This window comes from Lactuca saligna, chromosome 1, assembly GCF_052625555.1.
Source record: "Lactuca saligna cultivar CGN05327 chromosome 1, ASM5262555v1, whole genome shotgun sequence".
NCBI lineage: Eukaryota > Viridiplantae > Streptophyta > Magnoliopsida > Asterales > Asteraceae > Lactuca > Lactuca saligna.
Window position 1 is genome coordinate 2,752,615 of NC_136417.1, and position 71,988 is coordinate 2,824,602.

General features: G+C 35.6%; 2 protein-coding genes and 2 long non-coding RNA genes across 16 annotated transcripts; all 4 read left to right on the plus strand.

The window, feature by feature from the left end:
- Nucleotides 1-9,234: 9,234 nt before the first annotated feature.
- Nucleotides 9,235-13,194, plus strand: LOC145027498 (uncharacterized). The gene is made up of 5 exons (XM_078976916.1): nucleotides 9,235-9,546; nucleotides 9,958-10,029; nucleotides 10,125-10,207; nucleotides 10,359-10,561; nucleotides 12,874-13,194. Exons 1-5 carry the CDS (start codon nucleotides 9,335-9,337, stop codon nucleotides 12,991-12,993), a joined length of 690 nt encoding a protein of 229 aa, XP_078833042.1. The 5' UTR covers nucleotides 9,235-9,334; the 3' UTR covers nucleotides 12,994-13,194.
- Nucleotides 13,195-21,568: 8,374 nt separating this feature from the next.
- Nucleotides 21,569-25,055, plus strand: LOC145027656 (uncharacterized). Of its 11 annotated transcripts, none has more exons than XR_013675555.1 (9): nucleotides 21,571-21,913; nucleotides 22,067-22,144; nucleotides 22,235-22,413; nucleotides 22,629-23,187; nucleotides 23,555-23,619; nucleotides 23,692-23,806; nucleotides 24,367-24,437; nucleotides 24,531-24,887; nucleotides 24,957-25,055. It is a non-coding gene; the product is annotated as an uncharacterized LOC145027656 (long non-coding RNA). The 11 variants fall into 11 exon arrangements; XR_013675629.1 differs by having other exon boundaries at nucleotides 21,573-21,913; nucleotides 22,629-22,934; nucleotides 23,029-23,187; nucleotides 24,531-25,055; XR_013675780.1 differs by having other exon boundaries at nucleotides 21,573-21,913; nucleotides 22,629-22,675; nucleotides 22,768-23,187; nucleotides 24,531-25,055.
- A 3,478-nt stretch (nucleotides 25,056-28,533) lies between these two features.
- LOC145028288 (uncharacterized) lies at nucleotides 28,534-31,015 on the plus strand. Of its 3 annotated transcripts, none has more exons than XR_013675990.1 (7): nucleotides 28,534-28,968; nucleotides 29,058-29,164; nucleotides 29,511-29,820; nucleotides 29,930-30,038; nucleotides 30,123-30,210; nucleotides 30,428-30,552; nucleotides 30,765-31,015. It is a non-coding gene; the product is annotated as an uncharacterized LOC145028288 (long non-coding RNA). The 3 variants fall into 3 exon arrangements; XR_013675974.1 differs by having other exon boundaries at nucleotides 28,535-28,968; nucleotides 29,933-30,038; XR_013675983.1 differs by having other exon boundaries at nucleotides 28,535-28,928; nucleotides 29,933-30,038.
- Nucleotides 31,016-44,907: 13,892 nt separating this feature from the next.
- On the plus strand, nucleotides 44,908-45,643 carry LOC145047536 (uncharacterized). Its single transcript, XM_078995830.1, has 3 exons — nucleotides 44,908-45,025; nucleotides 45,167-45,501; nucleotides 45,551-45,643. Exons 1-3 carry the CDS (start codon nucleotides 44,908-44,910, stop codon nucleotides 45,641-45,643), a joined length of 546 nt encoding a protein of 181 aa, XP_078851956.1.
- Nucleotides 45,644-71,988: the final 26,345 nt, after the last annotated feature.

Consider the following 71,988-nt stretch of genomic DNA (forward strand, 5'->3'; position numbering starts at 1 on the left):
AGAGGTCTTAGGGGTTATAATGGTGTTTAAATAGGGTCCAAACCCTAAAATTTAGGGTTTGTCTCGGGCTAGAGTACACACAACGTACTCTTGGTACGTCCAACGTACGAGGATCATTAACAATGTGTCCAAGGCTCACAAGGTACGCCTAGCATACCTTATTTACGTTTAGCGTAAATACACAATGCATAAAATAAACATTAAGGTTTTTAAGGATTTTACTTGGGAATCGAGCGTTATAATTCTCCCCCACTTGAATCAGAATTCGTACTTAAAGTTCGCCTCCGCAAACAACTCCGAGTTGTTCTCTCTCATCTACTCCTTAGGCTTCCATATCCATTATGAACCTTTATGGTGCTGCCACTTCACCTTCATTAGACCTGCAACCTCGTTTCACAGATTCTTCATCTTCTTATCTAAGATTGCAATCATTTTCTCTATGTAATTTAGGTGTTCATGAAACTGATATCCTCCAAAATAACCATTGCAAAATCATCAACCAAACACCTACGCAGCTGAGAGACGTGGAAAGTGATGTGAATCTGACTGAGCTCCTCGGGTAGCTCTAAACGATAAGCAACCCGACCCACTAAGGAAACAACCCTGAAAGAACTGATATATCAGGGTTTTCCATCTTGCCCCACTTCCTGAACCGGATAACATGTTTCCAAGGTGACACCTTCAGGAGTACCATATCCCCAACTTGAAATTCCAAATTTGAACGACGTTTATCTGCATAACTATTCTTATGACTTTGTGTGGTCTGCAATCTCCTGTGCACCTATTGAATTAACTTTTTAATACGAAGCACCACCTCCGTGCTACCCATGATTTGGTGACCGAACTCGCCCCAACGACTCGGGTTCCGACACTTCCTCTCATAAATCATCTCAAAAGGAGGTCGATCAATATTGGTGCAGTACCTATTGTTGTAACAAAACTCAACTAATGGGAGATATATATCCTAACTACCACCACAATCCAGTACACATTCCTGAAGCATGTCTTCTAACGTCTATATAGTCCACTCGCTCTAACCATTGGTATGCGGATCAAAATTTGTACTGAAGTGCAGCCAAGTACCCAAATCCTCATGGAACCTCTTCCAAAAACTGGAAGTGAACCAAACACCCTGATCCGAAACCATTGATATCGTGAGATAACCACTTCTCTAATACCTTTACAATATTCTTACTTCAAGGTATGTTCTTAAACCCATTCTTATGTTAATATGATTATTTATATGCTAGAATTAGCGTTTATAGTCTTGGAATCAAAGCATGTACAATAGAGAAACCTAGATCCAAGCATTAGGGTTTGTATGAGCACATAGGATGTCTTATGACCAAAACCCATCAACTATGACGAAGTGCACGATGTGTTAGTTGGCGATGACCTCGCTATTGGTAATACACTAATTGTTATATATGGTAATTCAAGATCTTGCATTATCCATCCATATTTTCGAAATCTATATAGATATTTAAGGGATTAGGATAACTTAAATGTATAAATGGTAATTATCCTCATTATTTAGATAATCCCTTATGATTTAATAATTAAATTAATAGTCTAATTTAAGATAATTATTAACTCAAGAGTTTTAATATTTAAAATTTAAAATTTAAATGTCATAAATTCGAAATTTTAAGATAAATTAAAACTAAATTGTTTTGAAATGTTTTAAAACTTGCCCTCAAGTTTTGGAATTTAAAATTTGATTAGGAATGTTAAATTCTAAAACCCTAGTTTTGAAAAGTTCAAATACACCCTTATGGTTTTATTAATTAATTAAGGAGTATAATTAAAAGAGATTTAATAAATCCATAAAAGTTTAGGTTAACCATTTAATTGAATTAAAAGTGTAATTGTTAAAGTTAATCACATAGTATTTTAAAAGTATAAAATACACCTTATATTATATATATAACATTAAAAGTCTAACATTATATATATGTATGAGTAAAAGTCAGTCTTACCGTTAGTAGGCCTCATTCACGAAGCTGGTGTATAAGGGGTGTTAAAGGAAATTGCCTATAAAATGGCGATTGAATGGGTATCCACTCTTACCCACCGCACTCTTGACTAGTGGAGGGTCGTTAGCCGAACGGGTAGGATAGGACGAAACCTTCCATTATAAGTATAATGAAATACAAAGTAACTAAATGTTTTTCTAATTCCCAATCTTAGTTACTTAGGCAAAAGTGAATTGATGCAATTCCATGAAATTACACTTTGTGCCCTTGCGAAGACGTTAGTGGAGCGTGTGTGGTTTACCGGCACACTAAATGGTTCTAAGCAAAGGTTGCAAAGGGTGACTCAATGTTTGTCATAGTTCGGTGGAGCGTGTGTGGTTTATCGACACATCGAATGGGTGATTGTAACATGTGAGGGCACCATGTATGTTTGCATGGTTATTCACACCCGCTTTGTGATCCTCGGCATCCCAGTCACAAACAAGAGGGGCATATCGAGATTTAAACATGCCATTGAAAGTTCAATGAATCTCAAAGGATCTAGGAGTTGTCATAGATTTAAAACTTAAATTTGTTTTTCATTTTTCATGGTGGAAATTAGTGAATCGTCATTCACTTACCTTCAAATATTCTGCAATTAGGGTTACAACATCCCTCTCCCGAATTAGAATATTGTGTTGGGTCCTAGCCTTAGTATTTCATTTGGGTGATTTACTAAGGAATCAATCTATCAACTACCTTGAATTCGTTTTTTCTCCCGTTTTGTAGATGTCAAAGTTCGACAACTATGGTCTTCCCAAATCCCGTGGAACAAGCATTCCACATGAAGATGAAATTCCACGATTCGATCGAGGAACAAGAAATCATGCTTCACTTCCTCCTCTAATTATTCTCCCTAACCCACAAGATTGTAAAATTGAAAAGTTCAATATCACTCAAGCCCTTTTGGCAAGTAAACATAAAGAAGGAAAGTCGGTGTGTGCACACGTCTTAGGGATGAAGTCACACATTGATAGGTTAAGAATGATGGGATCCGTTGTCAGTGAAGAGATGGATGTTGATTGGGTTCTTCGGTCACTTCCTAACTCGTATAGTGAGTTCGTAGGAGAGTACTATATGATGAACCACGACGTGACCCTTATTAATCTCACCAATATGCTTATTGCTGCTGAATCAGCAATGGTTTGGCGCAACAGAAAAGCAAAGTTAATTGGTGAATCTGCCTTCAAGACCTCTATGGATATAGACAATGGCAATGAAAGACATGCAATGATCGAAAAGTTTGGTCACAAGAGAAAGGCGATGTCTGAAGTAGTTCCATGTGTTGTTCCAAAAGAGTCAATTTGCTTTTATTGCCAAGAGAAGGGGCATTGGAGACGAAGTTACCCTATTTACCTAAGAGATCTAAGAGATGGGAGAGTCAAAAGTATGACCACGCTTCAGGTAAAATCCACTATCTAACTCCGTTAAGTTCCTATTCATTGATTCTTAATACATGATGTGATAAGATTGCATTTGAATGTTTTGAAGGATCGGTGAAAAGAAAGGAAGCTTGATAAGAGAGCAAGATGAATCTAATCACAAGAGATGGATCTTGATCGCATGGACTTGAAGATTGGATTTTGAGCTTAGATAGTTATGATAGAATTGTTAGAAATTTTCCTTTTACATAGTTTTTCAATAGATTTTCCATTGTAAGGACAAATGTTTTTCCGCTGCTTTTATAAATAAAATAAATTTTGTTTGACTTATTTATTTATTTGTTTACTTCCTTGCAATGAAATCGTTATGAAAATTGATGTTTGCATATTTCTACAACGAATGGATATGATTCTTAGTTATGTTATTTATGGGAATGTCGAGAATTTACCAAATAGGGAGAGTTTCTCATCGCCCAAAGTTTCAATTGGACTGAAATTTGGAATCACGCAACTTGGTTGCATGATGAATGAGAAATTTCATATTTGGAAATTAGACAAATTCGTTGACAAAGTGTCAAGTGAAGGACTAGGAGATCGAGTACACAAAGTTGTGTGTTGATCAAGTTCACCATAAGAGTAACAAAGATATTCGTCATGATTTACTAAAGGCTTAGTAAATATGATTACACTTACAAGATTAAGTGTGACTCTGAATAGATTAAAGGGTTTAGATCAATAGTAGAACGAATAAGAAGAATCAAGTAGGCAGAAAGATAAGAGTTTCTCCATTCTAAGAACAAGGGAGAGTAGCTTTTATGCTTTATGATAAGTCTTAATGATTAAGAACCATATCTCAATTGATCCTCTAAGTGAGTCTTAGTACAATTGTATGTTTAAGAAGAGGAATCAAGGATTGAAGAAATGGTTAGATCAAGAAGTCTATCATACTTCGTTCCAATAACAAGTCTTAAATTTAAGATTGTGACAATGAGTGAAAAGTATTAAAGGTTTATAACATTCATCAAATGTGGAAAGTTGTGATGTCTTGAATAAGACAAAGATCGAATAGGACCAATTTATGAAGTGTTTTGATAAAAACTACACTAACTCTTGAATATTTGTTTGTCAAGAAATGTTTATTGACAAAAGAATCGCATATGTCAAGGAGTCAGTGGGAGTCTTTATAGTCTTGAAAAGTTTCAAGAACAAATCAAATAAACCTTATCGATCATCACTAGCACACTAGTTGAGGTTTACAACCTATCGTGTTGACAATATTTTGATTCTGTGCTGTTCCAATTGAGTTAATTATGCATTTGAGTCCTATGAGTTCTCATCTTGAACGCATAAAAGGCAAGGCACCTTAATCAATGAAAGGTACATTGATAGGAAAAGGTGAGCTGCTTAACTACTTGGAAGACGTGGTGGGCAGCTGTGCTACCATAAGGCAAGAAATCAAGATTAAAAAAGGCTCGGTCCATATGAGTTTGAATTTGTCGTAAACTTTGATTTTAACAAATTCACATGGATAGGAACAAATACACCATTTAAATCTAAGTGTCATAAGATTTCCTCCTTCATGAAAATGATTGTGAAGAAATGCTTTCACTAAGAAAGATTTTAAGAAGATAGAAGTTGTAAAATTGCATTCTCGAATTCGATCATGGTTACGGTATCCCTTTCCATAATTTGATTGTGAGGTTTGGCAATTAGTCTTAATTTTTAAGACACACATATGAACTATCTAAGGCAAAGGTGTATAAGTTCAAGAAGCCTTGATAAAAGATTATCAAAGCACTAAGTATTAGAAACATGGACTTAAGAAATTCAATAGGTATTGTCTTTCTGAAAGTTAAGATGTTTATGAATACATGTCGAAGCTAGTGGGAGCATAAGTGTTATGTTTTATAGTAATCATCATGATAGTGGGAGCATAAAAGTTATGATTGTATGATTATTATGGAAAGTATTGCAAGTTGGCAATATTAATTATAGAAAAACAAGCGTTATACCTTGCAAAGTCGTAAGGGTTGTAAAATTGTTTTGCTATAATTAAGGGAGAGAATATTATGCTTCATTTAAAATCTAAAGGATTAGGTTGAGAAATGTTGATAAATTTAGTCAAAGGTACATAGTGTGTTCTTAAAATTTCGATTATGATTACGGCATTCCTCTTCACAATTCGAATTTTGAGAACATAGCAAATAAAACATTATGCGTCGTGTCCCATACGCTTCGGGTATAGGATCGATTGCAAATGCTTTAATGTTTGACCATTCTAAAATTTTCCAAATGTCTAGCACATTTAGAGGGAAAACGGGACTAGAATTGGTTTTGACTAAAATAATTAAACAACTATCAAAGAACAATCCAAAGTTCGACGAGGATTGGTTGCTTGTGAGTAGTTGGAAGCATGGTATTAATGGACCATATTGACATCATTACAAATAGAAAAGATTCTATTAAGAATGAGTTGTCATGAGGAAAATATGGAAGCGTGCTCATATTAGGAAGTAAATATTGAAAATCTATGACTGGATTAGAAACTTTTATGCAAAAGGATGTTCAAAGGAATGTACTTTGAGTGAGAGACATCATATCTAAGGAATTGTCTTGTAACAATCTCCGATAGAAGATTTTGTAACATCATTAGCAATAGTCTTTGTGACTTTGGTGCAGTGACATTACGAAAGAATCATTGCATAGAATGTTAGAATCTAGCATATTCTATAAGTAACAAGAATTTGATATTCTTTCACTTATGAAAATGGATTTGGAGTTGTGAAATGAGAATGATTGGAAATGTGTGCAATTTGTCTATTTCACAAAAGTAAGAACTATAGGTAAACATTGTGTGCATGCTAGGTGCATGGGACAAGTGTAATAATTCAAGTAAGAAGTTGATTACCCGAAACGACAAATAATGAGTAATCAATATGGTGATAAATACAAGGAGTTTTATTTATACTCAAAGGTTTGAGGCCATATAGGATTAGTATTATTCTTGTGTTTCACTTTGCATGTTTTGACTTCCAGAATAATTGAGTTTATTAAGAATAATTGAATTATTCGAACGGGCCACAGTCGTTCATATGTTGGAAGTACATATGAATGAAGACTGTCGTGAATTGGTGTATGGATTGTCTAGAAGAGTATTAGACATAAGCAAATGTTTGCTGCAACGTTCATGATTGCTTATGAATATGATTTGAGCATTGGATTAAACCCACGCTCACTTGGATCACTCCATGAATTGTATTACGAGTGATTGGTGAGACGATAACATCTTATATTCTTGAAACCGAGATGTGTGAGTTGTATCTTGCGAATCGGTTGCACATTGATAATATATAAACGCACTAGTAACTTGGTGTTATAAAACATATTGTTGTGTGTGATTTGATTAGTTAGTGCAAGCAAGCATTGTATCAAAGTTTATCCGTTCCTTTTATCCAAGGTAGGATAAAAGCGATATCTTTGGGCCCCTCGATGGTTTAGTGATGACAAACGTAAATGCTCGGCCGGGTTAGGGCTAATTTGATTTGTTCAATTAGTATGTCGTCATAAATCGGAAATCGAGAAGTAGTACAAAGAGAATGATTTGAAATCATATCTCATACGATATCTAGAATGGAGGAATATATGATCCCTTATCTAAGGACACGCGTATCTGATAGGATCAGAGTTGACAGCGGCTTTGGAAAGCTACGATTGCAGATCAGGATCTGAAGTCATACGCAGAATAGTTATTAGACTTATCCAAGTGGGAGACTGTTGGATTAGTGTCTAAGTCCATAACTATTTTGGTATGTACTTGACCCGATGGTGCACGGTCCTTTTGGGTTGCCTTCACCAAAGCAACTTGATTGGAGAAATAAATAAAGAGAGAGAGGTTATTATGATTTATTAATATGTTATAAGAATAATATATTAAAGGAGAAATCGTATTTGCTTAATTAATATTGGTCAATAATTAATTAGGAATTAATTTTGTGATCAAGTGTAATTAATTAAATTAGAGGGGCTGAATTGTAATTATGTGATAGTTACAAAATATGGTAATGGTTATCCTAAATATGGGTTGAACGAATTCAAGGAGATAAGGATCCTTGATATCGTCCAAAGGATAAAGGATAAGGGTTTTCAAGGCTTATCTTATGGTTGCTTTGTGGATAAGCAACTAGATAAGAATAATGATTGAAACCTTATCTCTACACCTATATAAAGACCCTAAGGCCTTAGAATTCATGTACTTGTTCCCAAGGAGTCCTAAGGACGAATTCTAACCTCTCTCCTCTCTCTTTATACCTTCTCCATTTGCTCTTGGTGTTTGTAAGCCATTAGAGGAGTGACACTTGTGACTCTTAGCATTCCAAAGTCAATACAAGGAGATTTGGGATTGTTATTGCTATATAACAATCAAGGTATGTTCTTAAACCCATTCTTATGTTAATATGATTATTTATATGCTAGAATTAGCGTTTATAGTCTTGGATTCAAAGCATGTACAATAGAGAAACCTAGATCCAAGCATTAGGGTTTGTATGAGCACATAGGATGTCTTATGACCAAAACCCATCAACTATGACGAAGTGCACGATGTGTTAGTTGGCGATGACCTCGCTATTGGTAATACACTAATACTTGTTCCATCTTATTTTTAACATCTTATTAGTAATTGTTAAATTTTATTAAGTAATAATGTTTTTCTTTTGTATTATATATAAACTTTGTGGATGCTATATACAACTTGAAGCTAATGGGGAAGAGATCGGAGAATTAGTCAAAATGTCAAATAGATGTTGGAATCCACATATTAGACTTTTTTTTTTTTTTTAGGAAAACTTGAAAGTATATTTTCAATGTTGAATGTTTGAATGTTGAATAGTTAATGATGGTGCAATGGTTGTTTGAAAGAGAGAAATTGACTTATTTTTTGGTAATATCAAACTTGTAATTTTTCATATATTGTCCAGCAAATGCTTTTTTATGTAGATTACATTCATAAATTAGTGCATGTTCCTAAAATAATAATACATTCAACATTTGACAAGTTTTTAACTTAAAAGTCATTTGGTACTCAACTTTAATTAGCTATCATAAACATAATAGTAACATATAAATGTAGACATACAGTTTTATTCACACGTGTGTATATATATATATATATATATATATATATATATATATATATATATATATATATATATAAATAAGACAAAAAAAAAATAAACAAAATCCAACACTTTTACAAAATTACAAACAATATCTATAGATCATTTATCAAACAATTAGTACACACAAATATGTACTAAACTAAAACCGACAAGGACCAGACATAAACCGAAACCGTAACCCAAAAATATGTTGCTATTTCTCGAAGACCGGTTCCAAAATAAAAGACCCGGCAAAAACCAGGACCGTTCGGTTCTTAATTTCGGCCGAAGCCGGTTCCCGGGTCAGGCCGATTCCGATCGGTTCGGTTCGTTACTTCGTTTGCGCATGCCTATATTTTATAGTTCAATATCAACGATGTTATTTAAAAGAACCATGCAACAAAATATAACCTCAAAAACCAATTACAAAAACACTGTATATAATAGTTATATATCCTTGTGAATTCAACAAACGATATTGGTCTAATCTTATCAAACCATAATGAGAACCGTAATTGTGATTCTGTAGTTAATTTATCACCATAGATACAAAAGAAAAGAAAAGAAAAGAAGAATAAGGAAAATAAACATATAAAATTACCAAACTAACCCTATCTTCTATGCATCGTGCAGCACAAGTGGATAGTTTTTTATATGCACGTTTTAATATATGTATACGTCCCCATTGACTTTTCAACTTTTCATCATCTTCCATTAATTCATACCTATAAGGCTATAAGTAGCTTCGGATCTTGATCGTGTTTAAAAACCAAAACAAATTATGAATATGGCAACTTCCATTGTCACTTGTAGTGTAATTGCCACTCCCCATAAAAACACTTTTGATCCTTTCTCCTCATCCTCCTCCACCACCGCCATATCCACCGTATCACTGCCAAAACTGACCGACGTTGATGGGTGTTTCTCTTCCGCTAACCGCAGGTATCTCACCTCCGGCAGCCAGATTTCTCGTCGTCGTACCAAGTCAAAGATGTAAGTCACTCCATCCTCCGGGCCTCCCCTTCTCTATCTATATATCTTACTAATCTTATACTTCAAAGTTCAAACTAATTCTTAGAGCTTTGAATTGAAATCTTTTTCAATAAAACTTTTTGGGTATTAAAAAAAATGTAAATGCAACGATCTTTCCCGGAATTTTTTTATTTTACTAATTTTTTTTTTTGAAATAATAATGTTTTTTTAAGAGTCAAAGATAAACCAAATGAAGCACATACATCAATGTTAATCATCAATGAATTCGGTAGAGTAGAGTCGGGTCAAAAAATGATCGCGTAAAATATATAATTCGAAAGTGATGGGTTTAGTTTTTTATATGAACTTTAAATACAATAATGTTATCACATGTGTTTCTGGTATGATGAATACAAAAAGATAAAATTTCAGGGAGTTTATCGTCTATGCCAGTGACCAAATCGGAGATCTCCTCCCCTTGGGAATTCATTTGCCCGATTCTTGGTTAGTTGTTTAAAATACTAATTATTTAATCATATTTTTTGTTTTTATATAATTTTAAATTAAATAACAGGTAGAAAGTATTTATATTTTTGCAGGCCAGCATGGACTCCTGGATTTCTATTGGCTGTAATCGTACCCTTCTTCACCAATAAATGGGGGCCATTTGCGAAATTCAAAGGTAAAATCATTTTGGAAGAAGAAGTATATAGATTAATATTTTGAGATTAAGAAGTATATATATATATATATATATATATATATATATATATATATATATATATATATATATATATATATATATATATATATATATATATATATATATACAGAGGAGCTGGACAAGGTGGAGGAGGCGGTGGACAGCGTGGCGGACAGAGTGGAAGAGATGGCGGAGAAGGTGGAGCATTTCGTGGATGAAATAGGAAACGAATTGCCGGAAGGCAGTGTTTTAAAATCAACTTTGGAAAAAGTTGAAAATATTGCTGATAAAATAGGCAAAGATGCTCACATGGTTTCTGATATAGTTGATAAGGTAACCGTTACTTTTACCTCTTTCGGTATTTGTTATATTTATGGTATAATTATATGAGATTAAAATTTTTATTTTAAACAAAAAATTTATTATCTAAAAGTTACTTTAAGTTTTTTTTTTTAAGTTTTTAGCTTTTTATGTTTGTTATTCTAAACTTTTTTATAAATTTATAACTACTTTTCACTGATTAAACGGCTAGTATTATATTAAAATATTTATGTATATACTTATAGTTCTCTAAGATTTGATTTGCTAAAAAGAACTATAATTAATTCGATTATGAGACGATTTCTTTCTTGAAAAAATAAATAAAAATTTAAGTTAAATAGCTAATAAAATAATAATATGATTTCATGAATACTACCTACCAAAGATATATCCAACAAATAAATTATTAATGGACTCCACATGCAAATTGCTACCTACCAATGAGATTTTAAATTTTTGGTTATTTAAGTATTATGTGATATTTAAATAATTAGACGGATATCTTGTCAGATTTAGTGATTAAAGTCATTAAACAATACAATTAAATAATTAAATGCATATATTTTTATCTTTATCATAAAAAACGATACTTGTACTAAAATTTAAGAGATTAAAAAAATCAAAAGAACATGGTTGGTGATCTATGATTTATAATTATGTGAAAATAAAATTATTGTCTTCCGTAATTCTAATATTTATGTTTTCTTACAATGACTATGGATAAAAAAAATCAAATAATTAGTGCAACATTCATTTATTGGACTAACCATTAAACATTTAAAATAATATAATGTGTTTAAGTAAATAACTTTTTACTAAAACCTTGTTATCACAACATGAGATGCTTGTTTTGGTTTAATCTTATGATTTGACGGTATCAAATCAGTCTTAACATGTTTGGTATTTGATATGTAGTTCTAAAAAAAATAGTAGGAAAGTTTAAGATGATGATGTTTAAAGTTGAAACCACATAACATGATATTTTATCATTACCTTTTGTCCCTAGGGAGACCATAAAAAAGCCAACATATGGTGTACATCAGTTATAATCTAGATAAATTGTATCAAACTTGAAGTTATATTTGTCGCAAAAGTAAACCTTTTAAAATGTTTGAAATTAATGGATTAAATAAGAAAACACAACTGTGCATTAATAATTTAAAACAAAACAAAAAAACAGACAATTGAATTAGTTACATTAGTTGAGGAAGATTCTTTTGTATAGTAGCTCCCATGGGTCTGTGCACATGCCCAAGCGACAAAATAACTTTGGCACCTTTTTAAGGAAAATCTTAGAAAACTTATGTCATGTTCCAATATATATATATATATATATATATATATATATATATATATATATATATATATATATATATATATATATATATATATATATATATATATATATATATATATATATATATATATATAGGGTTAGGTTCATATGAGACGGCCTAATTTTGTGAGACCGTGAGACGCATTTATTAATTTTTTTAGTTAATTCAAGTTCCGAGAATAATATTTAAAAAAAGAATTTTTAGATTTTTCTATTTATTCTGCATTGTAAAATTATTTTTTAGAATATATCAGTGTAATATTCTATTAGAATATTTCACTTATTTTTCAAAAAAAAAATGGATTTTTTTTACTAGTTAATTCAAGTTCCGAAAATAATATTTAAAAAAAAGAATTTTTGGATTTTTCCATTTATTTTGTATTTTAAAATTATTTTTAGATTTGGTCTCACGGTCTCACAAAATTAGAATGGTCTTAAATGAACCTGAACATATATATATATATATATATATATATATATATATATATATATATATATATATATATATATATATATATATATATATATATATATATATATATATATATATATATATAAAGTTTTTAGATTAGTCAATGAGTGCATTGTACTTGTTTCAAAGACATGTCAATAAAAGCGTTTTTAAATATTATGGTTTTAATAAAGTATATTGCTATAAAATTGGCATGAAACATTAATTTAAACAAGATCAGAACATAAAATGGTTTATAATAAACAAAAAATATTACAGTTTTTTTTTTAATATTAAGAGATAATATGTTAAGTTTTTGATTTAAATACAATAAAATACTGATGGTTGTATTATGGGGATACAGTAATGTTTGTAGAATTCTATTCTTTTAACAATCGTAGCAATGTCTATCATGCACTTTTTATAAGCGTACATTTACAATCATCCATATTGAGGTTTTTAATTTAATTAAAATTTGTATAATATCTTATATCATAAAAATAAATTATTAACTTAAAAATAAAATTATTTTTGCAGATGGATGAAATGGAAGCAAAAGTGGAGGATATGTTCAACAAAAAGACAAATCAAGGAAATTCTACCACGAAAACAAATGACGTGAGCGCAGATGTGAAGACACAATCGACAAATTTATGAGATACATAAAAATCCAGTGACCATATTTGTACAACTTTGATTCTTGTGGCTATTAATATAAAAATTAATTTTAGGGTAATCTAAGATTGTAGGTTTCATTTGTTGGTTTCACTTTCATTTCGTTTAATTTTTGTATGTTTTCCTCATGGCACATTTAAATTTATGTGATTGATATCATAAGACCCTATCAACTTTTTATGAGTCCCACAACTTATAAATTTGCATTTTAGTCATTGAACTTACTGAAATCATTTAAGGTAAAAAAAATAAATATATTTATATTTGTGCTATGTACCATAACAGATATGGACTTGAATATGATCAGTTGATCACAATGGATTACATTTAATTCTTTTTTTTATAAGTATTTTATTTTATTTTTAAAATGTAGGAGCATTTCTAAGTTTTCAAATTACAATAATAACTATATAACTATAACTATAACTATATATATATATATATATATATATATATATATATATATATATATATATATATATATATATATATATATATATATATTGTTTTTGGGAGACAAAGGAGTAAGTAATACAAAGTACAGGCGCTAAATTTTTAGTCAATAATCCCCGACTATCCTACACAAATCTGGTGATCTCACCTCTAATCCTATCCAACTTCCAGTTCTCCTATCGTACAACCTCGGCCTGGGCCTCCCTAATCAATCCTACCAGTGGAGAATCCACATATATCCTTACACATGTTGCTGGTATAGAAGATACAACTGACTTGCGGCTCAGGGCGTTCGCAACCACATTCGCTTTACCTGGGTGGTAAAGGATCTAACAGTCGTAGTCCTTGACTACATCTAGCCACCTGCGCTGTCTCATGTTCAGGTTCGACTGATCCATGATGTGTCTCAAACTCTTGTGGTCCGTGTATATGGTACAACAGACCCCATAGATATAGTGTCTCCAAATCTTATGAGCGAATACCACTGCTCTCAACTCCAAATCGTGTGTAGGGTATCTCGTCTCGTGCAGAAAGGATGGGTGCAACTTTAGTTGTCGTGATGCATAGGATATCACCCATCCTCTCTGCATAAGGACTGTTCCCAGTCTGGTGATCGATGCATCATAGAATACCACAAAATCCTCCATTCCGTTAGGGAGTTTTAGCATCGGTGCCTTGCACAGTTGTTGACGCAGAGTCTCGAATGCAGTATGCTCCTCAGGTCCCCATCGGAACTCCACCCCTTCCTCGTCAGACGAGTGAGGGGTACTGCAATCTTGGAGAAATCCCGTATGAACCTCCAATAATACCTTTCCAATTCCAAAAAGCTCATGATATATGAGGGAGATTTTAGAACCTCCCACTACATAACTATCTCAATCTTGGTCGATAATCGACCAAAATCCCATCCTGGTTAACGATATGTTCAAGGAACTGAACTTCTCGCAACCAAAACTCACATTTCAAGAACTTGGCATAATGTCGCTATCGTCTCAAAACTCCCAATAGCTCACGGAGATTCTCCTTATGTTGCTCCCTAGTCTTGGAATACACCAATATGTCATCTATAAACACAATGACCGAGCGATCGAGCATCGGTTTGCATACCCGATTCATCAGGTCCATAAATATTATCGGTACGTTGGTGAGCCCATACGACATCACCACGGACTCGTAATGTCCATAACGAATCCGGAACACGGTCTTCTCCACGTCCTGCTCCCTAACCCTAACATGATAGTAACTGGACCTTGGGTCTATCATGGAGAACCAAGATGCTCCCTGTAACTGATTGAAAAGGCTATCTATCCATGGGAGGGGGTAACGGTTCTTTACCGTCAACTTGTTCAGCTCCCGATAGTCAGTGCACATCCGGTGTGAACCATCCTTCTTCCTAAGAGAGAGAATCGATGCTCCCAACGTGGAACTGCACGGATGGATGAACTACTTCCCAACAATTCCTATAGCTGAGATGACATCTCCTACATCTCGGGTGGTGCCAATCGGTACAACACCTTGGTGATAAGGGCCGCTCCTGACACTAAGTCGATCCTGAACTCGACCTGTGTCTCAGGAGGCACTCAAAGACCTGATACATGACCCGTGTATCAGTCACGTATGCCAAGTAATCCGCACACTCGTGCTGAATATACGGTCGAGCCCTAGCAGCTGAGCAAATTCCTGAACCCAACCTGGTGCTCTCACCGTAGATAACAAGTTCTCCCTCACTTGGGGTTCGAACTACTACCTGCAGACCCTCGTAGTCAATCATGGCACCGAAGTGACTCAGCCAATCCATACCCACAATCACACATATATCTCCTATGAGGATTAGAATCAAGTCTATCAAGAAGGATACCCCGAAGATCTCCAGAACACAACCCCGATAGAGTGAAGAAGCAGAAATCCCGTGTTCGTTGGTAATAGAGACTCGCAATGGACACTCAAGCTCTCCTGTAGGAAAACTAATCTCCCTACTAAATGATCGAGAGATAAATGACCGACTCGCCCCAGTGTCAAATAATACCAGTGCAAGAAAGGAGTTCACTAAAAACGTACCTAACATAGGTACAAACAAATTAAGCATAAACATATATAATCAATAAGATAAAAGGATGGAAACACACTAGCCACCACATCCGGTGCTGCCCTGGCCTCCTCAGCTATAAGCTGAAAGGCACGTCCCTGATCCCTCGGGGACTCTGCTCTACCCTGTCTCCCGTCAGTAATCCTCAATGTAGCCGGCACTGGAGCCTACGTCGGTCGGGCAGCGAGCAATGTATAGTTGGTCTTCACGTGACCAACCTAATTGTAGTGATAACAGATCCTCATATCCTTAACTTGTCTAACTGAAGACAATCTCTCGCAAAATTCCCCTCATTTCCGCATTTGCGGCACACACTACCCGATCTATAAACTCCCAAATTACTATTCCCGCACTTTCCACAATTGTGGCCGCTTTGGCCCCCAGACCTAGAATTAGCAGTCTTGGACCACTTTGGCACAGACTGCGACTGTGTTGGGGCCTGCCTCTGCTCCTGCAATTGTAACTCAATCTCCAACTCACGCCGCCTAGCGGCCTCTTGTAACTCCAGCAATGTATCACAACGTCGGGTAGCAACAAACTAAAGAATGTCAATCTTGAGCATGCTCAAATAACGTGTCATTTGAGCCTTTTTGGAATAAAACTTCGGGCAAAACATCTCCCTCACAGTGAACATACGGGTGATCTCCATCACCGACTCCGTAACCTGCCGCAGATCCAAAAACTCATGTGCCAGCCGCTCGCGCTCAACCCGCAGAATATAGCTAGCGTGGAACATCTCCCTGAACCGATCCCAAGAAACCGTAGCTCTCTGATTATCAATATATGACCTTGTCATCAATCTCCACAAGTCCTTTGCTCCGGACCTCAACAGGTTCGGAGCACACCTGACTTTCTGGTTAGTAGGACATGAGCATGTGAAGAAGCATCCTTCCACATCAGATAGCCACCTCATGGCTATGATCGGGTCCTGAATCCCATCAAATTTGGTGGCTTCGTGTTGTTGAAGTCCCGGTACTAAAAAGCCCGACTAGTTCCACCACCAGCGGCAGAGGATGCATCGGTAACTGTCTCAGAAATGGCTACATAACGCTCATCAAAGTACTCAACCATGACGGTCTTGATAGACCCAAACATATCTGATACTTGTGCCCGAAACAGTATAGCAACCTCATCCTGTATGATCTCCCGAATCCTAGCGTCCAACTCATCCGGATCTAGCCAACGGTCTCGGGCACTACTGGTCTACCGTGACTGTCAGCTCTTGATTCCGACCCAGATCCGGTAACAAATCGCCTTATAACCACCATGCTGAAAATATACTAGACAAATATCAAACATCCTATATAATAACGAGGAACAAACTCCCAACAAATCCCTAGGGGCTGTGACTTCCTTGCTACGCGTATGGGTCCTGTGCTTTCAGTAGTACGAGCCTATACTACCTTCCACACCTACCCATATTTGTCTCAAGTGTCATCACAACGCCCTAACAATATACTCAAACATAGGCGAACACTCAATCCTCGCCCCTAGAGGAAGGCTAAATATCTCATAACTGGATGTCTGACCCTGCACAACTCATCCTACCACAACTGCCACCCGACCCTCCATTGGTGTTGGGTAACTATTGCATGAATACAATCACATATCGTACAACTTAAACAAGATTAGACTAAGAGATTCAATCCTACAACGGTTGGACTCATCCTAACATCATTTAACCCGTGTAGCATGTAACTTAGCGCATTCACTCAATAGCTAATTCACATGCAAAATAGTCACACAACATTCAAACAAGAAAACACTATAGGAACTAAGGAATCACATAATCAAACAATTCTATCATGCAATTCCTGAAGATCCCTTGCCTATCACTAGCAAGTTGTTCTAACAATATCATATAACTGTATGGTATTTTAGGTTCTACTTACCAGCTCCGGCTGATTGTACACTTCGCATACTCCTTTAGTATTTTGAAAACCGTTTGAAAGTTATTTTGAAAATCTTTTCCTTAGTTTGAGACTGGATTCACATGATTTTCCTCTAATTCACTCAAACCAAGGCTCTGATACCAACCTGTAACATCCATAAAAATTCATGAAAATTTAAAACTTTTTCAACATTCAAAAACCAAAATTTATTACAAAATGTTTTCCAAATAGTTTCATATAAGAGTTTCCCAAAGTCAAAATCATAAAAATGCGAGGAGGTGCACGATCATGCCTTCATCTTCCCACGATCATCTGAAGTACTTGAAACAAAATCCAAAACCGTAATCCCGAAGCTTAGTGAGTTTCCCCAAAATACCAACGCCATATAAATCATAACCATATCATAGCAAGTAAACAACATGCATATAGAGTCTACAGTAAGACTGGTTTGCCCCTACCGGGGTTGCAGTCTATCTAGCCCACTCTCAAAACCTTCAACATGTCTGGTCCATCCACCCGGGCCTTCAGTCTGTCTGGACCGTTCTCCGGGTTTTCGGCCTAACTGATATACCCTAATGGGTCTACAGTCTATCTGGTCCGCCCTATGTTTGTTGGCCTTCAGCACAAAGCAAGTCCGCCTCAACCCAACCCCACATACACAATCAACACATAATATCATAAGCTAGCTAGCATGTACAAACAGTCAAACCGATCTAACAGATCACTAATATAGCATCATCCTATATACCAGTATATCGACCTAACAAATCATTAACATATCATCATCCTATATACTAGGATACCGATCTAACCGGTCCCTAACATATCATATCATCATGCAATAACCAGGATAACAATCAAGGGACGACATTGGTGCCTTCGATCCTAGTAGTATAGTGAGGACAACTCACATCACAATGTCGAACTGTACTGAACTGAAAAGATCAAATTCCAAAAGCACGACTCCAAAATCAAACATCTACAACCACCATTGATCCAGTTCCATAAATTCCAAAATTACCAAAATACCCTCAGAAGTCAAGCTTGGTTAACCCTTGATCAAAGTCAAAGTCAATGGTCAAGGTCAACAGTCCATGGTGACCCAACTCGTTGAGTGCAGCTTATAGACTCGTCGAGTTCCTTTAGAACTCAGAAATCCGCGAAAACCCCAGTCAACTTGTCGAGTTACCAAGTAACTCATCGAGTCCATGCAACATCCAGAATATTGGGAAAACCCTCATCAACTCGCCGAGTCATCTCACCCATTCGCCGAGTCATCTTACCCACTCGTCAAGTTTACTCAGAATCCAGAAAGCGGGTAAACCCTAACCAACTTATCAAGTTGACTATGCAACTCGTCGAGTTCCTTCATCCAATTCACATTCAGCTCACTCCAGTCGAGTTCATAGCTCCAAACTCCAGATCTAGCTTTCTAGAGTGAAGTTACAACGTAAAGTTGCCAACTTTATGTGCATGCAAGGTCTCAAAAGGCTTAAAACACCAAAACTAAGTATATGAAGAAGTTTAGGGCATGAAGAAGGGCCAAAGCTTCATAAACCTTGAGTCTTTATGTCAAAGAGGGCCAAGAGGAGTCTAGATCCAAACCATATCCTTGTGACAAGCTCAAACCCGAGAATGATCCCCATTTTACACCAAAATGCCGATAAAGTTATATAAGAAGAGATATAAGGAATGAAAAGTCAAGGTATTAGCTTTATACCTCATATTGGTTGCCAACACTAAGTCGATAATGGATCTACAACCTTCTTCTTGATCCAAGCTCCTCAACCTTCAAGCTTCTTCAAGAAATGCACCAAAAACACACTTTTAGCCTCACACACACTCAAAATATGGATTTGTTTGCTTAGGATTTGCTCTTTGGACGTGAAAGTGGCAACGATGGCTGGGGGAAAAGACTTAAGGTCCTTTAAATAGGATATAGACCCTAAAATTTAGGGTTTCCATGCATAACCTCTACTCATCGAGTTGGGTCCACCGACTCATCGAGTATATTCTAAAATCCACGCGGCTTGATCAATTTCTTCACGACGAGTTGGGGCAACCAACTCATCGAGTAGGTTCTAAAATGTGAAATTAAAAGCTTTAAAATTTATACATGGGAGTCAGGATGTTACACAAATTATGAAATAAAAGAGGATACATACAGTAGCTACAGTTACTGAATCTGAATATGGCAAGTTCCATTTTCACTTTTAGTGTAATCACCACTCTCCATAAAAACACTTTTCACCCTTTCTCCTCATTCTCCTGCACCACCACCGTATCACTGCCAAAACTCACCGCCGTTGATGGGTGTTTCTCTTCCACTAATCACAGTTATCTTACATCCGGTAGCTAGATTACTCATTGTTGTACCAAGTCAAAGATGTAAGTCCCTCCGTCCTCCGGGCCACCCCTTCTCTATCTTTATACCTTTAATCTCATACTTCAAACAAATTATTAGAGCTTTGAATCGAAATATTTTTCAATAAAACGTTTTTGGGTATTTAAAAAAATGTAAATGTAAGAATTTTTTAATTTAAATATATTTTTTTGAAATAATAATTTTTTTAAGAGTCAAAGATAAACCAAATGAACTACATAAATCGATGTTAATCATCAATGAATTCTATACACATCACAAATGGTCCAACAAATTCGGTAGAGTAGAGTCAAGTCAAAAAATGATCGCGTAGGATAAATAATTCGAAAGTGATGGGTTTAGTTTTTTTTATATGAACTTTAAATACAATAATGTTATTATATGTTTTTTTTTCGTATGATTATATAATAAGATAAAAAGATTGTTGCTCTTAGAGATGTTAAAAACCCCCGTGGGACCCCCGTTCCCGTGGGACCTTGATACCGTCGGGACTAATTTATAAAAAAAAAAAAACGGGAGTGAGAGCGGGAGAGGGGGATGGGATTAAACCGCGTTTATTTTCGAGATCAGGGTCAGGAGTGGGCATTTCTGTCCCGTACTCCTGCAGGGGCCCGTTTGTATGTTATAAAAAATATACTTAATATAAGATACATATAGAAAATAGATTATCTAGTTTTAGGTTTCCTACATTCCTTTTCCTTCCTCAATCCTACTTCATGCATACGACTTCATCCTTCACGTTGACTTCTCTCATCCCCTCTCTAACAAATTCCCGATTTCTCGATTGTACTCTCTAGCAATCACATCTTCTTCTCCGTATTAACTCCTCACAGTTCACAAACTACACTCATTGAGTCACTGAATCACATCCCCTTTATTGCAATCGAACGAGTCGGCAACAAGAGTACAAGACCACGAACGAAACGACGACAGAGTACTGCTCGACTTCACTTGCCGCCGTCTACTTGCCGACGACATACCTTCCTCCTCCAGAGCCAATGATCAGTTCTTATTGTCTCTGACATTAAGCACTCTTTTTTTTGTGACGGTTTTGGTAATTTCTTCTTTGGTCCAACTCAAACGAGACAATGATTTCTAGTCCAGTTCAGTTTTTTAGTTTGTATGATTTTCGGATTAATTTCTATTGATAGTGTGCTTATTTCAATTATGATTTCTGAATTGAAATTGAATTTTAGAAGTAGTGAATTAATTTATAAATTGATTTCTACCGAATTGATATTGGATTTAAGTTGCTCTAAATTGATGATTGTTGTGATAATTTTCAGTTTAGCTAACTTGATATTTGCTATGACGTTGGTGTGATTTAACTTTTGATGTTTGCTGTGGATTAGTTTATGAAAAGTAGTTTTTTTAAAACCCAAAATATAATATTTTTTAATAAAAATCAATTTTAAGCTCATAAACGGGGAACGGTGGTGGGATCGGGGTTAGGTAACCGAGGGATTCGGGGACGAGGCGATGAGAGCTATTTCCGCCCCGTTTGTTCCATTTACATCCCTAGTTAGTTCCTCTATGAATAGTTCTTTCATTCAATTTTGATTGAATTATTATTATTATTATTATTATTATTATTATTATTATTATGTACTATTAATTAAAAACTTGATTAACATAACTTTTTTTCTCTTTCGTATTGCCGCTTTAACTTCTCATTCTTACTTTAACACCATCATACTTTTACTATTTTGCCCTTTTATAACTTTCTCTTCACCGCTTTTAACTCCACCGACCACCGTCTTTCACTTCGCCCCTTTCTTCTTATCTCAATTTGCTCTTAATTTTGTCAGGAAAGCTTCCATGTCTCTTGCAATTTCCTGCGCTTCTCTTTCTTGCATCACTTTCAGTTTCATCTTCTGTCTTTCTCTACCTCTCTCTTTGTTCATCTTCTGTCTTTGATTTTGCCCTTGTCCGAAGACATTAACAATCCTAATAAACCTTATACACCCTTTGTACCATTGCTGCTTCTGTCGATCGTTTCGCCGCCGTTAGCCATCTTCTCCCCTGTGAAGCCACTGGCCGGAGACAAGTCGCACCCCACAACAACACCGGTTCGACCCCACAGCTAAGGTTCGTATTTGTTTCATTTTCATGATGTCAATTTTTTTCCTAGCTTTAATTCTTTTCACGGGTTTCTGTTAGATTATTTTATGGGTTCTATCGATTGATAAACGTTTGTAATGAAATTAGTTTACATTTTTACTAAATCGTAAATCCTATTAGTTTCTGCGATAAATCAAATCGATGTCGGGAAGACAAGATAGCGACTCCGATGTTCCGGAGGAATTCACCGCCGAACAGGTAGTTCTTCGTTTCATCGTTAAATGACAAAAAAAAAAAAACACTTTTAGTTTGTCACTTCTGAATCAAAATTCCTAATTTGATTGACAGGCGATACAAAAGGACGAAGAGATAAGATCGATTTAGATAGAAAACAAAGCCAGATATGTCCATTGATTGTTGTTTGGGATAACACGGTCAACACCTGGAAAGTCGTTGATGTTCCCTCATGCCTTCTTACACTTACACTTCCAATTCATACTGACAGAGTTCATGCATGTTGATTTAAGGTTTGTCTCTTTTTTTCCTCTCCTACTTCTTCTCTGGAGTTCCATCTTCAACTACTCCATATTTTAGTCGGTTATTTTATTTTGACATAATGAACTCATATGTAATTTTGGACAAACCTTCTTTGTGAAAAAAGAAACTAATTTGGGGCTTATTATATATATATATATATATATATATATATATATATATATATATATATTTTCATAATTGGCAGATTTGAAGATGCACAACAACTGCTTGATGAAATGCCTCAAAGAACTGGTAAGATTAGTTCTACTCCATCATTGACTACACAGGCTTCTTACACACTTTCATATTACTTTTTGATAATGATGATAAAAATAAACAAGCAGCCAGAGATTAAATAAATGTAGTTGTATTACAAATAGCATGGCTTACCAAGTTTCGAGTGTGAAAGGTAGATCACCAACAAAAACCTGGCAGTGTCTTAACAATTAAATTACTAGAAAGTATTCAGGTAAGAACATCTTCTATTTGTGTGGCTGCCCTTTCGTTTCAGGTATCTCTCTTGATTCTCCCTCTTGCATTTCTTCGATTTTTCTTTTTGGAAAGGAAGATGGTTAATGGTTAATGGGTTGTTTTGCTTCCTGCAGTTCATCGTTTTGAAGGACCAAAACTGATGCCTTGTGTTTCCGTTAGCTTTTTGGGCAAAATGGTTTATTGAAGGGGTTGCGATAGAAAACTCCCAGATATCTCTTTCTTTTCCAACCTACATACAAGTGCTTTCATGCTCCAGCACATATGAAAGAAAGGTCATTTTTCAAGTTATAATTACGAATTTACCCTTTTCATCCACATACCAAATTTTGAAAACATTGGTTTCAGCTCTAAGATTTGTTAAATATCTTACCTCAAATGCAAACTCTTTTACCACAAAAGAAAATTGAAAAAAGAAATCCATGAAACAAAGTTAGCATCAATTTTGATGATGATTCACATACATTTATGCTCTGAAGTAATGGAAACTTCGAAAAGCATATCAAATTTCATTTTGTTACACTTTCTTGCTAAGTATTAAAACTGATATTTTGTAGTTACCTTATTGATTACATGTTTATATAGGTGGTTATTTGTTTCTCTTTGACAGCAAGGTCCTGAGTTTTTTTTTTTTTTGTAAAGATGGTCATAGTTGGAGGAGAAAGAAAGACGGAAAAGCCCTTGGAGAGGCACATGAGGACGTAAAAGTTTGACCTCTTTTCATGTTCCTTTTTTATTACTTTCGATATTCTTGCTTATGTTAAAATCCTTTTATGTAGGTTGAAAATGTTGAAGGTTTGAATTGTTACTATGCACATGGTGAACATAATCAGAATCATTTTTTTGAGTTCAGTAACATAAGAAGGAAGTTATTTGTCATAATTATGAGCAATGGTACAAACAGAGCTTTCACGCTTTAAAAAAAATGACTCTAGATTTATTTAATTTGTGATTAGGATTCGAATCACATGCAAAAATTAGAGTTATTTTTATTGGTCTTCTTTGAATGTACATATCCATCTAAAGCTCTAAAACCCAAGACCCTCCACCAATGTTTATCCTCCTATAACAAGCTTACAGCTATGGACAAAAAAAAATAAAGCATTGTAGTTATCTGAATGTATGTCTCTCATGCTATGTTTCTTATGAGTAAGGAGCAATACAGGTTTCTTATGAGACTTATATAAACAGTGAGTTATTGTTTAGCATCCCTTTTAGACAGAAGGTCAAAATGGACATTCTCAAATTGACATTATTCATTCACTTGAAAATTAAGATAGATGTGGTCCAAACCAAAGCAGAAAATAAAAAAATAACAATAAATTAAAAAAAAAACAGCAGACACTATTCACAAAGGGGCCTCAGGTTTAATAGTTATATAAATTACGAATTTACCTTTTCTCATACACACACAAATAAATTTTTGAATTTTTTTCAATTTGTTATAATTTCAGATGATCCTAAACTAATAAGTGTGTATGCTATTGGGTGCCAAATTGAGTTAATCGAATCAGTTCAAACTCAGGTAAGCTACCATTTACTTTATGCTTTACTTTTATAAAATTAATTAATTTTTAAAGGTTAATACTGATCTCTTCCATTATTGTATAAATCTCAGGTTTTCAGTGAAATTGCTCCTGTAGAATACCGATTCACAAATCTATGACAATATGATTGTTTGGGATTTTTTTTGTAGGTTTGTTCCGGTTTGTGTTGGGTTTCTCGGAATTGAAGATTCTAAGGTCACCAATTTAAGTCGGTTTGTTTTTTTTGCTTAAACGGTTACTGATTACTCCACCATTTGCTAATTGTTTCAACTCCCCGGTTTTTCATGGACATGATTTCTTTTTTAAAACTTAAAAATTTGTTTATTTGAAAGAGTTTTGCTATTTAGAGGTTTTGTTGCTAATGTGCTAATGCAAGTTTATGCAAAGGTTGTAGGCTTATGATGAATCTGAGGTTATGGTTCTTAAAGGTGAACATAAACTCCGAATTCTCAAGTCTTTTTGCTGAATGAACAAGTATTCTAAATTTCTATTACTAGGTGTGTGGAATCTGTTATTTCAATGACTACAACAATTCCGAAAAGGTGTATAATTATCAAACATGATGCTTATCTTATAGGAACCAATTCTCATAGAAATCAATAGTAATTGATTACTCTGTTGTAGCTCTTCAATTTCAAAGTTCCATTAAATGTTATTGTTTTAACAATTCACTCAATTACGTTTTCCTAAACGAATCCGGTAACATATTCAATATAAGGGAAAGAAAGGGAAGAAGGTTTGGTACAAATTGAAATACGCAAAAAAAAAAAAAAAAAAAAAAAAACACAGGCACAACTAATTCCACTCTAGTTATTATTATTTGACAAAACTTCAAAAATGGTCCATGTGGTTTTCAAAAATATCAAGTTTAGTCTTTAAGTTCAAAAAACCTCACAGATGGTCCCTATGGTTTCAAAACTTTTAATGTTTAGTCCTTCCGTCTAACACCATCAGTTTCTACCGTTAAGTGAGGGGTATTTTCATGATTTCAATACTCATGGACCATTTATGAGGTTTTCTATTTTTTTTTGGGTAAATTACACCGATCGTCCCTCGTGCAGGTGCCAAAAAGCACATTCAGTCCCAATTTTTAAAAATTAACTCGGACCGTCCCTCGTTTGATTTAACCTTGCACGTTTCATCCCTCAAAGACGAATTTATTGCGTACTGAGTCCTTGCTAAATTTTAAATGACCATAATACCCTTTTGTTTTTATTTTTACATTAATTTAACGTTTATATTATACTTTTCAATTAAAAAAAATAAATGCCCCTCCCTTTCACTTTCCCCAACCTTTCTGCCATTAACTATTACCGAGTGAAGAAAAACACATACACACATACATAGTCGATGAAAGGGAAAAAAGATCGATGAAAGGGAAAAAAGATGATAATTGTCGGACCATTACCGCCAAGCAATTATCAGTAACTGTAACATATTCACCAACCACCACCATCATCGATTATAGTGACAGATTGTGATGCGACTAAGGAAAAATTGATTTGGGAAAATCTTGAAGGAAAATGGTGGTGATGCTTGTAAGAAGAAACAGAGTTGTCGGAATCTACTATCACTACCACCAGAATCTACAACCACCACCACCGCAACCCTCCACCATCGACGGACCACAACCTTCCTCTTTTGTCTACAATCTGAATACTCCCTCTTTAATCTCCAGTGTGCATTCCAACGTTTCAGATCGACGCCGCCTAGGGTTTCAAACCTTCACCTTCATCTTTTCAGTTCTAAGATCGCCAAATCCGCCACACGCACTATCGGACTAGAAGCAACTAATGTACCAAACAGGATCCTACCCACCACTTGCCCCCTTTCGCTTGCAAAAAACACCCACAACCCACCAGCATAGGTAGGCGCCGATGGTGGAAGCATTGTTCCTGAAAACATCAATATCGTAAACCTCCCATGGAGCGTAACCGTGTTGTTCGAAGGATCTGCAGACTAATGCAAGAATGTGAGAATGAAGGGTGTTGGGGCTATACCGGGTTACGATAATTCATGGCTCGATGGTAGTGATTTTATTGATGGTCGATGTCCGATCAATGGAGAGGAAGAGTGGGAGAGAAAGAGGGAGACAAAGCTGGGGAAAGGGAAGGGGAGGGTAAGTTGGGGTGTAGATATATTTTTTTTTCATTTTCTTTTTCAATATTAAAATGATAAGTAAATAAAAATAAAATTGTAAAAGAAGTTATTAAGGGTAAAATAGTCATTTTATGTCATTAGGGACTAAACGTGCAAGAAAAACAGAATCAAGGGACAGTCCGAGTTAATTTTTGAAAATAGGGACTAAACGAGCTTTTGGACACATGTACGAGGGACGAATGGTGTACTTTACCCTTTTTTTTTGAAAAAAAAAGAAATTTTTTTTTTAAAAGGGTCACACCCTCTCTCTCTCTCTCTCTCTCTCTCTCTCTCTCTTTGGATCCACCAGCACGCCTCCATCTTTTCTAGATCGTCTTCTTCCATTCTTTTTTCAATTCACTCCCTCAAGAAGTAGAAAGAAAAAGGGAGATAGACGCATAGTATGAAATCGAAATCCAACGATTTCATCTCTATCATTGCTTATGAAATCGAAATCCAACACAAGCATTTAAGGAAACGAAACCCACCTTCAAGGAAGTGTTTTTTGAAATCGAAAGTTGCAGTTCTTTTGAAATCGAAACCTGCAGGTTATGTAAATCAGAATTAAGGGGTAGGGGTGCTTCGTTTCTTTCGTGAGGTTACTGAAAGCTTGATGATTGATTCAGGATGAGTTGTTGATCGATTCAAGCATAAAGAGTATAGATATGAGGGATTGTTGTTCCTCACTTGTTATTTCTGTTTAAGTTCATGGATAAATCGAGGATCGAGACCCATTAAAAGGCACTTGGATCATATCATGTCAATCATCATAGGTACTTCAAAATCCCCAAATTCTTCCATCCTTATATGTAACCTATACACAAATTCATAGATAACTTAATTAGTTTTTATCAGTTCGAATATAAATGCATCTCAGTTGTAGTAATTAGAGTTTTGATTTTGATTTTGGGGGCATTAAATGAATCATTCGAGAGAGTGGCGATTTATGGATTCTTGCCAAACATGATACTCTATCTAATGGAAGTTTATCACATGAAAGTTGTAATCGGAACAAGCATACTCTCCGTCTAGTTAGAACTTTCAAATGGTCTCTTTATTTTTGGAGCTTTCATCACTGATTCTTAATTGGGCCCGTTTCAGGTCTCTCTCCACCCTTGTTGTAATTCTTCCACCTCCTATATTGATTTTGATTTTGGGGAAACAAAGTAATGATCCAATTAAGTTGTGAATGGGTAACTGGATAAATTGTTATCTGCTTCGATGGTATTCTTTTCCGATTAGACGATGGAATGATTGGAGGAAAAGGGAACGATGATAGGCTGCGGAAACGAGAGAGAGAGAGAGAGAAAGACCCTTAAATTTTTTTTTTCTTTTTTTTCAAAAAAATAAAATAAAAAACCTCATAAATGGTCCCTGAGTATTGAAATGACGAAAATGCCCCTCACTTAACGGTAGAAAACTGATGGTGTTAGACGGAAGGACTAAACATTAAAAGTTTTGAAACCACAGGGACCATTTGTGAGGGTTTTTGAACTTAAGGACTAAACTTGATATTTTCAAAAACCATAGGGACAATTTTTGAAGTTTTGTCTTATTATTGAGTAAATTATTGAAATCGTCTTATGGTTTGGTCAAAATTGCACGTTTGGTCCCTAACTTTTTTTTTTGGCACTCGGATCGTCCCTGTGGTTTGATTTTGTTGCGTTTTTCGTCTCTATGGTTTGGTAAAAAATGCATGTTTGGTCCCTAACTTTATGTATGTAAGGGACAAAAAATGCAACAAAATCAAATCATAGGGACGAAAAACGCAACAAAATCAAACTATAGGGACGATCCGAGTGAAAAAAAAAAAAAAAAATTAGAGACCAAAGGTGCAATTTTGACCAAACCAAATACTGACTCTTTCTTTTTTTTTTTTTTTTTTTTTTTTTTTTTTTTTTTTTTTTAATACCTCTGTTAAATCACCGACATCTCTTCTATCTCTTTCTTTCTAAATGGTTCCCACCGTTATGGCTTCTCTACTTCTGATCGGTGCCTTCCAACGGCGTCTCCACCTTCATTCTTCTTGATGCCTCCGCTGCACCGGAATCAACCATTGGTAATCTGTGCGTGTTCAACAATCGATTTCAACCACAGATACAGCCGAAGCCCACATCCGAGTTCACGAATCGATTGCATCATAAATCTTTGGTTTCAAACATGGGTACACCACCGTTAAAAGTCCTAAAATCGATTATTTGTATTTCTGATTTCTCCTAATACTTTTGTCGACTCCGATCAAAAGCAACCACCTTTCTCCCCTATTGGAGTCGATGCTTCCCTGTGTCTCCATCTCCGCTCTCTACTGCATATCAATTCAGGCTTTTGAGGTGTTACAATAGAGCTCTATCGTTTGTTGTTTTTCTACCTGTAAATTCCCCTTGACACGTTCTTGGTTATTTTCTCAAAATATGTTGCTTAAATTCTTAACCTTTAACCGATTAGTTTGTTTTTTTCAGGTGTTTTGATTTCAGAATCACTCAATTCTACAGAAGAGATTAGGGAGTTACTCAAAGACTATGGTCTCCATTCCGATGAGTTCCTCTTTGAGCCTACTCCTTCACAGGTAAAGCAATCTGTTCTTTTATCTTGAAATTAACCTTTGGTAATTATATATTTTGAATGTAATTGTACATTGGAACAGTTTATTTTGTGAAACTTTTCTTAACGTACGTGTTCTCCGGGTAAAAAATTATCCTAATTTATTAACCCTAGCTTTTCAATGTAGTTGGTAGTTTACTGGTGTTTGTTTGTGATTTCTCTATAAAAATATGATGTCTACATCACCCAATCCACTTGGCAGTAAGGAAGCACATAGAGAGTAAACAACATCGAACCATGCGTACTTGATAGAATTCTTAATGTTCAATCTTGATTTATTGGCCTCTAACTAAAATGGTATGTATGTGTAGAGGAGGCGGTGGACGGCGTGGCGGAAAGAGTGGAAGAGATGGCGGAGCATTTCGTGGATGAAATAGGAAATGAATTGCCGGAAAAAGTTGAAAATATTGCTGATAAAATAGGCAAAGATGCTCACATGGTTTCTGACATAGTTGATAATAATCATAAACGTGTTATTTAATGAAAGGCTGACGAAGATCTTGTTGTTACATTGCTCTCAACTCTGATCAACAATGATGAAGTTGCATCAACAGCTCACTCATTTTTGGAGGCGAATAGTGGAGTTGATGTGTGCCAAAAGATTCTTCAAATATGGGATAGGTAACCCTCTCTTTTCATTTTTTTTTTTTTTTTCTTTCAAAATAGGTTAAATGAATAAATTAAAAAAACAAACCATGTATACTGATATTGTTTAAACTTTAAATGAAAGTAGGTTGAAGCCATCGACACAAGTAGTTTTGGCTGTGGCTTCGGAGATGAAAAAGCTGCAGAAACATAAAGACCATTTAAGGATTAATCTCACAAAAGCTGAAGAGGAGGTATTCTCATTTTACCTTTTTGTCACGAGTTATACAACCATGTTATGAAAATGTTGAAATATTAAACAATTATGATGCGAGTAGGTTATAGTCTTGTGTGATGAAAACATCTTAGACAAAGAAAACGCCATATTCTTGATTCTGGTGGGAAGCATAGCAACGATCCAACAAGGTAACACACTGCAACCCACCCAGTTTAGTTTGTTACACAAGACAGGACATAACAGAACAGGTTGTCTAGTGTTTGGCATGCATTGGACCGAGACCGGAACTGATTTCAACAACACTCATTCTGAATCTCAAGTTTGTGCAAAAGACGTAAATGCCCAGTCTCATAATCATGATCGCCGAAATGATTAATTATGCTTTTGATGTAATTTTTGTTTTAGGTGCAAAATCTTAAACGAAAATCAAGTCCGTGTCCTAAAGAGGGAAGTCCCATTGAGAAGAAAATAGACTTCAGTGATGCTGCTGGGTCACCAAGGAAACCACTGTCTCCATTGTTGCATAACAAGTAACATTTACAAACTATTATCAACTCTTGCATGGATTATTTTTAGAGACGTTTTTTTGTTGAAATCCTACATCATTAATATGATCTAGGATTGTAGAAACGACGTTTTTACAAAGATTTGTTTGAAAATTTTTGTTGAAATCTAATTTTGTAAGAGTCTTTCTAGAATCTTTGAAAACTTTGTAGAATTTTGATCTTGAGATCTTGTGTAGGTATCAAGATCCTTTTCAGAAAAAAGATTGTTTCAGAGGTTATAACTAACTAGGGGTTGAACTTCCAACTGATGCAGCGGAAAACCTTTTGGAAAGGTTGTAATTAGTTTTGAAATCGGACGATATTTAGGGTATCAGGTTCGGTGGAAAATGATATAAAGGAAAACTGATTTTGAGACTGACAATGTATTTGATATATGTTGGATCGAGACAAATTTATATCACAAATAAAAGTAAGACATTCTCAACAATATATTTGAATAATACAAATAAACATATTTTATAACAATATTAAAAAACGTAGTTTATAACGATTAAAATATGTCAAGTTTAAATGTTTGAAATTAGACTAAGCAGTTAAATTAGTTAGAATAGTAAAATATTGTAAAATTGAAATGGTCTCAATGATTTATTCAGATTTATATTGAATTAATTACGAAAAACTTATTTAGAAAAAAAAAACAACGTAAGTTATAAAAATATAGGGAAATGGATTTTGAAAATATGTCATTATTGTATAAATGGTCTCAATAATATATTCAGAAAGACTGATTTATAGGCCCCTGTGATAATAAAAGTCACATTTTAAAACAAAATGATAAATATATATTTAAAAAAGGACAGAACTATCATTTACCACCAATATAAGGCAAAACTTTTAAATTTTAACGGCATAAGGACCACCACCATAAAATAAAATGTTTTCGGAACGAAATTCATAACGTAACATACAAGAAGACCAAATATGTAATTTTGCCAAAATTAAAGAAAATTTGGCACAATCGATCTTGACTATGGCACACTAACAAAAATCCTTATTATAATGAACTATATTATGACATAATAGTTGAGAAGTAAAAGATTTCAAATTTAGAATATCGGCATTGGGTTGGTGTCTGATGTGTGTTGATGTTGCGTCGTGAGTACGATCGAGCTTTGAAAATGGATTGTTTTTATCGGGCTGAGTGAAATCCAACTATTCAAGTCCAATAAACCAATTTAAACGGTCTTTTATCGGTTCTATCATATCGGTTCAACATGGTTTTTGTAGAAACCGTCCGGTTCAATCCAGTCTAGATGTTGACATAAAATCGGTCATTGTTAAACTCATTTCTGGTTCCAGTTCGAACGGCCAATTCAAACGGATCTTTAAAACATTAGTTATACAAAATTAAGTTTTTAGAAATGGATGATTTGAGATATTTTTGCTATTCGAATTATAATAATCTTTATAATAAAATGTTTTCCAAAAGATTATATTATGAACTGACATATTACATATAATATATGAATCATATTCTTTAAGATCAATATATCATATAAATATTTTATGTTAGAACTTTATAAAAATGTATAAATTGTTTTGACAATACATATCAAGATTACATATTTTTATAGACAATATTACAAAAATGATCCCTATGGTTTGCCAAAAGTAACAAAATTAGTCCTTATTAATTTTTTTGATGCAAATGGCCCCTATGGTTTGCAAAACTTGCACAGATGGCCCTTTTTACTAACGTTGTTAGTATTCAGCCGTTTGGGACTGAATTAGCAAGGGTATTTTCGTCTTTTCAAGTATAAAAGGACTGGATTCACAACTTTAGGTAAACTATAGTGATCATTTTTTGTAATTCTTTCTAAAAATGATAAGAATGATAATAAATGAGGGGAGAAGGATTCGAACTTGGGACCTCCTTCCTCCTTCTTATTCAACCAAAGTTCTAACCAACTAGGTTACAGCTAAACTTTTTATTTAATTCCGAAAATTAATTAATATTATATATAAACGTAAATAACTAATAATAAAAAAAATTTAAAAAAAAATTAATAAAACAAAATATATTTTTAGCGTATTGTAAAAAAATATTTTTTACAAAAAGTTTACTTTTTTTACGTATTTGTTTTACATAAATTTTTTTTAATGTATTTAAAAAAAATACGTTTTCGTATACTATGTTATTACATTGCTATAATCCCAAAACGACTTATATTTTTACGTTTTAAGATCAAATCAAAACGACTTATATTTTTTACGGAAAACAAACTAAAGACGATAACATCAAGTAAAAATGCGTTTTTTTACATAAAAATGCGTTTTTTACGTAAAAATGTGTTTTTTTACGTAAAACATATTAAAGACGTTCTTCTTTACATGTGAGTGATTGATCCCTCACCCATATAACGTTTTTTTTACTTAAAAACGTTAACGTGATGACATATTATATGAAAACGTATTTTTACGTTTTCTTTACGTCAAAAATATAAGTTGTTTTGATTTGATCTTAAAACATATTTTTACGTTATGTGTGACAAACCGACATTTTGAGACAATATAATGTAACACCAGTCAAATTTAGATCAAAATATAACTTTCCTAAAATATTATTTGGGTTACATAAAGTAGTAGGAATTGTATCAAGGTTGTCGTACATATAAAGAACACTAAAATCCGAATTATAACGAAGAAGTTATGACCAATCTAAGATTCGCGGCAAAAACCGGCAACGCTGATAGATGTAAAACGCAAAGTTTCGATACAATAATTTTTAGCCTTAGGTATCTAAACGAAAGTCGTAGATTACGTTAAACCGTGATCATGCATAAAAAAGAACGCCCAAAACGGACTTCGTATGAAGAAGTTACAAATTTTCAAAGTTTCGTAACAGTGGTAGACAGCTAAAACCTCGAAATAAAGATCGAGCGATTTTTAGCCAACACAACCTAAACGAAAGTTGAAGACCCCGACAATAGGAGTTCAACAGTAAAAAGTCTGACAAAAATGGACACCAGATGAAGGAGTTATGGATTTTTAACGAAGTTATCGTGTCCCGGCCTATTAATTAAAATATAATTAAAAATAAAGTCAAAAATAGCCGACAAAGTCTAAATGACAGTTGTAGAGTATTTTCTCACCTTCGCGTGGATATAAAGAACGTCAAAAATGGAGCCCGTATGCGAAAGTTACGGATTTTACAAGTTCGTGGCACGCACACCGAAACGATTTACGCCCAGCGTACTCGGATACTAGGCTCCGGATCGTCCACGTCGACCAGACACTTCGCCCGAGGATGCGGTCAGTAGTGATGCAAGCGAACGCCCAGCGTACGAGGTACGCCCCGCGTAAGTCCGAAGTACGCCCAGCGTACCGAGGACCTCCAGCTCCTATAAATAGATTGCGAGGGTGCCGACTGCTTTTGCTAAAATTCTTCATTTCTCTCACTTTTTCACCTCGTTTTCCATGCCGACGACATCCCGACTTCCCGGTTTCAAATCTAAGCCCCGACAAAGGTCCGAAGCCCCGAGATTCCCGAGAATCTCGTCACTTTCCAGTTGAGGTGCCGCCCAGGAAAATCTTGTTTTCTTCAAATCATGCGCTTTCTTCGGTGAGTTCATACCCCTATAAACTACATTTTTAAATGTGGTATCAATACTTTTTATATACACTTTTAAGGGGGGAATACAAGTAAAGACACGATTATTATCGTGTGTAACCCAAAGTTTCACTAAATACTCATTTTTATCAAGTAAATCATATGTGATTTATAACCACTATATGGAACCCTTCGTACGCAAAATATATCACGATATCATCTTGTCTCTTGAAATTAAATATGTTGTTATACATATAAGAATCAAACATTGTAATTATACTTTGAGTATATGTGTTCATTTATGTCACCACAAAAGTTACACATTACATAACAAGTGAGCATCACACTATGGTTTGCTATACAAACAAAACAAACTTTTGGAAAAACTATAATAGTTTACGACAAAATTTTTTACATGTTAAAAACTCTTTATCAAATTGTCTTACATACTTTATGTTTCTTTTCAAATGCTGTTAAAATCGTATTTCAAACAAAGGTCTACTTATACTTAAAATTGTTCTTATCAAACAAACTATTTTCAAATCGTTTTATAAACTGACATCAAGTCAATATTTCTTATTTATTAAACTTCTTAAAGGTTATACAAAACTTCTTTTATATTTTTTTATTGCCAAATGCATGCCTATACATGTGTAGTTATATATATATATATATATATATATATATATATATATATATATATATATATATATTATGTATACACATATAGACATAAAAGTTTTCCATCAGTTGGTTTAGTACCTTTGGGTAGCAAAGGCATATTTCGGTTATACACACACTACTAGTAACTATAATAGGTATAGTTAAGATATACTACTTATCATTCCAAGTACAAGGAATCACACAAGAGTCAGTTTATTTATGAGTCCATACAAATACATTACATACTATATGAAGAGATACGATTACAAACAATTACAAGGCATACAATTACAAAGCATACAATTTCGAGACATACAATTTCAAGAGATACAATTACATAAGATAGTGTACTAGATATTCATGAAATTTACATACTACAAGTACCATATCAAAGAGATATTTTCATATACACGAACAAATGGACATTTTCATACGTAGATATGTTTTATACTAGGTTGTGAGACACTTCACGTACTTTCGAGTATGCATTATTAAGTCCTGTATTATATACCACAATCCTTTGTAGGGGGAGCGTGATACTTGTGTATAGATCTATACGGGATTGACAATCCCACACCTAAGTTGTTAGCTACAGCTAGGCCGGCAGGCCTGGGGTGACAAACGTCATAACAATGTTAACGTCTGAAGAACGTTGTTACAGACAGTCTGGGTCATTAGCATGATTATAAAACTCACATGGAGTATTAAAAACACATTGATTTACGAGGTTATCAAATACCTTAGCAATTATATATGTACACAAATCTACTATTTTAGACATGAAAAACATCATGGTAGTACATTTTTGGGACTTTTAAACTACCACCCACTTATAAACAAATAGTGGATTTTTGAAGCAAACATTCAAAACAGTCGAGTCTTAGTAAAAAGCTACATTTTATACTAGTAGAAAATATGGGATTTTCTAGGATTTTCAAACGTTTACAATTACTTACAAACATATTCGCTGGTACAAACTTTCCTTCAAACATTTATAGGTCTTTCTTTACAACTTTACGAATCAAAGTCACATAAATACTTATGAATTCACCAGCATTATTGCTGATACTCGCTTTCAAAATAACTTGTATTCCCAGGATATGGATAGACAGGTACGACTACTAGGCTCTGTGAAGACGGAGCGATCAAGACTCGTCTTTTATTTTTGAATATTCATTTTGTAGAATTATACTATGAATGAACTCAAATGTAATTAAAATTATACTATTAATGCAATGAAGGATGTTGTTGCTTGTTTACTACTTTGCATTGTTGTGATACATTACATGACGTCCTCCGCCCCAGAACGTTTCCGCCGTTCTCGGTTTTGGGGTGTGACATTATGTTATCATGTTCTTAATGTTTTTACGTAAAAACATTTTATACAGAATGTATTTTTTAAATATATAAAAAACATATTTTATACGTAAAAAAAACTTTTTTTTCTATGTGAAAGAAAAAAAAAACGTATTTTTATATGAAAACATAAAAATATGTTTTAGGATCATAGCAATGTAATAATATAGTATATGAAATCGTATTTTTTAAATACATTAAAAAATATTTTATGTAAAACAAATACGTAAAAAAAACAAGTATATTTTTTGTAAAAAATATTTGTTTTACAATACACTAAAAATATATTTTGTTTTATTAATTTTTTTTCTAAATATTTTTTATTATTAGTTATTTACGCTTTTATATCATATTAATTAGTTTTTGGAATTAAATAACAATTTTGGCTCTAGCCTAATTGGTTAGAGCTTTGGTTGAATAAGGAGAGGAAAGGAGGTCCCAAGTTGGAATCCTACTCCCCTCATCTTTTATCATTTTTAGAAAGAATTACAAAAATGGTCCTTATGGTTTACCTAAAATTGCGAATCCAGTTCCTTTATACTTGAAAAGACGAAAATACCCTTGCTAATTTAGTCCCTAACGGCTGAATACTAACAGAGTTAGTAAAAAGGGCCAACCACAGGGGCCATTTGCATCAAAAAAATTAATAGGGACTAAGTTTGTTACTTTTGGCAAACCACAGGGACCATTTTTGTAATTTTGTCTATTTTATATTAGACCAAATAAAACTATATCAATGTTAAGTGAGATTAAAAATTATCATTTATACATTTTTGTAATTAAAAAAGGAATGGGGGAATATATGCCTTCGTTCGATTTACAGGGGTGGTAGATCCTAAAAGCTTCAAGGAAGTGATTAATGGCACGCTATGCCTTGGCAGCAAGTTGATGATCAATATTCCACTATCCGTAGATTTCCAAGGAGGGACATGGGAGCAAGGAATCACAGCCCGGACGGTGGGAACCCCCTCGTAGATATGTAGTCAATGAAAGACTTAAGAGATAAGAGAACCTTTGCAGAAGTGATTCAAAAATCCCACGGTCAACCTCTACCCCCTCCGCCGCCTATAATACATTTGACCCGGTTCCTAATATGGTGGGATGGTTACATAAGAGCACTCTTATTGGCGAATCCCCAACCCTCAATCATCTCTGTTAACTTCCCTCGCTCCTGAGTATGTACAATGACGACGATATAAAAATCAAATACATTAGGGTCTCAAGGTTGCGCTTCACTTTGATAACTCAATAGCAGCCCGAGGTTTTTTTGGAAAATAAAGATAGATGGAAAGAGTTCTTTGTTTGGCATAAATCAGGGGAAACAACAGAATCGGAGTTTGACAAGGTAGCATGGGTCAGAATCTTTGGACTTCCTTCAAAACTTTGGGGAGAAGAAAACTTCGTGGCTATTGTCCAGAATTATGGAAGGATCATCTCATCCTTCGATGAGATTCCTTCACGTAATGATTATTCCTAAGTAAAAATTGGGGTTCTAACCAAAGAAAAAAGATTGATAAACGATGTAGTAAACATAATTTCCCAAGAAGTTATCAGCAATATCTCAATTGTTGAAGTGGAGGACGATTGGTTCCCACTTAAGTTCGACCAGCAGAGTGAGTCCGACAACCAGGTGGAGGAAGTAGAAGATTATAGAGATGATGAGGATGACGCGATTGAGGGAGTGTCAGACACCTGGATAAATAACGCTGATGATACAGAACTTGAGGATGGTGAAATCATTCCGGAGGGGAAGGATGTAGCGAATAGAAAAACGGACGGGGTCCTGGCCGGTGACAACTCCAATGGAATACCAAGCGACACGGAGGTTCTGGGGAAAAAAAGCTGGAGAACGAAACGATGCATGGGGAATTCAATACGCATGCACAAAATTCAAATGTAATTAATTTGGATGAGGATAACTCACAAGAAGATACAAGCAACGATTGCATCTCCCATTCTGTCACACCCCCGAACCAGACGGCGGAAACGTCTGGGGGCGGGTGACGTCATCTTGTATTATCATCACAGTGCATATAAATGAATCAAAGACAACATCATCACCATACATAAAATATACAAACCATCATAGTTTTTACATAATTGTATTTGTTTATAACAATACATCCAAAACATCAAGTATGGTGAGAAACAATAATACATCAAAATCTTCATTCCTTATCGACCAACCTGTTTTAACATGTTCCTGAGAATACAAGTCATTTTGAAAAGCGTCAATATATAAAAATGTTGGTGAGTTTGTATGGATGTTTGTATGAAAAGTTTTGTAGCAGTTTGTAAACACCAGAAAATCCGATATTTTCCGTAAATGTAATTTGAGAGTTTTGTTGCAAATCTAGTGTTAAAGCATGTGTGTTCCTGTTTTGATAGTGTATAAAGAGAGAGTTCCAGAAAATCCTATATTTTATGTTGTAAGTATACTGTAGTATATAATATGTTATTTCCCAGAAAATTCGATATTTTCTGTTTGTAAAAGAGTAGTGGTCTTAAAACCCTAAGACCCGACTAATGTACTAAATGTATAGTTCGTACAATGTATCAAGAGTGTAGTATGTGTATTTCATAAATATATTGTGTTTGTTAATCTCTATGTGAGTTGCTATAACCATAATTGATATGACTGATATGCCTGTCATGACGTTCTTCAAGCGTCGGTTATGGTAAGACATTTGTCACCCTAGACTGGCACGTCTAGCTGTAGCAAACATCTCAGGTGCGAGAGTGTCAACCCCGTATAGATCTATTCATAAATTCTCGCTCTTCCTCGAGGAGACTCTGGTTATAACTACAAGGCTTACGGTATACGCTAGGTAGGTACGAATGAAGGCGTGTCTCACAAGAGCCTTAACTAAATTTACGCGAATGGTGTATCCCATTATTTAACGTTATAAATAATGTTGCAAATGTGAATTTTGACTACAAACTAATAGTGATAATAATATAATTGTTTTATCTAAAGTGTCAAAATATTTGTTATTATCGTGAATAACTTCTAGTTATCCCAAAGTATCGTAAATAATTCGAGTGTATTAGAATTCTTACTAATGGCGCGGTTATTATAGTATTTGTCATAAAAGGCCCAATTTGAATGTCATCATCCCACATGGCCCAATAGGAATGTTAATGGTCTTATAAGGCCCAATTAGAGTAAAAATGTCGTAAAAAGTCTGTTTGTTACCAAAACGATCGTTTTAGTTCAAATAGTACCAAAAATGACATAAAAGGCTCACTTTTGTTAGAAATGACCATTTTGGCCCAACGAAAACCGAAAATGACAATAAAGGTCCACTTTTGTCAAAATTTGATATTTTGGCCCATTAAAGCCGAAAATTACAACAAAGGCCCATTTTTGTTAAATATAACATTTTAAGCTCTATAAAACTATAGCGATCGTCTTCTGAGATATTAATTAATTTAATTTCTTGAATGCTAGTGGGTTTGATTAGTAATTGTCATCTTGGATTGGATTGGACCTTCATGATTTTTGGGTCGAGATGTAAGCTGCCCATAAGCCGTACGCGGGGCGTAGTGCCTTAGTTTGTGCGGGTTGTGAGAGGCGTACGCGCAGCGTACCTAGAGGTACGCCCAGCGTACGCGACCAGGTGGCGAAACCCTAATTTTAGGGTTTGAGACGTATTTAAACCCCATTTGGATTCCTCACTTATCCTTCACCCCCATAAAACCTTAGTTCGTCCCTTTTTCCTTGTTGTGTGTGTGGTTGATCTTTTGGGCTCATTTAAAGTTGGAAAGAAGAAGAGAAGTGGAAGAAGGAGAACTTGAGTACCTTGAGCTCAAAGATCTGGGATCATTCCTTCTTTTGGCATTCAAAAGAGGTATAAAGCTTCCAACTTTCCTCTTGTAAGCTTAGATCTTGGAGTTTTTGGAAGTTTGGACCTTTTAGGTCCAAAAGAAGAACCTTTATCATGCAACTTCGTTTTTGGAGCTTGGGATTCCCATAGTAGTCAAGTTTCGATTTTTGAGGCTTTCATGAAACCATGCATGAGATCTAGCCACCTTCTTGGTTATAAATGGTTGTTTTTAGAAGTTTGAGCTTAAGGGATTCTTGTAAGCCATCAAGTAAGCAACTTTATGGTTTAAGACGTGGGATAAGACCTAGATCTAAGATTTTAGCTTCTGACCCGGATTATTAAGCACTTAATGCGACTTTTGTCTTAACAGGGCTGTACCCTGGGCGTACAAGGAGGTACGCGCCGCGTACAAGCTAGCAGCTAGTACGCTCAGTGTACCTTGGTGTACGCCCCGTGTACGCTGCCAGTTTAGGCTTCGAGCGTTTGGGCCTCGGTGTGGGTTGAGTTTTGGACTTAGGGTCTTTGGGCCTTAGTGGCCTTCAAAATTCAGTTGTTGTGGGCTAAAGATTAGTATTGGGCTTGAGTAAGTCCCAATAAAGGGTTGTGGGCCCAATGGAGAAAATTGGGCCATTAATGGGCTAATAGTAAGCTTGGAAAGCCTATCTTGCTGTTGGATTTCTTGAAGTTAGATTATGGGCCCATATGAGGACATAGGACCAATTTAGGAAATTGGGCCTTTAGTGCGGCCATGGATGGACTTAGAAGGAATTGAGGGTTTTGGGCCATGTTGTGACCCATGCTATAGCAGGGGTAAAATGGTTATTTTACCCATAGGAGAATCCCTATTCTGATTTAGTATTTTATTTCCCATGATAGCTGGGAAGCAGCTGGAGCAGCAGTCTGGGATTTCTCATTCAGGAGTTCAGCAGTTAGCATCACGAGGTGAGTTTCCTTCCAGTAGGAACGGGTCTAAGGCCACAATGTCGGCCCGTTTAACTAGTAGTAGTTTTCGGACTTCAGCCTAGTGCAGTAGTTAGAATGTTTGATGCCTTCGTGGCTCAGAAAGGGTTTATGTGTTATATGTTCCGGGCTACGGCCTGATGCAGTATGTAGTTTATGTGTTCATGCTAGTTGATATGTTTATGCTATGCTATGTTATGCTCAGTCAGTTTCCAGACTTCGGTTCAATGCAGTTAGTTCCGAACTTCGGTCCGATGCAGGGGACAAGGTACTAGTCAGTTCCGGACTTCGATCCGATGCAGTTTCCGGACTTCGTTCTGATGCAGAGGGCAAGGCCTGGTTAGTTCCGGACTCCGGTCCGATGCAGTGGGCAAGGCCCAGTATGTGTTATACGTTATTGTATGGTATGTGATAGTTTGGGGGAGCTCACTAAGCTTCGTTCTTACAGTTTCAGTTTTGGTTTCAGGTACTTCCGCAAGTACAGGGAAGAGCTCAAGATGATGACATCACACACACCACAACTTCAGTTTGCCCTGGGAGTTGATTTAGCTTTTCATTGATATGTTTTGATTAAGTCTTGATAAAGTTTTCTTGTGATACGTGTTATGGTTTTAATATATTGATATATGGGTTTTATCTTATGGTATTGATATAATGATTTTAGTAATGATTAAACAAAAATTTTTGGGTCGTATTTTGGGATGTTACAAAAACCGTGTTTTGTCAAATAAAGCCCATTTTTATGAAAAATGACACTTTAGGCCTACTAAAACCATGAATTGTCACATAAAGCCTATTTTTATGAAAAATGACATTTTTGACCCATAAAACCGTGGATGTCATTAAAGGCCCATTTTATTTATCTTTCTTGTCAAGTATGGCCCTTTTGTATACTTTCTTTAGTTTCTTAGTAACTTTTAACATGTTAATCTTTCCAAACATCATAAAAAGTCACATTGGGTAACTTGTTTACTACATCTTCAAAACTTGGAAGATATATCGAATTTATGAGTGTTTAACATAGTTTCATAACATATTTACACAACATCATGAACATACACACAAACATGCATAAATACTAAGATTAAACACAAAACAAAACCAAGCTTGTATTCCCCATAAAGATGAAAAATATGAAAACAAGGGGTATGAAGCTCACCTTGATGTTAGTTCGGTTTTGAAAAGGAGAATGAAGGTGTTTTCGGCCTTAGCTAACTCCTTTAAGAAGAGTTTCAAAACTTGATGGTTCTAGGAACCTAGAACATGAAATAAAGTCATGTAAGGGGGTGTTCTTAGCATAAAATGGAAACTAATAACTTGTGTATGATGACAACTTACCAATAGGATGATACTTGATGCAAAGCTCTAGAGATCACACACTAGGCTCACGATAATTTGCAAGAGGAAGTGAGAGGATTTCTTGAAGTTTTGAGAGGAAATTAGGAGTGAAATGAAGTTTGAAACAATTTTGAGAGGAAATTAATCCTTCATCCATTTTTTTAATAAAACTGAGAATTAGGAGAGGGGAAAAGAAAAGGAATATTGGGCTTGGATTAGGTATATAGAAGCCGAGAATATAATAGCCCAATAAAGATTTTTCGGTCCATGGATCCCTCATACGGGCTTACAACCCAAAATGGTGAAAAGAATGGGTTTTCGACCCATAGAAACAAAGTGAGTGGGTTTCGGCCCAATAAGGCCCATGAAGAGTCTTATGGCCCAAATACTATTGTTTAATAAATATGGGTACAACTAGGGTCCAAATGTGGATTCTTGGACCAAAAGAACCAAGTTGAGGGGTTACTGGCCCATTAGGCCCAATAAGAGAATCCCGGTCCAATAAGATGCTTGAACCGGGAAGTTAGGGTTTCAAGCCCAAAGTTGAGTGAATGCAACGTATTGAATTAGGTTTAGAGCTTTCACGAGTGAGTTTTGACTTGAATTGTCATTTGTGAATGAATAACTTGTATAACATAAAACTTAGGGTTACAAGATACATCAGGAGTTAATTACACGTGAACATAATTTCCTAGCCCAAAAATGCTAGTTGTGACACATTCCAAGGAGAAGGAACTAATAGTTGAAATTGGGAAAAAAGTGGGCTTCGATATCAGTACAGAGGATTCGATCCTCAACGAAGTCATGGGCGAGTATGGAGAAGTTTTTGGCTTATAATGAATTGCATCAATTTAAATGTGCGTGGTTTGGGGGAAGACCACAATGTGAATTGGATTCTTAGACTCAAGAATAGGCACAAAATCTCATTCTTTGGGATTCAAGAGACCCAAATATCAAATACAAAGGAGATCAATGTTGTTGGGTGCTGGGGATCCAATGGGTTTGAGCACACTGGAGTAAATGCAGTTGGAAGATCGGGAGGCCTACTCAGTATTTGAGATACGAAGCTCTTTTCGGTTTTGGACATTATCAAATCTAGATATTTTTTATTATTTCTCGGGGAGTTGTCAGGCATTCCAACCCCGGTTAATTTTGCCAATATTTATGGTCCTCAGCAGGTCTTAGATAAAGCTAAATTGTGGGATGACTTGCTTACAATTAAAGACAACAAAGTTGGAGCTTGGGTTTTCCTAGGAGATTTCAATGCAGTCCGGAGGCTAGATGGAAGAATGTACTCCCAATTTTGTTCAATCACAGCAACATGATTCAATAATTTATTCTTGTGGCGGGTCTTATTGACATAAAAATGGGAGGTTATAAATTTACATACTCTTGTACTGAAACTTAGCAAATTGGACCGATTTCTCTGCTGCCTAAACTTCATTGATCTTTTCCCCTCCGTATCTGTGACGGCCTTAGATAAGGAATTATCCGATCATTCTCCAGTCCTTCTCTCCTCAGTGGTGATGGATTTAGGTCCATCACCGTTCAAATTTTTGAACTCTTGGATGGATCGCGATGGATTCAATCAGGAAATTCTCTCAGATTGTACCAATTTCAAGGGGTATAGGAATCCAGACTCCCTTTTTGCTGCCAAACTCAGGCACCTGAAAAATGTAATTAAAGACTAGAGAAGGAAAGAATTTTGGAAAGAGCAGGAGAAGCTTAATCAAATTAAAAATAGAGTGAAGGAACTTGACACTTTGGCCGAGACTAGACCTATAACTAAGTCTGAATTTGGAGAGCGGAGAGAAGGATTCCAAAAAATTGGGGACATGGAAAGGGCATTAGTTACTGATTTAAAGCAGAAAGCTCATATTAGATGGGTTATGGATGGGGACGAAAACATAAAGTTATTTCATACTTACGTTAACAACAAAAACAGGAAAAAATCAAATTATTGGATTGATGATTTATGGGCGCTGGTCTACCAACCCGGTGGAAATAAAAGCGGAGGCCCTTTGTTTCTTTAGCTCTAAATTCCGTGAGAGACATACTTCTTGCCCTAGTCTTACATGCAATCGGTTTTTGCGACTATCCCATATTGAAGCTCAATCACTGGAGTCTACATTCTCCCAGGAAGAACTCAAAGCAGCCGAGTGGGCATACGGCAACGACAAAGCCCTAGGGCCTGATGGCTTTTCCTTTAAATTCATTAATTCCCATTGGAATCTCCTTGAGGCAGATATAATTAATTATGTGAAACATTTTGAACTTGTGGGCAATATATCTCCAAGCTGCAATAGTTCCTTTATTTCTTTGGTCCTAAAAATTAAGGATCCTCCGAAGATGAACGATTATAGACCCATAAGTTTGATCGGATGCCTTTATAAGATAATTGTTAAACTCTTGGCGACAAGGTTAAAGAAAATAGTAGGATCTATCATTGGAGAGGCTCAGTCAGCATATGTGGCTGGGAGGAACATCGTTGATGGGCCTCTCATTTTTAATAAGGTGTGTTCCTAGGCAAAGAAATTAAAGAGGCAAATTCTGCTTTTCAAAGTAGACTTTGATAAAGCCTTTGACTCTATCAATTGGAATTATATTGACTCGATGATGGATCAAATGGGCTTTGGGTTGAAGTGGCGATCATGGATTCACAGTTGTTTGTCTTCTGCTAAAAGCTCAGTTTTGATCAATGGGAGTCCCACGGAAGAGTTCGCCCTGAAAGGTGTAAGGCAAGGTGATCCCCTATCACCATTACTCTTTATTATTGCTATGGAAGGCCTGAACGTGGTGATGAAGGAAGCATACGATCATGGCATCTTCAAAGGCGCGAATCTCCAATGAAATGACTCATGCATATCGCATCTATTTTATGCAGATGATGCGCTCTTCCTTGGTGAGTGGTCAAAGGCAAATATAAGTAACATGGCTCGCATCCTTCGATGCTTCCATGCTTCTTTGGGGCTCAAAGTAAATTTCTGTAAATCTCGGGTTTTTGGCATTGGTGCTTCGCAGCAACAAGTGAATAAATGGGCACGTCTTCTTGGGTGTGAGCCATCTTCCCTCCCATTCATATACTTAGGGTTGCCGGTGGGAGCTAACATGAAGTTAAAGAAACATTGGCATCCAATCTTAGACAGATTCAACGCCAAGTTATCTGAATGGAAAGATAGAAACCTATCTTTTGGTGGGGGACTCACTCTCATCAAGTCGGTACTGTCACACTTACCTTCATATTATTTTTATATTTTTGTTGCTCCAGGTGAAATTCTCAATGAATTGGAGAGGATTAGACGTCGCTTCTTATGGGGTGGCTCGAAGGACTGATAAAGATCTGTTGGGTGCGCTTGGATAAGGTAGTTGCTGCAAAGGAAAAAGATGGTTTAAATGTTGGCTCCATAATAGCTTTCAACATAGCCTTATGTTGTAAATGATGATGGAGGTTAAGAACTGAACCAAACTGTAACGCCCGGGTTTTCAGGGCTAAGCATTTTTGTCAATGTAATAGTCTAGGTCAACTATTGTAACTCTTTTTGAAGTAATAAATATGAAATATTTGAGTATTATGTGAATTATGTGTGTTTATGTGTTTATTATTTAATTATAAATATATAATTAATAAAGAATAAAAATGAGCGTCAAAATTAAAGTGTGAGATAATCCTGATATCTCTACATAAAGTTGTAGAATATGTCTCAAGGTTTCCGTGCATATAAAGAATGCCGAAATCCGAGCTATAAAGAAGAAGTTATGGCCCGCCAAAGTTTTACGACAAAACCGGCACGACACCGGGAAACGTAAATAGTGAATTTACGATAGAAGACTTTTTAGCCTTAGAAATCTAAACAAAAGTCGTAGAATATGTTAAACTAAGAACATCGATAAAAAGAACGCCCAAATCTGACTTCGTATGAAGAAGTTATGATTTTTCTAAGATTCGGCTTAGCAGTGCACGGCCTGAAACTCGAATTTTAGTTCGAGCGGTTTTTGGCTTACGCAACATAAATGAGAGTTGAAGATCTCATTAATAGGAAATCAACGGTAAAAAGACAGACAAAAACAGAGTCCGTATGTAGAAGTTATTAATTTTACGCAGACGTTTAACAGTATAATCTCCTTGTACTGTTAAATTTAAGATCGGTCGAGAATTAGCTAACGGTGTCAAAATGAAAGTTGTAGATCTTATTATTACCTACGCGTGGATATAAAGAACGTCAAAAACGGAGGTCGTATGTGAAAGTTACGGATTTTAGAAGTCGGAAGTGTGCTGTGCGAAAATGGGTGATGTGGCACAATCTTGGCCATTGCTTTCTCCCCAAGGCTTGCCACCAGATGGTGACATGTGGCACCAAGTTCAGCCACATTTCACCCTATAAATACCACCTCTCCCACCCTCATTTTCTTCACACCTTTCCCATTCTTTCTTCTCTTTACTCTCTCTCTCTCTAGAACCTCTCTCTAGCCCCGAAATCCCCCGAAAAGCCTAGGGAACCTCCCTAGCACGAGGCGGAAGCCCCGGAGTGCTCGAAGGCTCTGAGAAGAAGAGCTTTTCGGCTCGGGAACGCTGCTCCAAGCAAAGCCCGGTTTTCTATAAAACCCGCTGTAAGTGAGCTACGCCTACGCTATTTTTAATATAACTTTTATTTAATTATAGTAACGTTATTAGGAACTTATAATAAATACTTGGGCTATTATTATGGGTTATATAAGTATTTTTTTTTACGCTTATATAATAATAATAATAGCTAGACTATTAATTAGTCTCGACGAATAATAAACTAAACTCTAGTGGTAATAATACTAGGTTTCGTCGAAGAAAAATTCTTTTTAAGAAGCGAAGCGCTGTCTGAGTTCGGAATCACCACCTTTTCCGGTGAGTGCATAGTTACCTTCAACTTACACATAGATATGAAGTATTTTATATAAATTACGTGCTATGTGTGCATATTATCTGAATACTTGCTATCTATGCTAGATGAACGTTGTTATACATGTTTTCAATGATTTAAACTGTATATGTATTTTATATCTACGAAAATGTTGGGGTAAAACATGGGTAGATGTAATAGGTGATGTGTGATAAAATGATGAGAGGCCTCGATGTTGTTGTTGTTGATCCAGTCATCTAGCGGAGTATAGATGACGACCACGGACTCTTCTAGACAGTCCAGTGGAACACTAGCAGGTTCGCAACCTGTAGGTGTTGTGAACGATGTGTTCACCGGTGTACTCCATCCCCCACATGGTTGCCTATTAGGACATTTATTGCTGAGGAATCCCCTTAGCAGTAGTGTCCGTCCCGATGATGATCCTTAGGCTAGGTCCCTTATGATAGGTGTTTAGGGACGTAAAGTGAGGATAACGGGAACGGGTAATCGGGTTATTGTTGATTGATGAAATTAATAAACTTATTGTGGGTTGAAAACCCTATGTGCTCACCAGGCTCCCAAGCCTGACCCACTCAGTTTTATGCATTACAGGTAGTGGCGCATGAGCATAGGTGTGATGTTTTGGACGAGGGATTACGGATATAGGCCTGTAGATATGAAATAATGTAGTAAGGCTTATATTGTACTGTTTATACTTTTGATCTGTACGAACATAACATCCCGAGTCTTTTAATGAAATACATTTCTATGGAAATGCTTTTGATAAATCTTTATCATATTATTGTTTTGGGACAAATTCCGCAACCCTTTTATTAAAAGATAACTCTGATTTTGAAATAAAGTATAAACAAAACCGGTCTTTTCTGGCCGTGATTTTGGGGATGTCACACAAACTCATTTTGGGCAAAGTTGATCCGTGTTATTCACGGGCTGGACAACAAACCAGACGACATCCTCGCCAACAGTTTGAGACCAGGTGTTTGGAGCTCCATTGTTAATGTAAAACTCGATCTGGTTAAGCACAATATCCCTTTTAACAGAGTCATTAGAAGGGGGGCTAACCCAAGGGAGGCTTCATGGGTGTCCGATTTGGCTAATGGAGGGCGATATACGGTGATGAGCATAAGGCAGGCGATAGATAAGTCCATCTCCATTATTCCCGTGGATCCTTTCCCGTTGACTAAAATTGTTCCCTTGAAAGTAACATGCTTTGCTTGGCGCACAAAATTAGATCAGACCCCCTCGACAGTTAATCTTCATCGAAGAGGAATTATCAGCGTGGATAAGATTGCAGCTACTGTGGAGTAGCAAAGGAGACTACATATCATTTATTGTGTGAATGTCCAGCAACATGCACCATAACAGATTTGGTGTTTAGATGGTGTGGTATCCAGAACTCCAATTTCTCGCATACTTCTGAAGTTCTGGACTTTGTGTATATCTAGGGAACCTGCCTAAAGAGAAGGAGGATGCTAATTAGAATTTGTTATAGCATGCTTTGGTGTATATGGAAAGCTCGTAATGATAGGGTGTTCAACAACATACAAACAAATCGAGAAAGAGTAGCAAATATCATTGAATCCATAGTGTATCTATGGTTTAAACATAAGAGGAAAAAATGTATATGTAACTGGTTTGATTGAACTGTTTGTTATTTCTCTTGCATTTGAAAGGGATTTTGTTCTTTTTTCTGGGATGATGCCTAGTGCCTTGCTAGGTGGCTCTCTATTTCTTTTAAATATATTTATCGGTTAAAAAAAAAAAATTGAAAAGTTAAATATATAATCATAAATAAAATAAATTTGGGCACGAAATATATAAATGGATAATTTTGGTTGACAATAATAAATGTTTTATGTTGTATCCTACGGCAAGATAACATGACCCATCCACATCTTGTTCATCATGAATGTGCCTTGACTCACTAGGCCACCAGTACGGTAAAGCCCAAATAATAGTACAAGAAACTGAAAACTGTGAAAAATGAAACCACCACATCATTTATAATGGTTAATCATTATTATTTATTACACTTTATTATTTTCATTAAATTTATTCTATAAAACGAAACTATTTAAATATTATCTTCAATACTTTCATATAAATCACAAAATGGATAATCATTGATTATACATCCACGACCTTTTTTTTTTTTTTTTTTTTTTTATTATTATTATTATTATTATTATTCAATTTCACTGGATTATAATAAGTGGAAACTAGAATTACAAAATAAATTAAGCTTTCCTAGAAAAACTATAAAGGTGCATGAATTGTTTTTATGTAATTATGTATAATTACAAAAAAGGAAACGGAATCCATTATTTTAGTATCCGTAAATTTAACGGTTATATATGTAAATTGTAAAAGAGTATAATAACACTTGACAAAATATTAACCAGGAGAAGGAAAAAAAAAAACTAACAAGTGTCATATTATTAATTATTAATTAGTAGTTCTAAATGAGTGGTACATACAAAAAAAAAAAAAAAAAAAAAAAAAAAAAAAAAAAAAAAAAAAAAATTATTCTTTTACTAGAATAAAGATTCATTTGGCATCCAACCTAATTTGGCATCCAACCTAAAGAAAATCTCCAAATCAAGACATTGACTTTGATACAAACCAATTTATTCCATTTAGTAGTATTCCATCAAGCTTTTATGTCTATCTACCCTACTAATGGGTTGACAGAAAAAGAATGCAAACAACCAAATGTTCATCCCATTGTGTCTCTTCATCCCTTCCCCTTAGAACATCTTCCCACCCACACATCATTCTTGAACCTAGAGTTCACCGTATGATGTTTTCATGTTTCAAGAGCAAACAATTTAGAGAACCTATATAGAAAAGCAATTTCGCCAAGTCAATTCTCTTACTTAGAACGGGTCGAAAATGCCATTTTCAACATTTTCTTGAAAAAACTGACCCATATTAAGCCCTTTTGATTGGATATGATCAAAATAACATATAATATTAATCTAAAAACCTTGAATTTTCAAATGCGAAGTAACCAAATTGAAACCACCATCAATTTCATGAATAACTTAAACCGCAGAATATTATGCTCAACAAAAAAATCTCCAATGCCATCTATAAGGTAAAGTACGATTGAAGTTGAAAGACTTCTAATACCAAGACCAATATCATCTTTTTCTCGTCGATACCTTTTTCTATTTAAATGTTTTTACACCTAGCTCCCTCCCTACAATAAGTGGTTTTTTTTTTTTGAACAGTTGAATATAATTAATACATTAGCAAGTTGCTAGCAAATAATTATATCAAATTGCAAGCAGCTAGATGGAGCGAAAAAACGAACAACAAAATCATAATTACAAACAACGGAAAAGGGAAATACACCAAGTAGCCCAATTGTAATTTCCCAAATTACCCCTACATTTCATCCAAAAGAAAACTGATGATAAAATCTCATCAGTATCCTGAGTACGACACATAAAACCTGATTATTATTGGACATAAAACGTTGCCTAAATACTCTCTCATTCCTAGATTTCCCAATACTCCACAGCAATCCATGACATATAACATTAAAGAGCATCCTCATTTTGGCATTCCTTCCCCTATTAGACAGCAACCGAGAGAAGGTCTACAACAGACGAAGGAGAAAACTAAATGTTGTCACACCATTGCCAAGACCAGCTTCGGATGTTAATGACAAAATAACAATTAATGAGGATATGATCATCGTTTTCTGAAGGGTTCCCACAGTATCCACAGGCAGTCGAAACAAGAGAAACTCCATGATGGACAAGAGAAATAGTGGAAGGAATACGGCCAAGAGAGGCTCTCCAGACAAAGCAAGAGACATTAAAGGGAGTTTCTTTGTACTAGATTAATTTAGAGCCATTAAGAAGGAATGGGTTATGGTTAATTTTAGCCCTCAAAACATCAACTGCGTATTTCCCATCAGGAGAGATCGGGCAACTCCACCTGTTATCGTCTTGAGCCAATGAGTTGGGAGAGAAAGATAAGATGGCATGGAAATCAAGGCTGAATTTAGACAGGTCTTTGGTTGTATTAGTAATGTTGTTCCACACACCTGTGATAGATTTCCTAAGACAGATGATCAATAGGCTTTCCCTCAAGTCTATGAATTCCCACAATCACCTTGTCCCGTAGAGAAACCCAACGAATTTTTTTCTTCTCCTCAACACCACCCCATAAGACATCCTTCTAATTTTTTCAAGAGATTCAATAACACCAATAAGAGCTTTGAAAAATGAGAAATAATGGGTAAAGGCTACCTAAAACAGCCTTGACAAGGGTGAGAAGACCCCCAAAAGAGAGAGTATTGGCTTTCCAAGAAGAAAGCTTGGCATGAAATCTATCAATAACCGGTTTCCAATTTTTAAGAAGATTCATGTTGGTTCCAACAGGAACACCAAGATATTGAAAGGGAAAAGAACCCAAGACGCAACCCAAAAATCGAGCCCAATGGCTAGTCTCTATCGAGCTGACTCCAATGCCAAAAAACTTAGATTTAGAGAAATTAACTTTCAGTCTGGAAGAAACGTGGAAGCAACGGAGAATACAAGCAGGATTTTTTATGTTGGTCATGGACCATTCGCCAATAAAAAGGGCGTCATCAACGTAAGATTTTGAAGTTAAGAAGAAACCTACTTGGCCGAAATTTCAAGTTTCTAAGTGTCGACCAATTATAAGATTTTAAACCAATCTTTTCGAACATTAAATCCTTTCGTAGCTTATTTGGATTAAAAACCAAAAAAATAAATAATAATAATCATTGTTTCTACGGATATAATTGAAAGATATTCATGCTCAAGAATCATTATAGAATGATATTTACTCATGATATTATAGAATGATATTTACTCATGATATATAATCATATAGGGTCGCACATTATAACAAGTTATTACTAATTGATTATTTATTAAAATAATTTGATTATTAATAAATATATCAACATTTGTATTTAAATGGAAAAACATTATCATATGAAAATAATATTTTACCATCATATTGAGAATTATTGTTTCTAGGAAATAATAATAATAAAGAAAACAAAAACTAGTAAATATCATATGGTATAAATATATATGTTATGTGCAAATTTTTGGGCACTTTGAGTAAGTCATTTAGTTGGAATTTGACTACTAGTTAAGAGTTTGTGTGAAAAACACTCAACTTTGACTCTTTTGACAAGTTAAAGTCGTGAACTTCATTAGGAGATGGAGTTTGAGTGTCGTCTTTGTTTTGATTCACACCATGCTTGTAACAAGTGATCATAACATCTCATTTACTAGTCTTGACTTTAGTACACATTAGTATGTATATAAAGAGAGTTTTTGCTAGTTTATAAGGTTGATATTTTGGTTCTTTTCTCTCTTCTCTAGCTACCAAAACCGAAGTGAAGAACTCCCTCCCCTCTCCTCTTTGTCTTGTAATTTGGTGTAGGATTTAAAGGTTCATAAATTGCTTCTCCTTAAGGCTTATTTGGTATAAGTATTAATGGCTTAAAACAACTTAATACAAATGAAGACCAGCATGTTTTAGTAGTTGATCCTTACTTGGTGGATACCTCTAGAGAGCTTCTACTTTGGAGCTTCATCTTGGAAATAGGTGTCCATTGTTGTCACACCCCCGACCGGTGGTGGAAACGTCGGGTTGTAAGACTTATTCATGGATCATAACCATTTGCATACATAGAAAAAAAACAACATAGCATAATGTGTAATCTTTTATTTATAAATAGAGAAATTTAATAGTAGTTCAAAAGGTGCATGCCTTAACAGTTAGGCATTTAGAAAGACAAAATACATAACTATGATTGATAGCAAAACTCCCAGGGGTGTTTCCAAGTGTGTGTAACTCCAGCTTCTTAGGTTCCTGAGAATACAACGCGTTTTGAAAGATACATCAACATAAAGTTGGTGAGTTCACAAGTTCGACTCAAAGTACTTTTTAACCCGAAAGTGTACATTTACAGTATATACGTGTTTTCTAACTTATATAAAATAATACTTTTAAAATAAAAAAGTATACGTTTACAGTATATAAATGCTTTTATACCAAACGTATTGTGACAACCCGGAATTTTTTGCCTTGTAAGTTCAGCCATTCAATCCAACAGTGTGTCAGACTCGTTTATGCTATCTTTTAGCCTTGTTTAGAGCATGTTTAAGAGTTCAAAGCTCAGTACATTCAACCATTGGGTATAGGATCGAATTGTTTAAATTCTTCGCCTTGAAATCAAGCCATACACTCCATGTGAGGGAGTGTACGACTGTACACATGAGTGTGTGGCCGTACACCCATGTTTGGCCGTACACCCCTTCCCTAAGTATGATATCCTTCCATTTCCAAGTCATTCCTCTAGTTTCCAAGTCAAGAACATCGATTTCTCTCTCAACTATCATCACGTTTCTCATCTTGAGCTTCAAAAGTGGTTAGTGATTCTTCCATCTTTCTTGATATCCTTCCTAGTCTTGTAATCATCTCATGATTCATCCATGAAAACATATTTTTTGACTAGATCTTCAAATCTTCATCCATTTCACCAAGAACACCAAGAACACACACTTGTTCTTGGTGATTGTGAACCCTTTTGAGACTCCAAATCGTAAGTACTCCTTCCCTATGCTTAGTACATGTTAGGATCACTGGATTAACACCTTATAAATTCCTAGAGCACAACATAAGGAGTGTACGGCCGTACACCCATGTGTGGCCATACACCCCTCAAAACACCCCTAAAGGGCCTCCAAAGTGCAAATCTAACTTCTAGACTTGATAAGTAATAGTCCCACAAGCTTCCCCACCATTCAAACACACTTTTGTGCACTTGTTACCATGAGTGTACGGCCGTACACTCCCTGGCCGTACACCCATGACCGCACACTCCTCATTGTGGCCATACACTCCACTTAGATGAATCACATGTGATTCTAACACTTGGTCTAAGTGTTTCCTAGTCCTTAAAGGTGTTTCCTTGCATGTGGTTGCTTCTAAACACTATATTCATGCCATTATATGTCATTATATGTCATTTAGGACTCGTTTGGGTCTCGGGACTTCATTCGTGGAACTTCTCATCCTTACACACATGTTCATTTGAATCACCCACATAAGGTGAGTTCATACCCCTATAATCAATCTTTTAAATTGTTTTAAATGCTTTTAAGGGGGAGGGGGAATACAAGTTGAACACAATTGATAATTGTGTAAATGTTTGATATAAACATCTTTCAAAGGTTGCTTATGTTTTTGTAAGTGATCAAAACGTTTCTAAAACTCTTTTAAGTTATGTTACTTTATAGTTTACAAAACTCCATTTTTAAAGTATAATAATAACTTAGAATGTAAATGAGTCTTTTCAATAACAGTTCAAGTAATCATATTAGTAAACTATAATAGGTATAGTTTAGGGGTTCAGTTCATACTAAATACTAGAACATACTATAAAGAGAAACAGGGAGGTAGATACAATACACGATAACAGAAGGAACATACTAAGATACGATAACAGAGGAAACATACTAAGATACTATAACAGAAGAAAAACACTAAGATACTATAACAGAAAGAACATACTAAATGTTATATCAGGAGAACAATACAGGATCTAATTATACCAATAATCACTAACTCATTGTTCTAAACAAAAGGTGATAGTAACTTGGGTATACATGATCATATATATATATATATATATATATATATATATATATATATGATGCATCTACAATATGTCATTATTTATATATATGGGGTACATCTACAAAGTACCAGATATTAATAAATAAATAAAACTTGTTTTAAGGTAAACAGTACGTCAGGATGTCAGTTCAAAAGACAACTGTGTACTTACATCTTCCCATTACTTTCATATTGTGACAGTTCCACTTGAAAGTTAATACAAAATATTTTCAAGTTAAGATAGTTATAAACTAGGGAAAACTTACATATTTTCAAACGACAAACAGAGCAGTCGAGTCTAGTACACTCAGTAGAAAGGGACCTATAATGCTAACTTTATGATTCCTTAGTGTACACATCAGGGATATATATTAATCAGATCCGACAGGTAGTAGGATGTGTGCTTTCTGCTTCATTTCATGTTCCTTGTTTGGTTGTGGGCTTAGAGCAGATTCACCCAGCCTACTATCTATTCGATCTTAGTTACATATATGTTCCGTATACACCAAGTCATCATAAGGAGTACCAGGTATGGGTCAGGTCATAGGACACTATTTCAATGCACATTTTTCTAGTACAAAACATACTTTTCAAATAGAATATTTGGTATACAAAACTTGAAACTTACCAGTAAAGGGTTTAATCCATTTTATTAAACCAGTATAACTTAAAGGACCTTAAGTGGTTAACTCTATAACACCTTGGTTTATACATCAGGGTTATATATAATTAATACCCGATAGGTAGTTGGATGTGTGCTTTCCGCCTTACTTCCTGTTCCTTGTTTGGTTGTGGTCTTTGGGCATATTTACACAACTAACTATCTATTCGATATTAGATTATATATAGCTAGTATAAATCAAGTGATTATAGAAGGAACCATTGTGGTTACTATTTTTACTAAAATAAATAAGGGTTTTCTTAAAGTATGTTTTCATAAAACATAAAGGAACTATTGCAATTAACTCCATGAGTACCAAGTGAATACACCAGGGTTATATACAACGATGATCTAACAAAAAATGGGAGGTGTGTCTTCAGCCTCATTCCATGTTCCTTGTTTGGTTGTGGGCTTAGGGAAGATACACACAATCGATTATTTGTTTACTCTGGGTTTTTATATAACTTGTATCCACTTAGTACTCATAGAAAGGATTGTAGAGTCATTTTTACTTATCTTTCATCAAAGCAGGAAATATAAGATTTTCTGGAGGAATAGACGAACTTTTCTAAACAGAACTTACAACTTAATACAACTATCTTACAGCTTACATTACATCACTAAAATCTTATGAACTCACCAGCTTAAATGCTGATCAACTCTTTCAAAATAACTTGTATTCTAAGGAAACCCGTAGACAGGTACGTGCACTGGGAATTCAGAAGATGGAGCAGTATAGCTTCATGTCTTGTTTTGTTATATACTTTTTGTCTATGTTATGTGAACCACATACTTTGTAGGCACTTTCTTTGTAATGAAATGGTTGTTTATTACTTTGATTACTATGATGCATGTCTTGTGATACTAAACATGACGTCCTCCTTTAGTATTTTGAAAACCATTTGGAAGTCATTTTGAAATCTTTTCCTTAGTTTGAGATTGGATTCACGCGAGTTTTCCTCCAATTCACTCAAACCAAGACTCTGATACCAACTTGTAACATCCATAAATTTCACAAAAATTTTAAAACTTTTTCAAGCATCCAAAAACCATTGTTTATTACAAAATATTTTCAAAATAGTTTTATATCAAAGTATCCCATAAATCAAAGTCATGAAAATGTGAGGAGGTGCACGATCAAGCCTTTTCCTTCCCGCAATCATCCGAAGTACCTGAAACAAAATCCAAAATTGTAAGCCTGAAGCTTAGTGATTTCCCCCAAAGTACCAACACCAAACAGACAACATATCATAAGATAACAACACACATACTGAGCCATCAGCCTGAATGGACCGCCTCGAAGGTTCTACAGCCTATCTGGACCGTTCCCAAGCATTCGGCACGTCTGGACCGCCTCGCAGGGCCTACAACCTATCCAGACCGCTCGTCGGGCCTTTGGACTGATTGGACCGCCTCGCAGGGCCTTCAGTCTATCCGAGCCGCCTTGGGTCTGTTGTCCTTTAGCACAAAGAAGGACCGCCTCAACCTAACCATACACACACATATTTCTACATACTCATAGTACATGAACAATCAACAGACAAGCATAGATCATACAACTCACTAATAATAGTAACATCCTATCTACCAGGATACCGATCAAGAAGATCATAATAGCATAACAACATCCTACCTACGAGGATACTGATCTAACATATCATAACTACATACAAGCATATTATAACCAAGATAACCATCCAAAAGGCTCGGCCTTGGTGCCTTCGACCCTTTAATACAGTGAGTAAAACTTACCTCACAAGTAGTGTTGAACCGATAAAGTAGAACTCCAACTCACAGCTCCAAACTCAACATCCTGTAACCACCATATGACTTATTCCATTAAAATCCCAAATTACCAAAATACCCTCAGAAGTCAAACTTGGTCAACCACGGTCAAAGTCAAAGTCAATAATCAGGGTCAACAGTCCATGTTGACGTAACTCGTCGAGTGCATCCATTGACTCGTCGAGTTCCTTCATATCTTAGAAGATCATGAAAAGATCAAGACAACTCGCCGAGTTACCAGAGCAACTCGACAAGTTCTTCAGTGTTCAGAAAATCGGGAAAACTCTAATCAACTCGCCGAGTCATCTCACCCACTTTTCGAGTTCACTCAGTATCCATAAAGCGGGAAACCCTACCCAACTCATTGGGTTGGATAAGCAACTTGTCGAGTTCCTCCGACCCTTTCATACTCAGCCCTTTCCAGTCGAATTCAACGCCCCAAACTATAGATCTTGCCTCTTTGGGCTGAGATACCATGTAAAGGTGCTAACTTTACATGCATGCAAGGAATCAAAGGGGTTAGAACACTAAAAGTAAGATTAATAAGAGGTTTAGGGCATGGAGGAGGGCCAAGACTAGATAAAAAGGCGGTAACTTTGTGTTCATAGACACCTAGAGGTGTCCAGATCTGAGACCACATCCTGTGGACAAGCTCAAACCTGAGAATGACTCCATTTTGCACCAAAAATAACCATATACTTTCATAAGAGAAGATCTAAACAATAAAAGGTCGAGGTATAAACTTTATACCTCAAGATGATTGCCAAGACAGAGTAGATGTCGGATCTACTGCTTCTTCCTTTACTCCAACCTCTTCAAGCTCTAAGTTCCTTCACAACCACACAAAAATTACTCTCCAAAGCTCTCATACACACTCAAGATGGTATAAGGCTCGAACTAGGGTTTTTTCTGGATGATAAGGTGATAAGGGAGGCTGGTGAGGGGACTTAAGGTCCCTTAAATAGGGTGTAAACCCTAAAAATTTGGGGTTTTCATGCACAACCTCAAATCATCGAGTTAGAGTCCTCCAACTCGCCAAGTAGGTGCCATAAACCACGTGGCCTGATTAGTTTCTACACGACGAGTTGGGGCCTCCAACTCGTCGAGTAAGTCTTAAGTGTTTGTATAAAAATTCTTGAAACTCATACATGGGAGTCGAGATTGTAACAACGTGAATTTCCAAAACAATTTTTTTTTCATTTTTAAAACATAATTTCATTCATAAGAAATATCAAATCCAATGTAACACATGTCCTCCAAATAAAACAATCCCAAGATCTCAAATACATAAAACTCCATCAATGTGTACAGATCATGTCGATGCCTTCCCGCGATCCTCACTGGTACCTGAAACACATATCACATAAATGGTAAGCATAAATGCTTAGTGAGTCCCCAAAAATACCAATACAACATATGCACCATTCAAGACTACAACTCTACAAGACCTTCGGGTCAATGTGTCTCAAGGGACATCCGTCCCATAGTCCTGGTAGACCTTCCGGTTCATATCATCTTGACCTTCCGTCTCTCAAATCGGCTCAACCAATCCATGCTCACTATAATGCAAACGTCACCTATCACAATTGGGACCGGATCTATCGGGAACTCAACACCGAATATCTCGAGTACACATCCTAGAATCACGTCAGTAGCATACACCGCTCGCTCGCAGCTATGGAAACTCGTAGAGGTCGACTCGACGCCTCTCGTCGAATACTTATGTGCTGACTAAACGCTAACGACACAAATGATCGACTCGCACCTGAGTCAAATAATACCAAAGCAGGTATAGAACACACAAGAAAAGTACCTACGCATATCATAATATAAGCACAATATCTCAACTCAGCATAAATGAATGAAAGAATACATATCAGCCACGACATCGGACGTTGCGCGGACCTCGTCCGCTGTCAACTGGAAGACTCTCCTGCGAGCCTTCGGTGCCTCGGCCTTCACTGGCCGACCCTCATTAGCTCGTGCAGTAGCAGGGGCAGATCCCTGCACTGATCCCTGAAACAGCTGTGGGTACTCAGCCTTCCGGTGACCCGTGTGGTTGCAATGAAAGCAAAAAATAAATCCCTTGGGACAGTCCTTGGCTATATGCCCCTCCTTGACACATTTGTAGCAAGCACCCACTCGACACACTCCATTATGTCCCTTGCCGCACTTCCCTCAAGTACGAACCTTCTGGCCTCCAGATCTCGTATCAGCGGGCTTAGCCCGCTTGATTGTCGGTTGTACCTGTATCGATCGCCTTTCCCTCCTCTGAGACTCGGCATCCTCCCTGGCCTGAGTCTCTAGCTCAATCTCCCTCTTCCAGGCATTTGCTTGGAGCTTAGGAAATTTCAGGTAAGTCGAGTTCACCACGAACTCCCGAATATCCATCCTCAAAATGCTCAATATCGGCTCATGCGTGCCTGCTCAGATGACACGTGTTCATGGCAAAACAATGCCCTCTGGTGAAACATCCGTGTAATCACAGTCACGAACTCTGTCACTTGCTTGAGGGACAAGAACTCATGAGCCATCCATTCCATCAAACTCTGATGGCTTCGTGTTGTTGAACTCTCGGTACAGCAATGAGTTAGTCCCCCTGTGGCCTCGCGGCAGCAACAGCTGTTGTGGCTGCAGCAGCAGCCACCTCGGTAACAACAGCGTACCTCTCATCAAATGTCTCAATCTGTGTGGTCTTGATAGACTCAAACATCTCTGGAATGGCCTCCCGGATCGCCGCGACCACCTCGTCATGTATCATCCGACAAATCTCCTCGTCACTAACGCCACTGCCCCATGGTGGGTGGCGTGTCCCAACGATGATGTCTCTGAAACACAACACAAAAGATATCAGAGACTTTCTCGAGTATACTCGCACTCGATACTCAACCCTACTTGTTCCTTGGTACCCAAAGGATTCTTACTTGGACTGCTCACCGACCCGGTGCCTCCAGTAGTACGAGCCCTATACTATCTTCCACACGGCATCAACATTCATTCCAAGTCCTCCGCCTAGGATCTCATATCACAAGTACTCTACATATCGCTAAGCATAGGCTACCCTTTGGTAGACTTCTCATAAGCTCCTCACTGCTACCTACTCACTCTTGAAGCATCTCATAGCAGCAGTAATCTCCTAGGCTAAGGCATCACAAATCAGGCCACTCTAGTCCTAATAGGAATACCTAGCCTACTCTAGCATGCACACTCCTTTACTTTTTAGAAAATTTGTTTCTTTTATGAAAAAATTTCCCAAACCTCGGTTTGAGTTCAAATACACCCGAAGGTGCATCCGAATCCCTCAAACCATGGCTCTGATACCAAATTGTAACAACGTGAATTTCCAAAACAATTTTTTTTTTTCATTTTTAAAACAGAATTTCATTAATAAGAAATATCAAATCCAATGTAACACATGTCTTCCAAATAAAACAATCCCAAGATCTCAAATACATAAAACTCCATCAATGTGTACAGATCATGCTGACGCCTTCCCGCGATCCTCGCTGGTACCTGAAACACATATCAGATAAACGGTAAGCATAAATGCTTAATGAGTCCCCCAAAATACCAAATACAGCACATACGCCATTCAAGGCTACAACTCTACAAGACATTCCATTCAATGTGTCTCAGGGTACTTCCATCCCATAGTCCTGGTAGACCTTCCGATCCCACTTCTCTGACCTTTCGGTCTGTATCATCTTGACCTTCCAGCCCATACACTGTTGACATTCTGATCCATATCATAATACTCATAACATAACATAGCACATACATATCATATAACAACATGCATTGCATACTCATCATGTATCTGGCTTACCTCCGCAGGTAGCTCTAAACGATATGCTACCCTGCCCACCCTCGCGGTCATACTGAAAGGACCAATGTACCGGGGCCCCAACTTGCCCCTCTTCCTGAATCGGATCACTCTTTTCCAAGGAGATACCTTTAGGAGTACGAAGTCACCAACCTGAAACTCGAGCTCGAATCATCGCCTATCCGCATAACTTTTTTAGCGACTCTGAGTTGTCAGCAACCTTTTTTTGACCTGTTGTATCTGCTCGGTCGTCTGAAGAACTATCTCAGTGCTACCTATCACTCGATGCCCTACCTCTCCCTAGTAGATGGGAGTCCGACACCTCGTCCCATACAACAACTCGAAGGGAGGCATACCAATACTCGAATGGTGGTTGTTGTTATAGGAAAACTCAGCCAATGGTAAGGATGTGTCCCAAATTCCTCCGAAGTCCAACACACATGCTCAAAGCATGTCCTCGAGCGTCTGAATCACCCGCTCACTCTGTCCATCCGTCTGTGGGTGGTAAGCAGTGCTGAAATGCAGCCTCGTACCCAACTCCTCATGGAATTTCTTCCAGAATTTGGAAGTAAAACGTACATCTCGATCTGACACAATCAAGATCGATACTCCATATCGCGATACCACCTCTCTCACATACATCTATGCCAGTCTTTATACAGAAGAGCTCTCACTGATAGCAAGGATGTGAGCGCTCTTCGTCAGCCGGTAAACGACCACCCAGGTCGATAACCTCTCTAGGTAAAGTATAGTGAGAAGACTCACCTCGTACGATGTCGGATAACCTCTTGTGCTCGATAAACCGACCTAGACTCCTCCTATCAACATAATAACATCTTTAATAAATACTTTCTCTTGTCCTTATTTCTAAGAATGGGTAGAAGACCATTCTACCCTTCCCTGGCCTCTATTGGACCAGCTTCCCTAAGGTCAATTGAAGTAAACTCTAGTCAACGGTCAAACTTTGACCAAACCCATCGAGTGCACTCGTGTGACTCGGCGAGTCCATGCATGTCCTCTTAATCCTCATAAATCCTCACTCGACTCGTCGAGTTAACCTTTCACTCGACGGGTTACCACTGGTCATGAATCGCGTGGCAACCCGACTCGACTCGCCGAGTCCCCTTATGGACTCGGCAAATTCCCACCATGGCAACACTCAAAAGACCTTCTGAGGTCAGATCTGCTTATCTATCCTATAGATCTGGCCTTCCAATACACAATAATCACGTAAAGGCCAACCTTTACACTCATGCAACACTCATAGGGCTTATTTTTGTGAAATAGCTTCTAAAATGGAAACCTAGGTTCATATCTCCAAAGGAATAGCATAAAGCATGATAGATAGGACTCTCTGGACCTCTTAAGGTCCAGGTCTAAGAAGAATTCCACCTTGGGACCTCATATGCTTCAAACTCAATCTAAAGAAGGCATAAGAAAACCCCTTATTCAAGTAGATCACCATACACGAGAATAAGCATAGATTTATACCTCTAGCAGCCTCTTCTGATCAAATGGTAGTAGATCTGAGCTCCTCAATCTGCATAGCTTGCCCTCCTTCCTTCTTTCTTGCAAGATCACACTAGAAATGATGAAAATGGCTTCTTTCCTCACTCACAATGCTCTCAGGTTCTCTGGTGCTCTCAAGGGTGTAGGTGGCCACAAATGAGGGCCATAAGGTCCTTTAAATAGGGCACATACCCGAGGATTTAGGGTTTCTGTCCACAGCGCGGACTCGTCAAGTCAACTTGCCGACTCGTCGAGTCCATTCATTAAATCCAGTCAGCTATCGCAATCCTACTCAACGAGTCTAGACGTTAACTCGTCGAGACCCTCTTATTGACACAAACTAAATAATTAAAATATGATACCTGGAATTCCGGATGTTATAGGGATGTTATATTGTCTTTATGATTTATTGTTATTATATCACATGTGACGGTACTATTTTATCAGTATTCAATTCTTCTGTTGGTCCACAAATGTACACTCCTCCCAAAAATCAATCACTTTCAATTCGGATGTGGATCCCATGTGATGTTCCCTTTTATATGTGTGATCCTCATTTGAATACAATACCCAATACCTTTTACCTGTATTGGTCCACAATTCATGTTCACTTGTCTGTTGTACCCATGTGATATTCATTATATTCAATTATTTTGGTCCACAATAACCAATGCCTTTTATCAGTATTCAATTGGACTTAACAAGACAATTTAGTGGAACAAAAGTATAGTAACAAAAAGATGCTTGTTTCCAGTAGATACAAAAGTGTGTGGGGGCATACAAAAGTAGCTTAAGTTATAGGGGTATTTACCAAACAAGGGCATTTACATCAATACAAATACTAACCTATATCCTACCAACCAAAAACCACAGAAGATTTTCATATCCCCAATCCCAAGTTTACAAAAAGGGCATCTATACCACCAAAAACCATAAACTAACCCAACCCCTTAACCCCAAGCATCTTTATCCCACTACCTTTGCTTTCTACATCATCAACACAGCAACAAGAAGCATAAGAAACATCATAGCAATCATGAACTTCATCCTCACGAACTTTAACTCACCCCTCTATTGTTTGTTTTCTTCAACAGCCATGGCTAACTCACCATCAACAATTTCTTTAGCAACAGTAGCTTCAGCATTCAGGTTCTCCAACAAAGCTACCCTTCTCTCTAGTCTTGCATCGTAACTAGTTTCTTTCATTAGTTGCAACTCATACTTGAGATTGTTAAATACATCATTGTAGTGTGGTGTCAGCTCATCAGTGATCCACCTGAAGTATTTACACTTCTCAGTTGCCAAACATACCAACGAAATATTTAGTCACACACAACACAAGCTCGTTCCACTATCGACTTAATCGAGAACATTAAACCTCAGCTTAACATTATCTCTATTGTTTGATAAGCCCTAAATCCACAATGTCGACAACACATTTAAAGAAGATGATACTTACCAAAAAGTCAATGTTGTTGCGAAATCTACTAGCTGGATTCTTATCTGACATCGACATCCTTTCTACGCTTAACTTTGGATGACGACAAGCATACAAGTTCTTGTCACGATTCCTAGTAGCAAGAACAGTTTGGTTCTCGGAAGATGATCCAGATGAGTATGCCATCGAAGGAGAAGATGATCGATTCTTAAGGGTTTGTGATTAAAAAATATATGTTATAAAGTGGAAATGATCTTGAATATCGTGTCTTCATTTTGGGCACTCTTAATAGCTTATTAATGAAGCTGATCCGTCACCTCCTAACTGTGTATCTACGTGGACAACATTGTCCACCTATTCAGTAAATTAATGGATAACCGGCAATTGTGGATAAATTTTAACGTAACTTGTAAAAGACAAGTAATTTTCAAGTTTAGGGGTCATAAATGCCAAAAAAACATAATTAGTCTTTTAAAACCTAATGTAGAAGTTAATTGGTTCTCTATGACAAAAAAAACTCAAAAGAAAAAAAAATGTATATCACCTAAAGTAGAAATTGATTTAAGTAAGTAGTTGTGTAATGCGTTTAACCGAAAAATAAAATGTAAACGTTTTACAATTTTTTTACACGCCATGCATTCATATATTAAGAAATTCATCAATATTTTGGTGATTTTATTTAAAATATAACAACTTGTTTTTTGGAATTATTAACATATACTTTATATGGAAAAGATATCGGTGAGATAGATGCTTGCTTTTTACTTTACGACTTGTTTTTTAATCAATAAATTTGCTGTTTTATGGGTTCAGCACAAACCAAAAAGTTATTCGGGTTAAATCAGAATGAAAGAAAGAAGATTCTAGATAAAAGGAAAAGAAAGTTATCAATAGTTAAAAGTACACTCGGACTCGAGGTTTCAACAAAGAGTTAAATCACAAAACTAAAAACAAAATCTATATTTCTAACTATATCCCAAAACACCAACAACTATGTAAAAAGATTTTGAAAGATAAAGAGAGAAACATGAGAGAGGATGAGAATGAAAAGAGTGCCAAAATCATATGGTTATTTTTAAAATATGATTCCGTTTATTATGTAAACAAAATCATATGGTTAGTTTGTAAAAATATTACGAATTCATAAACCATTCTTTGCTGACAAATGGTATTTTGTGGTTGATGTGATTATGTTTATTTTTACCAGATAGCCTAAAAAAATAGACTTCCTCTAATATATAAGAGATAACTTAAGAGTAATCAATAATCATTCCAAAATACTATTATACATTGTCCCTCAAAATCCCTAAATAATAATGCAACTACAAGAGCTTTGTCTCTCTTACTAAATTTTTTAATTGAATTTTTTTTTTCTTTTCATATCAATTTTCAGTGATACAAAAATCATTGGGTAGTTTTTTTTTTTGGCTAATATTATATAATTTTAACAAATTAACTTTGCCATTCATACTTACCAAAAGACAAAAAATTCACAAATCTCAAATAAAAATAAAATATATGTCATTGGGCCCCAATCTCCAACAGAAAATAGACCATATTCCTATCAACCAAAGAACAGACATGATGTAGAGTCACATGCCCCAAAAGCCTATCAAAACACTAAAGATGCGATACGATGCTATGCACATGGCTTCCTGTTTACACCTCATTAATTCCAACAAAACGACACTCCGTTTCAAGAAAAACGACAATCTCCACCTCCTGATTCGACATTCAGAGTCTCATCTAAAACACATGCATTAACCACTTGTACCTTAAGAAAGTCGTATGAAGAGTGAAGATAATCGAATAACAACGAACGAAGATAATAATAAGTAGAACAAGAATTCATAAATGCAACAGAGTGATATGATAAGATAATATTCATAAAAATTATATAAAATAAATAAATAAACAAGTATCGATCATCATCGTCCAACATACAATAATCATAGAAAAGCTAAAATCAACAACTAAATAATAAATAATAACAATGAAATAAAAGTAAAAAAATATGAAGAATCACGAACGACCAAAACGAATCACCACATACTGACGAAAAATCTCGATCGAAAGCAGATCTCTACAGGACCAAAGCAGCAGCTAAGACAGCTACAAAACCAGATCCAACAGAGGCGACTCTGTTCAAGCTAGCGGCGTTAGGCGACGAGGTAGGTGAGTCGGTAGGAGTAGAAGCGATGGAAGGAGGTGAAGCACCGGGTGCTCCGCTAGGAGTGACGGCAGTGGGAGGAGCAGGTGGAGAAGCCAACGGAGACTCAGTTGGTGATGAAGTAGGAGCAGTGGAAGGAGGAACAACAACCGGTGTCGGAGGTGTAGCGGTGGGAGCGGCAGTTGGGGAGACGGTTGGTGCGGAGGTCGGCGACTGAGCAAGAGCAGATCCTGCAATCAATGCGAATAGTAGTAGTACAATAACCATGCTTGAAGATGCCATTGTTGTTTTGTTTCTCTCTCTCTTAAAAGCTTCAGAAAATTCTAGAGAGAGAAAGTTGAAGATGATACGACTGGAACAGCGTACGAGGGTTTATATAAACAGGGTTTTGAGTCGGTTCCAGACTATTTTTTATTTTTTTATTTTATTTTTGACAACTCATAGAGACGTAATCGTGGCCGTTAATTTTCCGTCATATTCCGCTTAAAACAATTAGTCTCCATCACCATACACGTGTCCAACGAGAGAATATCACAGCCCTGGATGTTTATGCGTACAAAAGTAAGGTAGAGAGATAAAATAGTTTGGTGGAATTATTCTCCCTTTCAGTATCTATATGATTACGCATATATTAGTACAAGAACGACTTTGTATTAATTCCACATCCTATCAATTAAAGTTATATACAGGTGTGTTTGGATTAGTTTTTTTTTTTTTATTGTTTATAGCTTATTTGTGGTAGAAATAAGCAATAAATATGATGAGGGATGTTTATTAAAATTAGCTTATTTAGTTTAATAAGTTTGATTTTATTCAAACACTCAAATTAACTTATTATGGGAATAAACAATAAACACTTTTTTTTTCCTATCCAAACACCCCCATATGGTATTAAACTATTAATGATAACGATAATTTATAATAAAAGATGAGAAAAAACTAAATTACACTAACTATACAAATTATTTTCTAAAATGTACGTAAAATTAGAAAGATGATCATTCTAATCATGATTTTCACAGAAAATCTTTTAATTTTATCAACGATATATATTCATACTATTAACCTACCAATTTTAACTCTATCAACTAGATATATACATACTATTAGATAATAGTTAGAAGATGTTTAGACACACATAGGAAATATACATGGTATATGTATATAAATATATTGGTGATAAAACCATATTATTATTTATTAGGTATGAGATTCGTATATTATATGAGTTAATTTAAAAAAAATATATATTAAATATTAATGTGTAAGCAGTAAATATTTTTAACGTAAAATTTAGGGTAAATTACACGAATCATCCCTCATGCAAATGCCAAAATACACGTTTAGTCCCTATTTTCAAAAATTAACTCGGACCGTCCTTCATATCGTAAAAAGTTTCACGCTTCATCCCTTGTTAGTTTGAATTTGCACGTTTCATCCCTTGTAAGACATGAAATGACTATAATACCCTTTTTAATTTCTTTTTCATTTATTTTTACATTTATTATTATTATTATTATTATTATTATTATTATTATTATTAAAAATTATTTTTATCAGGAAATCTCTCTCTCTCTCTCTCTTTCTCTCTCTCTCAGGCACACACACCTGTTGAAGAAAACTTAATCACTACCACCACACTGGAAATCTACGCCACCATCGGAAATATGCAAACCCACCACCTACAATCTACCACTAGTCGGCATCATTGTCCACCTTTAACAACCACCGGCAAAGCACCACCACTAACCAATGAAATCAAATCCAAATGAAATTCAAATCTCAAATAAATCAAAATCCAAACAAAACCTAGAAATCAAACCTTAAACTCAATTTTGAAAACCAGTCCGAAAAAAAAAAACTTCAAATCTATTGAAACCATCACACTTAACCACCACCATAACCTGTAATCTGCACCACTTCTGGAAATGGAGCACCACCGCTAACCATCGCCATTTACCCTCACCTCACCAGTTGTACTGTGTTCATCGTCTTCCCCATCACAGTCGACAAAATAAGGGATGTTCTTTTTTCGTCTTCGATGTGCTGGAAACTCGAGTAAAGCATCAAATTCTGAAACAATCAGCTTTTGGGATTTTTCTTGATTCAATTCCAGTGGGGGTCAATTTGGGGTTTTTATGAAACCAAACCCTTCAAATCTAGTGAAATCATCATTTTCGGTATGAAATCGACAAGTAGATGGGCGGCGATGATGCATTAGGAACCTGCAAATCTTGTTCTGGCATGAGTGTCATAGATAAATTTGGTTTTAGATGGTGAAGGTTTCCAAATCGGATGGTGGCTGGAGGTGGAAGTAGAACCTTCGGTTTCATGATCTCACCGGAGTGGCTTCAGGGTTGCCGGCGAACATATTAGGCGGTGGTAGTGAGAGGTTCAGGGGTCGCCGGAAGGGGAGGTTGTTTGATCGATGGAGATGAAGACGAATGGGTGTGAATGAGAAGGATGCGAATCTGGGAAAGGGAGGGATGGGCGGGTTTGTGTCAATATATTTTTTTTTAATTTTCTTTTTAATTTAAAAATGATATATAAATAAATAAAATTGAAAAAGAAATTATTAAGGGTAAAATAGTCATTTTATGTCTGTAGGGACGGTCAGAGTAAAAAAACGTTTATTCAGGGACGGTCCGAGTTAATTTTTGAAAATAGGGACTGAACGTGCATTTTGGTACTTGCACGAGGGACGATTCGTGTAATTTACTCTAAAATTTAAAATAAGAAAGAGAGAAACGTATTCATTGCAATTTAATTTCATATATATTATATTTAATAATTTACATATATAAGTATGATTTTAATTTTAAAATTTAAACAAATAAGAAATTGACAAATGGATAATATTTATTTCAAAAATACTACAAAATGATTAGTGTCAAAACTCATAAGATTGACAAGTAACAAAATTATTTTCATTTATTAGATAGGATATGTTATTAACAAACTTAATTAAAAAAATTTTAAAAATAGATTAAAATAAATAAATTGATATAAATGTCTAAGTCACTAAAGTGGGGTGTTTTGCGAATTGCGATTATGAAAACATATGTATGTTTTCGTTTATGAAGATTGAAGAGCACGTTGTTAATGGGTAAAAAGTGTGAAGAACACATAAAAGTAGGAGTGTTTTTGAAAATTTGAAGAATATTATTACGTTACCGTTATGATGAGCACGTTGTAGAAGGGATTTAACTAAATTAGTTTTCGTTCATTTTAGTGGGCTACAATTATTTTTGCGTACACATGGAATGTGTATTTTAAATTGATTATTATAATGTAATTATAACAATTATTTATAATGTTTATAGTTTAAGTAAATAAGGTTTGTTTTTGTTAATCAAATAATTACGTTTGTATTAAACAGAATAATGAGTTTTTATTTTATTTTTACTTATTTTACTAATTATATTGCTCATAATTATTTTATTTAATTGTTTTCTAAACAATCATTTTACCAAACATTTGAATAATCGATTATTTAATTTACTACTAACTTTACGTAATAGAAAGACATCCCATCATTACTTTCCACCACCTATCTTATATAAATATTTTATTTGATAGCAGTATTATTCGATATTATATACTGATTTCCTAATTTAAAATATATTTAATATGTGATTTGGTAGAAAAAGCAATGTTCAATTTTCTGTAATGACCTTTTAACTTATCGTTCTATATGAGAGTATAATATATGTGGCAACTGGCAATATATATATATATATATATATATATATATATATATATATATATATATATATATATATATATATATATATATATATATATATATATATATATATATATATCATTATGAGAGTATAATATATGTGGTTCCCATTATTCAATTTTAAAACCACATACATATCATTATGTACGGACATGAATATAAGTCTTTCAACCATTACCATTGCCATTCATTCATTCACGAGATCTTTAATACATACACATACAAAAGTTGTTAAAAATACTCACATCCAAACTCTATATCTACCTTACATTCAAACATAATGATCATGTACCCATCCATCCAAAACCCAAAAAACTTTCTACTGTGACGATCATCTACACATACACTACATAAAAGACTGGTTGGAATTACAAATCATCAACCATCATTACTAGCATATGATCAGATGCATTTCAAGCACACTTCAACCACATCCCAATGATTGCAATGACCAAAAATAGGATCAAACACTTAGCAGTTCCCAGGTAAGACTTCATCATACTAATTTTTTTCTTCACCCCCATCAACTCCTTGTCGAAAAACATTCTTCTCGGCTTCCCTTTCTTGCTGCAACATAACCAATTTCTTTTGTGCCTTCGCAACCTCACTATGGTCTTCCTTTTGGCGTAGCTCAAACCTCATCTAACGAAGTTGATCTTTGTAATACACCTCATCCAGTTCATTGTCTTTCCACATAAACAATTTACATTTTGGACCTTCAGCTGGCTGATTAAAAAGGAAGAAGAAAATTAGGATTATGATTAGGGAAAATGTGTACATTTTCCAGCTACCGATAGCAAATAGAGTGTAAGTAAAGAAAAAGAATACTCACGAAGGAATTTTTGCAGTTCCAAAACCTTCGGGCTACATTATCATTGATCCCATCCTTACAGCCACATGGGAGACATGGTGCATCATCACCATGGTGTCGAAGACGAAGACTATTAACGGATCAAGCAGAAGAGGCATATATGACTTTGATTTTAACGATGAAGAAAGGGCATCGGGAGGGAGGGAATGACCTAATTTGGGGTAACAACGTATCACTCTTGGTTCGATAAAAGGATCCATTTAAGGAAGGTATGGCACCGTATCCAGTTGCATGGTAAGGTATAAGTCCACGCATGTGAAGACACGTCAGCGTGTAACCTGTTAACCGGATACAAATTCCATCAAGGGTATAATTAGTTGGTATTTCCTGACGATAATGAATAATTGAACATAAAACATACATGAATGACTATATGTGCAAAGTGACCAAACTTCGTTGTGCTACAATGCTAAAAACCCAAATATAAACCACATAAAGTCTCCTATTCCTTAAATCTTGTTTGCCTGATTTTATTTATATTAATTAGTACAAATTATTAATGTGAGACAAATGGATGAGAACGAGAACTTGAGTAATAATATAAACTACTTTATTATTAATAATAATTTATATTATGTAATGTCATCAAAACCGGATATATATATATATATATATATATATATATATATATATATATATATATATATATATATATATATATATAGGGGAGGGTTCATGCGAAAATGCAAATAATTTGCGAAAACGTGAAAACAATAAAAACCTATGATATTATGTCACCTCAACATTATATTTTGGAAAATAATTCATCCAAACTTTGAAATACATGATGATAATCGATGATAGATGATAAACTGTTTCATATTAGCAAAGTATGATTTTTAACATTTTTATTATGAAAACATGAATTTAAAAATGATTAAAGACGTGAAAAAAATATAATTATAAAAACCGTCTTTAAATCTATATTACCATAACACCATCCAATTCAAACTTACTATCTTTAATTTATTGCTAATAAAATTACTTTTTTATAGTACATGTGTTTAATTTTCATAAGATAAAATCTGTTTTCGCGTTTTCGCAGGATATTTATATTTTCGCATGAACTTACTTCTATATATATATATATATATATATATATATATATATATATATATATATATATATATAT

What these genes read in the sequence shown, in the direction of transcription:
- LOC145027498 (XM_078976916.1), top strand. Translation starts at nt 9,335, where the DNA reads ATGAATATGGCAACTTCCATTGTCACTTGTAGTGTAATTGCCACTCCC. An exon ending in CGTCGTACCAAGTCAAAGAT is followed by an intron (nt 9,547 to 9,957) that starts GTAAGTCACTCC and finishes ATAAAATTTCAG; the next exon opens with GGAGTTTATCGTCTATGCCA. An exon ending in ATTCATTTGCCCGATTCTTG is followed by an intron (nt 10,030 to 10,124) that starts GTTAGTTGTTTA and finishes ATATTTTTGCAG; the next exon opens with GCCAGCATGGACTCCTGGAT.
- LOC145047536 (XM_078995830.1), top strand. Translation starts at nt 44,908, where the DNA reads ATGGGCTTTGGGTTGAAGTGGCGATCATGGATTCACAGTTGTTTGTCT. An exon ending in CCTGAAAGGTGTAAGGCAAG is followed by an intron (nt 45,026 to 45,166) that starts GTGATCCCCTAT and finishes TATTTTATGCAG; the next exon opens with ATGATGCGCTCTTCCTTGGT. An exon ending in GACTCACTCTCATCAAGTCG is followed by an intron (nt 45,502 to 45,550) that starts GTACTGTCACAC and finishes TTGTTGCTCCAG; the next exon opens with GTGAAATTCTCAATGAATTG.